At 48.9% G+C, this 71,243-nt stretch overlaps 1 protein-coding gene across 4 annotated transcripts; it reads right to left on the bottom strand.

The window, feature by feature from the left end:
- Positions 1 to 30,957: 30,957 nt before the first annotated feature.
- EDN3 (endothelin 3) lies at positions 30,958 to 49,554 on the bottom strand. Of its 4 annotated transcripts, none has more exons than XM_003787746.1 (5): positions 49,506 to 49,554; positions 48,662 to 48,956; positions 33,927 to 34,103; positions 32,731 to 32,811; positions 30,958 to 30,994 (listed from the first exon to the last, which is right to left on the bottom strand). In XM_003787746.1, the coding sequence occupies exons 1-5, from the start codon at positions 49,552 to 49,554 to the stop codon at positions 30,958 to 30,960; spliced, it is 639 nt and encodes a 212-aa protein (XP_003787794.1). The 4 variants fall into 4 exon arrangements, with proteins under 4 accessions (XP_003787794.1, XP_003787795.1, XP_023367815.1 ...); XM_023512047.1 differs by lacking the exon at positions 32,731 to 32,811 and adding an exon at positions 33,657 to 33,660 and having other exon boundaries at positions 30,965 to 30,994; XM_012803868.1 differs by having other exon boundaries at positions 30,965 to 30,994; positions 32,766 to 32,811.
- Positions 49,555 to 71,243: the final 21,689 nt, after the last annotated feature.

Raw genomic sequence — 71,243 nt, 5'->3', positions numbered from 1 at the left:
CATCAGCCCCATGGGAGGGTCTGCGCGGTCACATTCATTTTTCAGATGAGCAAATTGAAGCTCTGTGAGGTCAGTGGCCTGCTGCCCGAGGTGGCACAGGAGGAGAGGCAGGGTCGGAGGCCTGCAAAGTGGGAGCCTGAAGCCTTCATGCCCCTCACGGCTTGCTCACTTGTCTCTCTGACTTTAATCATTCGAAAACCCCTCTGAAGCACCAGGCCTGGGTTATGCGGGAGACCTGATAGCAGTGCAGATTGGGGACCAGAGCTGAAGCAGGCAGGGCCCCATCTGCAGAAAGGGTAACAAGCAAGATCAGCCTCCTGGGCTGGAAAGGACCCGCTGGAAACTGAGAAATGCCAGGCCCGTGATCACCCATGGGGCCCGATGCTAGGAATTCATAGAAGCCTAAAACCAGACTGTTTATTCTAATCTGAGCTTTACCAGGTAATACAATACCTTGGTATAATTATACTTAATTGAGGAGGAAATGGGCTTTTATCACAAAAGGCAGAGATCTGACATTGCTTTTTAATTTTAATAATCCCATTCATTTAAAAAAGCAAAACAAAAGGCCTAAGGGGAGATATTTAGGCTGAGGCAGGAAGGAGAGAGCTAGGGTTTTGGGGAACATTCTAGGCAGAGAGAAGAGCAGACAGAGTCCCTTAGGCACTGGACACAGGCTCGGCCAAAGGTGGCATATGCACACAGAGCGGAGGAAGCACCCTTGTTCACAGCGTGCTGCCAGCAGCAGGGCCGCCGGGCCCACCTGGGGTCTGAATCACAGCCTTACTTGTGACCTGGGAGAGTCTCTGTGGCACCTGGGGCCTTGTCCTCCAGGTGGGGCAGCCTCAGTGATTCCACGAGGGCCCAGAGGAAGAGCACAGTGAGTGGCATGAAGCATGAGGACCTTGTCCTGCCAGCTTTCCATCCACCTGGACCCGTCCACCTTGACAGGGGCAGAGACGCACACAGGCATTGGGTTCAGTGAGGGCAAAAGTGCTGCAGCCAGAGCAATAAATCAAGCCACGGACGTGGGGCCCAGACCCTGGGCAGGGCAGAGCAGCAGAAATGGCTTTTCTTTTCCCCGGGGCTCTAGAGTCCCCGTGGGCAGTGAGAATCTCAGGCCGCATCTCAGAGAGGCAAGAAGTACCCAGGCTGCTAATTCTCCCAGTCACCTCCACGTGCCCATCCTGCCATCCAGATGGCACAGGGGGCTCCTCATGGCTGTGCTGAGGTCTGGGCAGGTGACGAAGCTTAGGAGAGCACCTTTCGGGCCAGCCCACCTGTCCTCGCTGCTCACCAAAGAGCTGCCCATGAATGAGGTCAGGCTGACCAGCCCCGAGTGTGCCCACTCTCTCTCTTCTGGCCACCCTGGACTGGCCGACATTTTCGTCTCTTCCTTCTCTACCACCTCAACCCTCGCCTCTCTCTCTTTGGCCCCTTTAGGACACCCAGCCTTAGCTCTACAGATGCACACGCGCAGACGGACACAGGCAGCTGGGCAAGGACGTGCCTTCTGAAGGTTGCCACTGGCCCTCAGCCTTGCCCACTGCTGCTACCTGGAGGCGCCACATCAGCCAGCCCCTCAGAAGAAGTCAGGAATCCGGGGTTTCTGATTTGCACAGGCCAGTCATCGCAGTTTGATTTTACAGGAGGCAAGACCCTCTGGCAGGTGGCCGCTGCGTGGGCACCTATAACACACACCTGCCCGGAGGCCAGCGCATACAGAGAGCCCAATAAACTACTAGAAATGCGGGGAGAAAAAACAGAAGGAAAACCAGCCTGTGCAACTAAGAAAGTGACCTGCCATGTTGCCAGGGGCGTAGAAGAGGACACGTCACACTCCAGGCTAAAGACTATATGTCTCTGAACCATCACTGGACCAAAAAATAGAGCTCCCAGGGGTACAGGGTGCATTGAGCTCTCAGAGGGGGCAGAGGCAGAAACTTCACCATCAAACGGGATTCTGTCAGCCCTGCCATCTTCTTCTGGGAGCAAGTTATTAATTACGCAGATTCATTCCAGTGATGCCAGCCCCGGATTCTTCTGGGGCTCCATAGGACGCCGAGGCTCAGGTGGATAAACATCTCCGCCTGGGAGAGGAAGACGGGGGCATCTGCATCTCTTCAGAGGAAAGACTTCCAGAGAAGTGCCACATTGTTACTGCCACGCTCCATTAGATAAAGCAAGTTCAACCTATTCCCCGCCCTCGGGATTATGAAACACAGCCGCAGTTTCAGGGGGAGATAAAGTCCTTTTTCTTCTGTTTGTTTATTTATTTATTTATTTGCACTCTTAAAACTTAGTTTCTCTTGTATGACTAAGCTGGACTGTCCTGAGCTAACAGGTTGGGCCTAAGCTCTGGCACACGGGGTCTACCCAGTCCCTTCTCATGCCCTCCTCCCTCGACCCACCGCCCACCCTCCCTTTGGGAGAATGGGCCCTGCCTTCTCCTGGGCTCCAGTAGCCTTGGTTTCTATCCTTAAACCTACCATGTTGAAACGCCAACATTGGTTTGTCTTTTCCCACCATGATCAGCAAAGGACCTCCTGGAGATAACAAGTGATCGCTGGGTGGATGTTTTCATGGTAAGATGGAAGGATGGATAGATGATTTATGGATAAAGGGATCACTTACCAATGCTTAAGGCAGTGGTTATCAAATTTTAGTGCTCAAAGTCATCATCTCTAAAATAAAAATAATAGGCAGAATACAGTGGCCTGTAATCCTAGCACTCTAGGAGGCTGAGGCAGGCAGGCAGATCACTTGAGTTCAGGAGTCTGAGACCAGCTTGAGCAAGAGCGAGACCCCCATCTCTACTAAAATAGGAAAACTAGCCAGGTGTTGTGGAGGGTGCCTGCAGTCCCAGCTTCTCGGAGGCTGAGGCAGGAGGATTGTTGAGCCCAATCATTTGAGGTTGCTGTGAGCTGTGATGCCAGGGCACTCTCTCTACCCAGGGTGACAACAGAGTGAGACTCTGTCTCAAAAAAAATTAATTAAAATTAAAATAATGATGACACCTCTGCTCAGGGACTGTTACTAGCCCCGCGTCACAGATGAGAAGGGTTAGCCAGGCTTAGAAAAGAGGGGTAACATGACCCAAGCCTCCACAGAGACTGCCTCCCAGAAACCTTCCCCAGACCCCCCATCTGAAGCCATCTATGTGGTGAGTGAGTCCTTGTCCCCTGGAGTTCAAGTCCAGCTGGGGTGGTGGATGAGCACCAAACACACAGGCACATGGTTAATCCATTCACCAGCTACCCCGGGGGGCCGTGCAGAAGCTGTGCAGGACTCCAGGGAAGGAAGACAAGGGGGACAGCAGTGGGGAGAGGGCTGGGACACTTAGACACTGCCATCTCCATGACCATGTGCTTTGTCTGGACTGGCTCAGGGTCGCTCAGATGACTATAAAACAGTGACCTAGGCCAATGACTTTGTCAGCACCGGGATGCCTTGAAAGGGCTTGAGGAATTCCTGTAAAGCCCCAGGGCAGCTCAGAAGTCACCCTTCTTTGAGTCTCTAAGAGCTACATTGCCTCCTGGGTGGCCAGGGGAGAGCAGACCTGTGGCTTCTCTGTCAGATGGTTCCCCTGTTAAAGGGGCCTGTCTGGCCAAAGCTCCCTGGAGGAGGGGAGAGATGCCAGGATGCGGGGCCTCTGTGCGGTGGTGGTAACTTGCATGCTGAGTTGAACTCTCCTCTCACCATTTCTGGTTTCTTTCTTCTTACATATTTGTTTACATTACAGTGTAATCCCTGGAAAAGGTGAAAGGCACTGCCAGAGTTTGCTTTTAAGATCTAGTAGGAAAAGCCTGCAGTGTTCAAACGGGAAACAGAACCGAGCTGCCTGGCTAGAGCGTGAGCGCCGGAAGCACCTGACAATCTCTTACTCTGAACCCCAAGTTTCACGGCTGTGGGGCGCCCAAGCTGCCTGGAGCACAGAGCCCCACCCTGCGGGGGTCACCGGTGACCCTGGAGCTGCTAGGTGTGCAGGCATCAGAGCCTGGGGTGATGACCCTTCCCCCCTCCCCTTCTTCTCCTCCCCTCCCCCGTCTCTGCCTCCTCATCACCACCGGAGCTTCACAGGCCCTCACTGCATGCTGAGCACTGTTCTAAGCCATCAGTTAATCTGATCCTCATACAGCCCTTTGGGCAGGAACTATAATTATTACTACTCCAAACTTCAAAGATGTGGAACTCATGTGGGAAGAAACCACAGGTGGCCTAAGGCCACAGGGATAGCAATCTGGAAGCTGGGATAGGAACAGCCCCTTGTCAACCTGTAGACAGCCCTGGGACCAGGTCAACATTAATAGTAAAATGTGACACCGTGACAAACCTCAGAGCTCACATAGGAGCCAACCAGCCCCTCACAGAGCTCCCAAGTACTTCTGGACCCCTCCCCAGCCTTTCAGTGGCAGTCCTCTCAAAGCACCCCTGCTCTCCCCTCTTGCGTCAGCCCCCCTGTGTGTGTGAGTGACAACCCTCCAGGAGCTGCCCAGGGGCCTCTCACTGCTGGCCAGGATGGTGAACACAACCGGCATAGGAGCTACTGTCCAGCTCCCCAGTGCCCAGGTGTTCACAGAGTTGGGCAGTTTCCTCTCCCCAGCTTGGGGTGACACTTTGTCACCGTATCAGCACCAAAGCAGGGCTGCTTAAGCCCAGACTCTCACAGAATCTCCAATCCCATCAGCTTCTTTCATTCCTGCCTTACTGCTTCTCACCACCCAGACTTCAAATCTTGTCCAGAGAGCTGGTGACATGAGCAAAAGGCAGTCACCACCAAAGCACCATCACGCTGGGGCCCCCGTCCTCTTTCCCTGGGCCCTTTTCAGAAAGACCGAGCCCCAGTGTTTGTTGACTCATAAAAATAACCTCCCACCACAGGAAGGACCAGAATGTGAGCAAACAATCTAACTGCATGGCAATTTGGGATGTCCTCGCTGAGCAGCAGAGGCGCTCACCCAGCTGACTGAATGAGAGGAGTGGATGGGACGGAGGCACCAGGACTGTTTGTAAGCCCTGGGCTGTGGCTGGTAAAGTTGTTCCCAGGAGGCCAGCTAGGGAGGAGCAATTCTGATCCCAACACACATGTCCACTGAGGCAGGACATGAGGTAAGTGGATGGCAGATGGTGGCTGCTTGAGTCTGGACTCCAGATGTGCACTTAAGAGCTCAGCTTGACTCCCGAGTGAGAATCTGGACTCTCGAACACCACTGTCGGAGCAAGACAGGTGAGTGGGTGGCCAGAATGGTCCTCATGGTGACGGATTAGATTTGGGGACATCAGCATGAATTCACACTGAGCTGTGTGTATGTACAGGTGACTCATACAAAAACATTCACAGGCATGTGTGTACCTGGTTAGTGTGCAGACACAGATCCTGCTCCATCAGCTGAGAGGGCCTCAAAGCAGCAACATGGCAGCCACAGCGAGCACAGGTGCACCCAAACTCTGGCTTCTAAATGACAGTCCACCCCAAAGGAAGCAAGGCTCCTAGGAGAACCAGCTCATTGTCAGACTGGGGCAGAAATGTACAGGATGACCTAGGGGTGTCTTGTAGAGCCAGAAGGTGAGGAAACACTAGAACAAATAATTACGGCCACCCACAATGGTGCAAGTGTGTCTAAGGAACGTGGGAGCCAGCAAGGCAGCGCCCAGTGGCTGAAGCCGGAACAATGTGAACAAGAAAATACACACAGTTGTGTTGAATAATAACTCAAAGTAAAAATAAATGTCCAGGAGACCACACTGATTAAAAAACGATTGAATAAATAAATAAAGTGGAGAGAAGAGATAACTCTCCCATGCAGAAGAATTCCAAGTAGCTGAAGTGGACTCTGCCCTTGGGAGGAGTAGGAAGACCGCCGAGGTTCACGCCAGCCCCTGGAGGACCTTTGTCCAGAGTGTGACCGGGGTTCTGACCTAACCTGCGGGCTGAGGAGGCACTCCTGATCCTTCAGACACCTTCTGAGGAGGAGTCGGTTAACTTCGTAAGAGGAGGTGGAGATGGCGGGAAGAGCATCCAGGCACAGAGAACAGCATGAGCTAAGCCTTCCAGAAGGAGCAGCCTGAACACCAGGGAGGGAGCACCCTGCACAGGTGCAACGGGGGGCGCCTTGGGAGGGAGCAGCCACCTGCGTGGGCTGTCCCAAGGCGCTGCACTCTGCAGACAGCCAGGCTGCACTGACAGACTGGGAGAGGTCCAGAGGGATCCTGGGGGTGGGGCAGGGACTCAAGGGAGCCCAAGGCAGCAGCTGTTTAACAAAGCAGAGAAGGTTCCTGTAATGCTGCCCAGGGGCAGCAAGGGTCTTCTGTGGAAGGCCATGGGGGAGAGCTTGAGACTTAGTGATGTGACTTAGCCATAGACTGTCCGTCAGGACTGCTCAGCTCTGCCCTTGCCTCAAGGAAGCCCTCTAAGACGATGAGCACACCATGGGGTGGCCGTGTGCCAGTATGCCATTTGGGAACACTGGAATCTGAATTTCAAATCATTGAGTCAAAAATATTCTTGTTCTTTTGATTTTCCAAAATCAACCCCACAGTCTTCCTCAGACAGTTGGCCTTTTATCCCAGAGTTTGTGGGGGGCCTTGACTGGGACTTGGGAGCAGCCTTCATACTCTGGCCCTCTTGGTGCCTGGACACTGGTGAGTCATTGCCTCAGATCTTCCTGCTGGGCTGTCCAGAATCCCGAGGGATAGCAAATAGGAGGCTGAGGGTGTGTTTGTGGCTCCCACTGCTTTGGGCTTTATTTGCCCAAGGAGGCTGGGGGAGCAGCTAGGGAGCCTCTGCTGCTGGTCTGGGGGTTGACATGAGATACGGTTCTATCAGAAAAGGCTCCGGTGAAGCTAAGTTTGGTTGGCTCTGGGATCAAGTCGAGCTCTAAACCCACATCTTGAGCCTGTTCCCCTGTGCCCCCCATATCTGACCTTGATCAATCTTGAAAGAATGAGGGACGGAAGGCACTCTCCCCCCAGGGGGCTTTTATGTGGAAGTTAATTTTTAAAGCACCAAAGGAAGTGTCTCAAAGAAAAATCTGAATGCAGGATGAGTGGTGCCTGGCGCCTGGCTGAGGTTGGGGCTGGGGAAAGAGAGGCCACCTTTCTCACAGGTCCAGGAAGCCTGCCTCAGGTGTCACTATGTACAAATAGGCTTTAAAAGCCCATTCCAGCCTCATGGCTGGAAATGGCCCATTTTGGAGTGGGCAGGTGTGCGGTGATGGTACCCAAACTCGCTCTTCTCTCTGCATCTGTGTGGTGGCCTCTGGTGTCACTCAGCAGCATGAACCAGAATCCGCAGCTCACCCTGGGCCCTGCACCTGCCCGTGCTTCCCCCTAACCCCTATCTGTCAGGTTCGCCTAAGCCCCTCCTGGTCCCCTGCCTCCTGCCTCCCACAGGGCACCCCTCACTGGCCACCTCTGTTTCTCCACTCTTCCCCGGCTCCTTCAGGCACCCCTTTCCCCCATCCTGCTGCCCTCTGCAAACCTCCACTAATCCTTTGCATCCTCCTCCAAGGCCTGAGTGTCCAGCACTGTTGACCTGCCTGGCTGACCACCCTGAACTCTTCTTCCTCAAGTACCCCTCACTCCAGCCCACAGCTCTTCGCCCCTGCTGTCCGCCCTGCCTGGAGCTCTCTGCCTCTTGACTTGGCCACCCCTTCCCACCCAGCAGCACAAGACCTCAGGTCCCTGTATTTTCCCTGTACCTTGTATCTCTGTGTGAGCTCTTATCTCAGTATGACTTCGTGTGATAATTTATCTCTCTCTGATCAGGTTGGAAACCCCCCTGGGGCCTGGGACCATTAGGCACAGTGCCTGGATCTCAGCAGGCAGGTATACAAAGGCATTCCTTAAATGCAGGGCCAGCTACTGAATTTGAATAGGCTGATGCAGAATGAATGTGTGAAGCTTTTTGTGCAAAAATGATCAAAAATTCCAAGACAGTGACAGTGGAGCTGAAACCCAGCGTGGGGCCGTCTAAGTGCCAGGCACCATATGATAGCAAAGGCCACAGGCCCAGCAGCTGCCCCTGCTGGGACGATTGTTCACCTACCCCTTAACTGTGCCTTGGGCCCTGTCTCAGCTACCTACTTACTCAAGGTAACAAACAACCAAAGCTTAGGCTCTGGTTCTCCACTCTCAAGGTGTTGACCAGGCTATGCTCCTTTAGTTTGTTCTGGGGAAGAATCTGATTCCAGGCTCATTCAGCTTCTTGCAGGTGTAGGAATGATGTCCCATTTCTTTGCCAGCTGTCAGGCAGGGGTCTCTCCCAGCTCCCAGAGGTCATGAAGAGCTCATTGCCAGGAAGGCTCCTGCCTCTTCAAAGCCAGTAGCCACAGCGGATCTTTCTCAGGCTTCAAATCGCTGTCTCTGATCTCTCAACCTAGACTTTAGGCCCTAAAGTTTAGGGGGTAAGGTGATTAGGTCAGGCCCACCAGATCATGTCCCTCTCCTAAAGGCAACTCATTAACAACCTTGATTATGTCTGAAAAATCCCTTTTGCCATGTCAGGTAACTGCGACCCAGAGTGACATCCATCACATTCTCCCTTCTGCCCACACTCAAAGGCAAAGAACAGCACAGGGCACATGCACCAGGGACAAGGACCTCAGGGGTGTCCTGGAATTGTGCCACCCAGGCCCATCTATTCTATTCCAACTTATCAAGGGTTCTGTTTCATGGGGCTGTTAGTCCTAAATAACAGATGTGTGATGGTTAATTTTATGTGACTACCTGGCCAGGCTGTGATGACCAGATTTATGAAATTTTACAAAGAGGCGACCAACACATAGAGAATATTTTGTAGATATTTTGTACAATTTTGTAATGAATATTTTGTACATAAAGGTATATTTAGCTACAATTTCCCATTTCCCCCATGTATAGTGACCGTATGGGTGACCTTTGGGACACCCTGTATGTATGTCCTATCGGGACTTTTTCCTCTGGGAAGCCCTGATTGACACAGTATGGGAACCACGGTATATAGTAGATATTCAATGAATGCCGAGCATATTTTTTTCCCGACAAATTCAGCCACAGTTTATTAAGAGCCCATCCCACGACAGACCTCATGCTAAGGCACGAGATGTAAGGAGGTCTGGGTTGGAGAGGCTCACCACGCCCCCTGTCCATCATCTCTGACCTCTGATTCGTGTGGTCAAGTGTCACCTTCCTTGTACAATGAACAAAATGAGGCTCCCACAAGGTAAGCGACTTGTCCAAGTTGGTAGAGCTATTAAGAAGCAAAAACCACACATGACCCAAGTCCATGGTCTTGGTCACCATGCAAATTTTTTTTTTTTTTAGTGGCTTTTTGATCTTTCAGGAATTCTGTTTTCTTATTTCTCTGCCTACTGGGTGAGGACAGTCATTCCCCCCATGTGATGGAAGGAAAGCTGAAATGCAGAGATGTTCTGGAGGGTGACGCTGGGTCCCAGCCAGGACTTAACAACTTGCCTTCCCCCCGGGGCCTCCCTTGGCTCACTGCAGCCAAGCGACAAAGTCAGGGAAGAGCATCCCATCCGCCCAGCTGAGTCATGCTCTCCCAGAACTGCGAGGTCCGCCCAGCCATGTGTTCCGCTAAATGAGCTTTGCTGTTAGTGCAATTAGAGCTGCTTTTGGAAGCCTTGTCTCTGTTGTGTTTCTCTCGCCTCAGTGCAGCCCAAGATGTTCATTTCCCTGAGCCAGGAGCCTTCACGAGGTGCTAAGAAACAGAGTCTGAGCTGTAAACACGCCTGGATGTTCCCTTGCTGCTCAGCCTGGAGCTGAGGGATGCTGAAGGGGATCAGGGCCTCGTGCAGTTATGACCTGAAGCTTATTTCTATTGGAAGCTTTTTAAGGTTATTGAACTGAACCCCCTGTTGGCTCTGGTTATGCTACTATGGAGACTGACTCCACCAGGATCAGGCTCTGCACTGTGGATCCAACACCAGCCAGTAGCGGACTTCCCTCCGAGCCTTGGTCTGTTTACTGTGTATCAGTTAGCTTTTGCTGCATAACAAACAAGCCCAGAATTCACTGGCTTGAAACAAGAAGCCTTTATTGTTATTCTTGAGTCTGTAGATCAGCAGAGTGATTCTTCTGGACTCTCTGGACTTACTCATTTATCTGTGGTCAGATCCAGCTTAGATAGAGAGCTCCTCTGAGCTTGCTGAGCTCTCTCTCAAGCTTTGGGTTTGGCTGGCTAGGATGACCTTGACTGGGACAACTGGGCTCTCCTCTCCATCTGTGTGGGTTGGCCTAGGCTTCCTCTCAGGGCAGATGGGCAGGGTGCTGAGAAATCCCAGTATCTAGCAAGCCTCCTGGTGTGTGGGACACTAGGATAGCACTTTGTTCATTCTGCCCCATTCTTTTGCCCAAAACAAGTCACAGGCAGGCTTTACTCAAGAGCTGGAAAACAGACTTTGCCTCTTGATAGGAGATGACACAAAGTCACATGGCATTGTGTGGGCACAGGGAGGGCTTGAAGCTTATAGCCATTTGGTAGTCAGGCCATCATAATCTATGTCGCAGCCACTCGTTTTTCTTCTTTGTACTTTCTTTTTTTTTTTTTTTTGCAGTTTTTGGCTGGGGCTGGGTTTGAACCCACCACCTCTGGTATATGGGGCCAGCGCCTTACTCCTTTGAGCCACAGGCACTGCCCTTTTCTTTGTACTTTTGCTGTTCAGCATCCGTTTCCTCATACCCACATCATGTTTTGGGGGAAACCCCCTCTTCCATACTATCATTGGGTAGGACTGTGAATTAAGAGTGCTCCCTTGCCACAAAGCAGGGTCATGGCCATGCCAGCCATCAAGACTCTCTATCCCCGGACAATGAATTTGGGGCAGAGAGTAGCCAAGACTGGATGTGGCTGGATTCTTGTGTCCAGTCATTCCAGTGGTGGCTCTCACAGTTCTTGTTCCTCTGCCCATCCCTCAACGGTACACATTGCATCTGTTTGCATCTATTGGGGCATCCAGAGAAAAGGGCCTGAAAGCACATACATATGTTCATAGGAGTTGTTGGTCCCCAGGATCACAGGTACTGGCAAGTTTGCAGCAGACAACTTTCTTTTTTTGCGTTTTTTTTCTTGGCCGGGGCCAGGCCCTGAACCCACCATCCCTGGGATACGGGGCCGGTACCCTACTCCTTGAGCCACAGGCACGGTCCAGCAGATGACTTTCAAGATCCTTGGGATCTTGTCACACTCTTGACCCCTTACACAGTTTAGCCTGAGTGTCACTATAGCTTGATACAGTGGCCTGGGAAGGTGCTGAAGGCTTGTTTGAGGCTCCAAAGCTCATGTGGGCTCCGTCTGAGGCTGCACCAGTGACCAGAAGGCACAGGAAAGTGTCCATGCCAGGTGACCTTCTCTGCAGCCTGACCAGGGACATTCTTGTGGCCCAGACAGTGACAAGGTCTGAGAGCTTTGGGCAGGACCCAGTGCTGTCCCTGGGGTGGGGGGTAGAGGGAACTGGCCAGCTGGTGACCTTTGGAGGGCACCTTAGCCTTTCCCTAAAACAGCACTTCCCAGCTGGGAGTGACTGTGCTTCCCGGTTGGCAATGTCTGGGGATGTTGGAATCCAGCGGGCAGAGGCTGGAGATGCTGCTGAAGACCCCACAGCACACAGGGCAGCCACCGCCCCTGCAGAGAACTGTCCCATACACGAGGTCAAGACTACACTTGCAAAGCCGTAGTCTGAGGAAGTCTGTGGACACCCAAGTCCAAGGTCCCAAATTCAGACCCAGCCTCTTCTACTCCCTCCTGAACTCCCCCTATCCTGGGTTCCCCGTCTACTGTCTAGGAACAATAGTCCCTGTGGGACTGTGATGAGAATGCAACAAGGCAAGGCAAGCGAAGATCACACATGCGAAGCTCAGCCGGTGACAGAACTGTGTCCCCAGCACACGCTCGCATCTGCTCCCATGTGGCTGAGTGCATGAGTGGGCCCAGATGAGAGGAGACGTGCGCCGGGGCTCCAGGCTGTCTGCAGGGGCACCGCCTCTCCTAAATCACAGCCGCTCCTCAGATGGCGGGCGGGCCGGCTGCCACCAAGCTGTCTCCTGGTGCTTTTGTGACAAAGAAACTTGGGCTGCACAGCAGCCCTCCTCAGCTGAGGGCTCCAGACTTTCTGGAAGAAAATTTGTACTCTGTGTGGGCCCAACCTCTTCCCCCACCACATAAAGGATGGGAGAGTCACTGGTACCAGCTGTGAATCTCTCCTGCTGGGATGGCCTGCCTGGGACCCAGCTTCCTCCTCAGGTGTCCCCTCTACCCCACTTGCCTGGCTACCGTTCCAGTGCCCTTGCTATGGGGACCTCGTGGCCTCATCCTCACCTCCAGAGTGGAACCAACTGCACTTCCTCAAGTGTGACCCTAACTGTCACCACCGCCCTCACCCTGTTGCTTCACAGCTTAGCATGGTCCCGAGGCCCCCAGGGCAACCCTCATCCCTACCGGGACTCTGCAGGGCCTCAGGCTGTTTTTCTCTCTTCTTCCCTGCTCTACTGTCATGCTCTGGGGAGACACACAGGCACGTACACATACACGTGGACACACGGGCACAGAGGCCACCACACCCACCCCCAAGCTCTAGCTGCACTGGACCACACACACATCTGTTCTCACACCTAGGGCTTCCCTTGACCTCGAACCCTCTCCCTGACTGGGCGCACCTGCTCACTCTGGAGCCCCCACGCAACAGGAGCCCCCCTTGGCCTCCCATAGCGCCATGGCCACAACTGGATGATTATCTCATTGGGCCCTCACCAAACTGCAGATAAGGACACGGGGTATAGAGAAGCTGAATTCCTTGCCCCAAGTCATAAAGCCTCTAGGTTTGGAGCCAGTATTTGTGCCCCACAGACACTCCTCAGAGCCTGCAGGCCGACAGCCACACTGTGCTGTGGTCTCCAGAAGGCTGACTATCCCCAGGCTCCCACAACACCTGGCTGTCTCCTAGAGCTTTGCCGCCTGAAGAAGTTTCCTGAATGCCTCTGCCCAGGGCTGATTCTGGAAGCCAAGTTCTGTCCTCAGAGCCCATGCCTGGCTCCCAGGCACTGCGGCCCCATTGCTGCCCCAAGGACCTTTTGGCTCAACTGCCCTCTGAGCTCTTTGAAGGACTGTCTGGAAGAATTTCTTTTCCTCCATCTCCCAGCGGCCTCCTAGCAAAGGCCTGAGCCCCTGGCCCTCCGTGCCATCACGGAGCTGCTCCCGTGGACGTCCCTCCAGCATCCAGTCTCTCTGCTGCATGGCTCTCTGCAAAGAGACCATTGGGGACCCCTCATCCCGCACAGAGAGTCCTTCTTCAGCCAGATGGCACACGGCCTTGCTTTAAGGCTGACGTGTGAAGAGGAGGCACACATGGACCCTCCTCTCTGCCTGCCTCTGGCTCCTCCGTGCTATTTGTATTGCTGACATGTGCCCGGCACATGGTATTCTAAGCACTCACATGCACCATCTCATCTAGTTCTCACAACTGTCCCATGAGAAAGTGTTGTTACTATCCCCATATTACTGTCAGGGACCCAAGACATTGTGTGGCTGGAGAACATGCCATGGTTACTTTAGGAGTGAGGCCAACCTTCCAGCCCAGGGCACCGAGGCCTCTGCAGATGCTGTTGGCAAAGATGGAGCTCACATGTCCCCAGGGCCATAGCCCAGAGCCTCAGTTTCTTACAGCGGGGGACTAAGGAAACTTCCAAATTTAAATGATTCTTTGGAATGACCCAGCCAGGTGTACAGTAAAGGAGTGATGGTATTTAACAAATTGAACCTGCTGCACCTGCTCCCACCAGCACAGGGAGAATCTCGGAACCCCCGTGGTCGTCTCGAGTCGTGCGGTTGCAGGTCCGCCAGCCTGTTCAGATGGTGCCTCCCCTGCCTGTGTGCAGACTGCAGGGGGTGCTGCTGAGTCCTGAAGCTGGCCAGGGCTGCATCCTGACCGTGCGCACCCTCCCTGGCCCTCTTTCTCCCTAAAGGGTATTACAAAGTCATTCTTACAACTGCATTGATGTAAAGACGAATATAATCCAGGGTGGATTTGGTGTGCCTTACTGTCATAATATTTATTTTTTCTTCTGATTTTAAAAGAAATCAAAACATTGAGCAGTGACTATAGCACAAAGGAGTAGGGTGCTAGCCCCATATACCAGAGGCGGAAGGTTCGAACCCGGCCCCAGCCAAAAACTGCAAAAAAAAAGAAAGAAAGAAAGAAAAAGAAATCAAAACATTTTCATAGGACCCTAAATGTTCAAATGTTCTGTGGGTTAGGGCATTATGCTTACTGCCCTGAAGTGGGCAGCCACCGTCCTCTGCCTGGTGCCCACCTGCACCCTGGGGCCAGCGCTGCTCTGTGGGAGGGCAGGGTCTCCCTGGGTAGCTCTGACGGCCTGTTTAACCCCTCTTCTCTCAGGGGCTAGAAGCCACAGTGGGCAGGCAAGGAAGGGGAGAACTCCACCCCACCCTCCTTCATTTTCTCTATACCCTAAACTCTTCCAGTCCCCAGCCCCAAAGGACTCTGGGTGTCAGTTCATGCTAGCAAGCATTGCAAGGAGTCAAGGCCCATCAGTTCTCTGATATCAGGCTGTGAATTCTAGCTGAGCTGCCACTCATCCTTCCCATATACTAGGACTCAGCCCCAGCTGGCTACCTCAGCAGAGAAAGAGCAGCAGGGAGCCTGGTGCCACATCGAAATGGAAATCGCAGCCGTGATCCTAGAACCTTCCAGGAGCGCCGCCCTTTAGGGAAAGATGAAATTACTGACAAGTTAAGTGCAAGAGGAGTTTGGTGTGAATTCTGTGTTTCCTGAGACTCCAAGGAGGATGCCCTGATATCAAGCTTTTCAGATGCTCAGCCTCTACGTTGGGGAGACAGAGTTGATGGTCTGAAAATCAGCTTTAAGTTGCAAGAGGCTGGCGCAGAGATGGCAGCGTGTCGGCAGCCATTCCTGAAGTACCCACTCCTGGCCAGACCATCATCACATTTCTGTTGTTGATTTGTTTTGTCACTCCAACTAAACCCTCATGGACGGCAGAGGATGTCTCAATTTTTGCTGGAAAACTGAGGGGGAAATGTCATATTATTACTATCATTTAAATGGTGGAGTTTTTTCCCAGGTATTTGGTTGTTTTAGGTAACATGGTGATGAAGTTCTTTGTAATCAAAGTTTGGGGTGTGAAAACTTTCAAGTTCTTCAATCGTTCCGACAGACTGTTTACACAGGGTTATTATAACTTCCATTCTGCGGGTGTGCCGTGAGGATGGCAATTTGTCTCTCTACTGTTGCCAGGTTTATAAACCAAAATAAATTTTAGTATTCAAAACAAATTTTAGTATTCGAAAATTTCTATTTTTTAAAATTAGGAAATAAAAAGATGAACCACACCAGAGACTGATGTCTATTGGATTACGAGGAACTAAATCCCTTAGTTATGGTTCAAGTACAATAAAAACTAAAAGGATGTTGCTCACCAGAATTCTGGTGGACCTGGAAAGGAATCTTTCGTAATTACTCTACTAATTTATTACATAGTAACAGAGCAGGGAGAGAGTTTGTTCCTGTAAATAGGTTAGGCATGTCCATGACAGGCAGGATTAATCTCTTAATTTGCTTTTTTATAGATAATTCACAAAGAAGATCCAACCCATGCCTGTCAAAACAATTACAAATTCCGAATTTATGGAGGCCACATTACTGAGTGTTGACCACACAGCACTGCAGGTGCAGAAGATGTGATGTCAGGTGATGATCTAATTGAGGCATCAGTGGAAACGGCACAAATTCTGCTGTTCTGGGCCTTCTTTTTGGTAATTAACCCTAAGCCTCTGGGAAGCTTCCAGGCTGAAAACCCTTCTCCCTAATCCTTTTAACAAATGGTCTCTTCCTTCCCTCCGTCCACATTCTCCACAAGTCCGAAGGGGGAAATAGCTGGGCCTCTGTGACAGGGGTGGGAAAAATTTGGTAACTGGAGCAGGTGGTACCACCTGTGGTTGGCTCCAATTCCAGGCTCACAACTGCTGCTCAGCTGCAGAGACCCAAATCCCAAGGTTTTCTGAGGATTTTCCCACCATCTGGGCTTAGGAATTCCCATGCCCAGCAGCTTCCTCATGAGCCAAAGTGTCCCATTTCAAATGTTACCAGTGTCCTCAGAGGATCCGTTCACAGCCTCTTCTTTCCCGGAGACATTTTAATCCTCTCCCGCCTGGGCCCCCCTGCCTCCTTCAGCAATTTTGTCCCATCTGTCTTCCAGCCATGACTGTCCATCCAAAGAAGGCCTTCCACCCTGCTCCGCATCCAAGCCTAGTTCAAAAGGAACTTGGAAAATCCCCCATAATATTCTGTCACCCTTTGCTATCATCCTGGTCTTGCTATTCCAACAAAAGAAAGAAATATTTCAACGTTTCTGAAAAAATCTCTTCCTGTCCTCCGTTTGTCTCGGCAGGTCACCTGCTCACTATTTAGTAACCCCAGGGTTCAACATAAGATGAGATCAGTGACCAATGTTCTTCTGACAAGGACCCCCACATTCTCCTGCCTTTCTTTTCCTGACATCCTCTGCATTCCTTGGCTCTTGGAAAAGATGGAATCACACCATTCATTCATTTATTCAATAGACTTTCCAGAACACAAACTTGGTTCTGGGCTTTGAACGACCAACAGGAACAGCCACAATAATGGCCAACATTTATTGGGTACTTCACTGAGTCCTGCCCGCACCAGGACGGTGGGGTACATTATCCCAGTGAACCCTCACAACCACGCTCTGGAGAGACAGCCTTACTACCTCCAGGTTAAAAAGCAAGTATACTCAGGTCAATTCTCCTGCTCAAACCACAACTAGGAAAACAACTAACCGGCAAGCACCAAGGTTACAGAGCTCACCAGCCATCGCAGCTTCCCATAAAACTCCAGGGGAGCATGGACACATTCCTGCATGCAGCTTCATGCTGGGAAAGATCATTTTAGCAAATGTGCATTTTTGCGTCATTGTCATCTGACATAAGTCAAGACAACATTGATTACATTGTATGGAACAAACAGAATTTGGGTAAAGCAAAAGTAATATTTTCTGCTAGGGATAAACATTTCCTTGAAATATGAAGCACAAATAAATGATATGCTTGATACTCAGCTGTGACAAATACAAAGATGTCACTCAGATTCCTGCCTTTCTGCAGCCTCATCCTTTGTAATGTGATTATGTGGGGCCCATTAGCAAGATGCAGAATTTATCCCCACACTCTTGGAATCTGGGCTGCCATGTGACTTGCTTCAAATGGCCAGACACATGAGAGACCCCACAGGCTTCTCTTCTCTCCTCTTAGACCCCTACTCCCACCATGAGCATGAGCCGGGCTGGCCTGCTGGTGGATGAGCCAGGTCACTCCAGCCAACAAGGCTACCCTGGACTGGCCAGTCCCAAGTCAAACCCCCAGCTGACTGCAGATGCTCAAGTAAACCCCGCTGAGATGAACGGGAACACTCAGACGACCCACAGACTTACGGGTGGGGTGGAGATCATATTATTAAGCCCCTAAATCAGGGGTCCTCAAACTTTTTAAACAGGGGGCCAGTTCACTGTCCCTCAGACCGTTGGAGGGCCGGACTGTGGGCCCCGGGATGAGTTGGCTGCTAAGCAGGACAGGCAGTGGCGGCAAAAACACCCAGCAGGTCGAATACATGTCCTAGGCAGGCTGCATGTGGCCCACAGGCTGTAGTTTGAGGACACCTGCATGTTGCCCTGATCTGCCAGGAAGCAATAGCTAACTGATACAAAAGCTAACCAAACTTTAAGCGTTCTTCTTCCTCTCTCATGGAGATGGGTCATTTGAATGTAGGCAACACTTGGCCCCACGGCAGTGAGGAACCACATGGGGAGCCCAGAGCCACGTGAGCCATGGTTCAGAGCCCTTCCACTGCATTTGAGGGCTGAAGCAAACAGAATTTATTGGCTCCAAAATATAAAACAAGACAAAACAAAGGAAAGGAAAAACCAAAACACACTTGCAAAATAAAACTGCTCCATTAAATGTCTTTAAAACAGTGTCAACTAGTCTCCTGCGGCTCTATTAATACGTAACTGTGGGAATTGAATACAATTTAGGCCATATGAATAGTTACTTCTTAATAAGGTCCCAAATTTTTTAAAAGTAAGAAAATTTTAAATTATCACCTCTGTCACTTTTACTAAGCCAAATCTCACATAAACACCCAAAGTAAGAAACTTTGCAGAAAATTTTGCAGGCCCCCAGTGATCACCAAGCATGGGACGTGTCTGCACTTTCAGTGTGCCTCGGCCTATGACCTCTGAAAGTGACCCTGCCCGGGGTCTGCCAACGTCCCTGTAAAATCAGCTCTGGGAAAATACCTCTCTTTTCTCAGACGGAGCAACTGAGAACTTGGGAAGCTGAAGGTTCTCCTCTGGGGACAGTTAGTTTGGGTCTGACTAATCAGTGATTTTTAACCGGTGGGCCGTGGCACACTGTGAGAAGATCTTAAGTGTGCCCAGGACGTTTTTAAGGATCATTAATTCAATTGTTTTCAAAAGAAGTTCAAAGCACAGTAAATATAATCTTTCTTTTTTTTCTTTACTCTTTTTTTTTGATCAACATAATTTAAGCGTGCTGAGGAAGTTTAGATATAGGTACAAGTGTGCCATGAGATAAAAAGGTTGAAAACCACTGGTGTAGAAAAGAAAATAGTGACCTATTCTCACATAAATTGGATTTAATTTTGACCAAAGTGCATTACATAAACATTAATTTTTAATTCAACTAGTTAATATGTTTTTAGGATATTGCATCCTCATTTATAAGTGAAATATGTCTGTAATTTCCCCTTTATAATATACATTTTCTCCGATTTTAATATCAGGTGTACCCAGATCAAGTAGAATGATTTTGAAGTATTTCTTCTTTTTCTATTGTCTATAAGATTTGGCAAGATTTATTTTTTGAAATTATCTTTTACTTTTATTTTAAATATTAGTTGTCTAGTTTTTTGTTGTTGTTGTTTGTTTTTTTCAGTTTTTGGCCGGGGCTGTGTTTGAACCTGCCACCTCCAGCATATGGGGCTGGCACCCTACCCCTTTGAGCCACAGGCGCCACCCAGTTGTCTATTTTTTGACACTTAAAAAAAAAATAAGAAGTTAACCAATGACTCCATCCTGAATCTCAGAGTCAAAGCATTCTATAATAGACATACTCTTATTTGACAATGCAAATGTTACTTTCTTTGCATTGTTATTATTATTGCTTGATATTTCAATGCAGCAATCGTCTGATTTCTTTTCTGAATGTATTTATGTTCGCTTATTCTTTACACGGTTTTTGTTTCTAGTCCTTATCTTAACCATTGTTATTGTTATTAAATTTTAAGCCTTTTTAATTTTGTGAAGGCAAAAAATGGAAACCTAATACACACATGTACATGTAAAATAAATAAATAAATAAATAAAACAAAAAACCCCCACTGGTATAGAGAGAGACAGACGCACTGGCTCTGGCTGACAGAAGCGCCCCATTGGGGCAGGTCCAGCAGAGGAGCCATGCTTCCCTGGGGCCCTGGGGCTCCCTGGGGTCTGTGGGCTCACCTGCTCTCTCACAAGGCCAGGACCCTGCGGTGTTCATCTCTGCAAACCTGGGCAGAGTGTCTCAATGCCACGCTTATGACAGTAAAGCCCCGATAACCGTCAGAATGTGTATGCACAACGCAAACTATATATAGACCAACACCAAGGTCTTGACCTTGATCTCCCCTGCCCCTCTGGCTGACTAGTGTTCCCCCATCCCCCCTCCCAGGAGAATTGGTCATCAGGCCAGCCCTGTAGGCCCTCAGAGGTAAAAGTAGGGAAAGGAGTTTCCTGGAGTGGGATGGGGCAGGATCTGGCAGGTGCGAGAGAGAAAGTGGGAGAAGCTTCAGGGAGGACCTCAGCCAGTGCAGCTCATCTCTGCATCTCCTTCCTGGCACAGGGAAACTCAAGTGAAGAACTCGCTTTGCAGCCTGGTTTTGACTGCAAGAGGGAGAGAGTGGTGGGCTTCCCTGCATGCCTGCACCGCTCTCCTGTGTGTGCTCCTGTGCTGGGTGCCACCCAGTACAAAGCTGCAGGGCTGCAGCCCAGACTGGGTGGGGATGCAACAGACACTGGCCAGACAGAGCAGAGAGGAAAGAACATTCTAGGCAGAAAAACAACCCAAGCAAAGGTCACAGGTGGACAGGAACACTAACAGCTGCACAGGGTTTTGTGTGGCTGGAACCCCAGAAGGCTGGAGTGCTGGGCAAAGCCAGGTCACCAAGGCCACATGACCACAGCAAGGATTCACACCCACTTTATCTAAAGGGTGCTTGGCAATAGTATATTCTTAAGAACTGGCCTTTTATTTTTTTAATATTGACAGTATTTAACAAGAGAAAAGGCAAAAACCCTGGGAACTCGTCCCACCCCGTTCTAAGTGAGGATCATTTTTAAAACTGTCTAAGCCAGTTTAAAAGTAGGAAGCACCCGTGTTACCAGATCACTTTGGAGAACATTCAACAGCAATTCCAACATGTACTGATGTTTCCTTATCACTAACCTATATCTACAAGTACAGCTCCCGGATTCCAAGTCCCAAGGTTAATCAATTAATGACTAGGAAAATATTTCCCCTGGTTTTTGATCAAAGCAACTAAGTGAATAAATATGTGAGATATTTAAGGTTGAACTTTGGAACTCCCGATACTGAGACATGGGTATGACTGGGATGTGGTTGTGATAATTTCTTGGGAATCTCTGTGGTGATGTCACACGTTCACTGGCTACTGACTTGTGTAGTAGTTGCATTGTGATGTGGGAGGTGGTCTCTCTCTTCTTCCAACACTTTCAAAATAAAGAATGCAATTCATTCCTTTGAATTATTTATTTTTCCAATTTTTAGCATCAAGATGTTTCGTGGACCACAGGGTATAGAGGGAAGTAAAGGGAGATGACCTTGGGTCTCCTCCAGTGAGAAACGTGGGACAGACATGTGCTTGAAAGATGGAAGTGTCTGCATAAGCCCCTCAAGATGCATTTCATTCAGCAGGCTAGAACCTGATGGAAACCATGGTTTATCTTGGAAGAGGCACTTAATTCACTTACTTCAAGACAGGCGTGATGTCACACTCAGCACACGCGGCTTACCAGGTACCTGCGACGGGCCTTGCTGGGATCTACTGCTTGTTGCTGGGTATCAGAGCCCAGGCTGACCCTTTCCTCATAACCTCCTACCAGTGATTGGTTCAAGGATAGACACATGGCCCAGGTTGGCCCAATCACAGTGGAACCCATGGAAATTTACAGGAGCAGATGTGGACAGTGCTCTCTCTTCACTCTTTGACTTGAAGTAAGAATTGCTGATAATTCCTGGATTCTCTTTAGCAAATGAGGGTACAGTGCCCACATCGGAATTTTTATCCCATTCCATGAGTGTAAGGAACTGGAGGGATTCTGATGAAAGGAAATTGTATCCTTGCACGAAATCCAAATATGGAAGGCAGGCCGTTCTGCAAGAAGAGCCAGAGGCAGTGTCAGCAAGAGCCAAGCCAGTCCCTTCCCCTCTCCTGGGCTGAAGGCCGTCTGCCCTTTCTTCTAGGCCTGTGTCTTCCTTGCTCCTCCCTGTCTCTAAACCCAGCTGTCACCCATGCCCCTTGAACAGGCAGGGGGGCTCCCCTTCCCAGCTGCCAGGTCACCTCCACTCCCCACTCCCAGTATCTGACCAGTTCACTTTGCTATTCCCCCTCCAAACCCCTGGAGGACAGATCTTCAGGTATCCAGCCCTGATCCAATCAGATATGCCCAGAGCGGTGACATCAAGTAATATACACTTTGCCATAGGGATCCACCCTGGGGAGGGGGAGATTAAGTTGATTTTTATTTTTAATGGGCTCTACAAACACAGCCAAAAGGTCTGGTGTGTGTGGACAGGGACCTTGAATTTTAAGAAAAGATCGTCATCCTAGTAAAAAGATGAAAACGCTACTTCTTTGAGATGGGGACCTCTTGCTTCTGAAAACAGCCGCTGTTCTGGACAAACAAATTGGTGCGTGCTCAAAGCGGGTGTCCGCTCAGCAGGAAGGAAGAAGGGGTAACCATGTTCCGTTGGTAATGGCTCCCACGGCCCACCCCAGCGTGAGCAAAATTCCAAACAGAAATCTCCTCCAGGAACCTGATGGGGCAGAGGGGAGTCTCCACAGCCCTGGGCGGCTCCCAGTCCTTTCTCTAACAAGACTTGCCCCGGGGTTGTTCATAGTGTCTCTACACATAAACCACTTTATCTCACTTTAACCCAAACGCGTTTCCCATTCTAGCCCATCGCTGTTCCCTGTCCCCTAAGTAAGCTGTGTCCCTTCCTACCTCCTTATAGGCCCTGTCACTTTGGGAAATTACTTCATCTGTTCGATCCTCAGTAGGTTACTCATCTACAGATGTGGATAAGAAGAATACGTTCCTCAAATCCGGCAATGTTTACCAGAAGTACGGCTGTCCCTGCCCTCTACATCCGTCTCACTGTAGAAATCTTCCTACAGATTGACCTTCACGTGGGTGAGATGACAGTCCTAGGGTTATTTTTCGTAGTAGTATTTGTCATAGCAAAATATTGGAAGAAACCCCATCATCCATTAACAGGTGTCAGCTGAATAAACTATGGTATATCCACCCAGTGGAAAACTGTATGATCATAAAGTGAGAACAAGGTCTTTGTGCTGACACAGAAAATTCTCCTGGATACATTAAGCAAAAACAGCAAAGTACAAAAAACGTTCAATATAATACAAAATTAATATTCGGTCCTTATCCCTGGTTTCCAGCAAAGAGTTCCTACAACTCTTGGAATTTTCAGTCTTTTGCATGCTAATGAAATGGCTGCAGAGTGGTGGCAGTGAATATTTACCCCGAAGGCCACAATTAGAGAGCTGGGACTTTCTGTCTCACCCAGAAGTCCAGGATTGAGTTCGATCATCTGGACTAAAGATTTGATCAGTCACGCCAATGCAATGAAACCTTCACAATAAGCTTTGAACAGGGGGCTTCTGGGAGTTTCCATGTTGGTGAAGGCGCTGACATGCTGGGAAGCTCTGCACCCCCATCCCCTGACCCATGCATCTCTTCCATGTGGCTGTCCCAAGTTAGGCTGCCGGCATCCATAGAGCACTTTCCTAAGTTCTGAGGGTCATTCTAGTGAATTATCAAACACGGGGGGTGGTTTGTAGAACCCCCAAATTTATAGTCATCCGGACAGAAATGCGGTCACTTGGGGACCCCGCTTGTGGCTGCTGTCTGAAGTAGGGGCACGCTTGTGGCAGTGAGGCTCCCCTGTGGGATGTGATGAGAACTCCAGGTAGATAATATCAGAATCGAGTCACTGGGCACACAGTGATGCTCTAGAATTGGTGTGAAAAACAACATGGATTTGGTGTCAGAAAAAAATAAAAAACCTCACACATTTGGTGGTGGAAGTGGTGGCAGAAGAAAACATTGTTGTATGCTGACTTCTGTGTAAGGAAGACGTGGAAACAAGAGTGTTTGTGTTCACTCATGGTTTGCACAGTGAAATGCCAGTGGGCCGAGCAGCGACAGTGACGAAGTGGGCACGGAGGAGAAACAGGTGGCTGGGGAAGACGTCCCTAGGCAGAGTTTGTTCACAGTTTCAACTTCTGAATCATGTTAGGGTTTTCTTATTCAATGTTTTAATCACAATTTCCTTCTTCATGAAATTATCATGAGCCTTAACTCCTCGCATGTCATGAATTAATCATGATGTGGACAGGTGAGGACAAACTCGTAGCCATGAGATCATGGGCTGGTAACCCCCCTGGGCCTCAATTTTTCCTGATAATCTGTACAATGGGGACAAGATTAGTATCAACATCATGGAACTGTACTGAGAGTGCATACTTCGAATAAAGGACTTGGAGTGCATTTTGGGCTCCTCAGACACGCTTTGTACTTGGAGAGCTCCCAGGGACATCTGTGGAATGACCAAATCAGGAACATAGCTTTACGGGAAACCTTGCTCGCAGGTAACCTAAAATAGTCTCTTAATGACAGCCCCTGATTTTCAATACTAAACTCAGACTCAAAGATAGAAGGAAAAGAGAAAGAAAAATACCAAGATACACCATGGAATACAGCCATTAAAAAAGAGGGAGACTTTGCATCTTTTGTATTACCCTGGATAGAGTTGAAACACATTCTTCTTAGTAAAGTATCAGAAGAATGGAGAAGCAAGAATCCAATGTACTTGATCTAATACAAAGCCAGTAGATAATCTAATACACACCCACACTAGAGAAAAACTCAAATCAATTCAAGGTGGGAGGTGAGGGGCTGAGGGAGCGGGGAGGGAGAAGGAGGGTGGAGTTACAGTGTACAGCACACCTCTTGGGGTGGGACACCATTGTAAGGCGGACTTTACCTAACAAGCACAAGCAGTGTAACCTAATCCTTTGTACCCTCAATGAACCTGAACCAAAAAATGTTTTAAAAAAGAAAATACCAAAATATGAAAGCAATGAAGAAGTGGCCAGAGAGGCCAGAAACAGCACAGTAGTGGTGTTGGAAGAGAAATCTGAGACTCCAGGGGGAAAAAAAATTAGGGATGGCCTGGGGAAGGTCTTTCAACTGGAAAGTTATACCAAGTCCTAATTGGAATAAAGTGAAAGAAAAAAAATCCTCGCCTAGACACTTCCTACTAAGACTGCAGAACATCTAGGATGAAGACAAAAACATGAAAGCCACCAGAGAGAAAAGATAAATTATCTACAAGAAGAGGGAGTGGTCTTGGAGAAGATTTCTAACCAGCAAAAACTGACATCAGGAAAGAATGAAATAGCATCCTCGATCAGCTGAGGGACGCCTGCTATCAACCGAAAATTCTATCCCCAGCAAAACTATCACCGACAAATTCCAACATAAAGATATTTGCAGATAGACAAGATATGGAAAATCTACTGCCTGTGGCAGGTGTTGGCAAACTAAAGCCCACTGGCCAAATATGACCCATGGGCCATGTATCTACGGCTACTGACTAGGCATTTTATTTCCAAAAACAGTAAAGTAATTATTAAGAGTAAAACAGTGTAACAGTAAGAAATTTAGTGGTTAAATATTCACTACTGGCAGATTTTGCTGGCCTCTGCTCTAAAGGACTCATCATGTACACAGGTATCCATTCATTCAACATATATTTGATAAACATTTGGCGTGTGTTTGTCAGACTTACGCACAACGAGATAAAGAATGTCCAGTTCCCGGCCTTGGAAGATGAAAGCCTTTTTGTGGGTTCAACTAGAAGGCCGTTCTGCTGTTCTGTGAGGTGGTATTGAGAAGAGTCATAGTCTAGGGGTGTATCTAAGAACATCAACAGGACACAGAGATCACCTCACCCACAGATTCTCCTGTTTCCAGTGACGAGCTTGTGTGCACCCTGCCCACTCCAGGCATGCGAGGTGGTTCAAAGGTCACAGGTTGGCTTCGGTTCCCCGCTGCTCTCACTTGCACTCCACCTATTCCCTCTTCCCACCAGGCTCTGCCTCCCACCTGCTGCTCCTGGACCCCAAGTGTGGCTTTCCCCAAGGCATGAGCTCTGTGGCTGGCAGGGCTCCTCTCTCAGCTCTTCCTTGTTCCGGGACAAAGGTCTTCCCCACACTGGATATCCTCCCTGAACTGCGTGGCTGATTTGTCCTCATCTACTCCAACAAGCCACCTCCCTTCCCTGACTGGGTCAATGGCCCCTGCCCTGGGGCAGCTCCATTTCACCTCCTGGTATTCACATCTGGACTTACAGCAGGTCTACCGAGTGCCTTCCGCCTGCCCACAGTGCGCTAGACACTCCCCTGTGTGTCCAGATAGATTTTTTTTCTCTACCTCCATCCCTTGTCTGGGGCTGGTATTTTCCCCAAACCAGGGTAGCCACAGGCGACATTTGCTGTGCAGTTTAAAGTGGAGGATGAGGTCGACAGCCTTGGTTGTGAAAACCCCTTCATGAGATTAGCAGAAAGGAAGCCAGGGGAAAGGGCAGGTGCTCCTACAGGTTGTGCAAGGTCCTGCACACGGCGCTGAAGGCTAGGTGGATACTGGGAGCCAGACTAGGTCCTTGTGGTTCTTGCCAATCATACAGATAAATAGGGATTAACACAAGGCAGCTTCATGGGAGAGGTCAGTCTGAGTGGGGAAGGAAGAGAAGGGAGGAAGAAAGGGAAAGAGGAAGGCAGACAGGGGCACTGGACACCTTCCCTGTCCTGCAGAAGTTTTCTCTCTATGCCACGAATTCCTAATACCCCTGCCTCTTCTGTCTCTCACTCCACCCCATCATTTACCCAGGACTGTCCAGAGGGCTGGAAGATTCAAGAGACTCATCTAGGTGAGTGCGGGTGGCAAACACCTGTAATCCAAGCACTCTGAGAGTCCGAGACAGGTGGATTGCTTGAGCTCAGGAGTTCAAGACCAGCCTGAGTGAAAGCGAGACCCCGTGCCTACTGAAAATAGAAAAACTAGCTGGGCGTTGTGGTGGGCACCTGTAGTCCCAGCTACTAGGGAGGCTGCCGCAGGAGGATCATTTGAGCTCAAGAATTTGAGGTTGCTGTGAGCTATGAGGCCACAACTCTCAACCAAGGGCAGGCAACTATCTCAAAAAAGAACCACAACAAAAAGAAAACAAAAAAACATTCAAAAGAGACTCACCTAGCACAGAGGGTGGTTTCATGCTTTCATTCTGGCCTCTGACAGGTACTAATTCTCATAATTCCCCTGCGCTAGATACCACCCTGATCCCAACAATCCTGAAAATTCCTACCAGAAAAGCAAAAAGAAATGGCCTATTCAGTGACAGAGGGACCCAAGTGGATTTATAATGGCCTCAATAACAGGTACGTTGATTTGCTTGGGCTTTGAGATATTTAAGAATTTACATCTAAGTATTTTGGAGTTTGGAGAACATATGTCTTCCAGGGAGGGAGAAAATGAACTATCCTGACAAATTCTATAAATCACATGTTACTTCAAGGTCCATTCTAAGTCCAAAGATATGCTTCCATGAGAAAATTTTAGTCAAAAAGAAAAAAATGAAAGAAAGAAAAAAAGAAGGAAGAAAGGAAAAAAAAACCCCTGTTATTATAAAGACACTTGTACTAGGCTGATTATTGCAGCCCAATTTACAATCCCTAAAATGTGGAAACAGCCTAAATGTCCATCAACCCAGCAATGGATTGGTAAGCTGTGGTATATGTACACTATGGAATATTATTCAGCCATCAAAAACAATGGAGATTTTACAGCATTTGTACTAACCTGGATGGAGGTGGAACACATTATTCTTAGTGAAGCATCACAGGAATGGAGAAGAATTATATGTATTCAACTCTGATAGAAAAACAATTAATGACAATTAATGACACGGTGGAGCCTGGGGGAAGGGGAGACCAGACAGAGAAGGAGGGAGGGGGTGTGGGCAAGGAAAAAAAATAAGAAAGAAATTAGTGACTAATTCTTATATAAATTGTATTTAATTTGGACCAAAGTACATTACTTAAGCATTAATTTTTAATTCAACATGTTAATATGTTGTTTATCATATTGCATCCTCATTTATAAGTGAAATATGTTTGTAATTTCCCCCTTACAATAATATATTTTCTCCAATTTTAATATCAGGTGTGTCCAGATTAAGTAGAATGATTTTGAGGTATTTCTTTTTCTATTATCTATAAGATTTGGCATGATCTGTTTTTTTTAAATTATCTGTTACTTTCATTTATAAATATTAGTTGTCTATTTTTTTGAGACTTTGGAAAAAACAAAATAAGAAGAAATTAACTGATCAAAGTAATCTGTAATAGACATACTCCTATCTGACAACGTGAATGTCACTTTCTTTGCATTATTACTATTATTATTGCTTAATATTTCATTGCAGCAATCATCTGATTTCTTTTCTGAATGTATTTATCTTCATTCGTTCTTTATGAGGTTTTTGTTCTCAGTCCTTATGTTAAATATTGCTATTGTCATTAAATTTAGCTTTTTTAATTCTGTAAAGGCAAAAGTGGAAACCTAATATACACATGTGTAAGTAAGAAAAATTAAAAAAAAAAGAAAAAGAAAAAAAGAGCTGGTGGCTGTATCAGGGCAAAGTTTGAAGTCTTGAACACTTCTTGATTAGGCCATGAGGTTGGCAGAGCCAGTATCACACACATTTTATAAATGGGGAAACTGAGGCTGAGAGGGTTTAAGGGTGGTCCCTGTAAAGGAGTTGGTGGCAAAGCCAGGTCTCCAGACCCAGCAGCCCTCCATTCTGGGCTGCACTGGCAGGCAACTGGGCCAGGGACCGGGCCGTGTTCAGACGAGCCCCTTGTGCTTTAGGGCTCTACTGTCACCATCTTTAAATTCTTGCTTGTTTGAGCCAGGGGCCCTGTACTCTCTGTAGCTGGCCCTGCTCACAACTCTGTGGGCCCAAATGCCAGAAAAGTCTTCTGCCCTGTGCGGGGCTTGGAATGCCCACTGTTCCGGGAGCACCTCTGCTGTCATCCTTTGCTCCAGGCCTTGGTGTTGTCCTGAGGGATCTCCTGGGCCCTGTGAGAGCCTCAGGTGAACACGGCAGCAGGTGCTACTTCACATCCTGCAGAATAAATGAGTACCCCACTCTCTCAGTTCATCAAAGTCGAACTCTCTAAAATGAGTTTAATTAAAACAAGAGGCTCTTGGGTTTTCTCAGATTAGCTCATGCTCAGACCTACTCAGAATATTGCATTTCCTTTTGCTCCTTAGCTGGGTCTCTGTCTGATTCCCTGCTTCCAATTCTTGATTTAAAGAGGGGTGGGGAAGGTAGGAAAGGAAAAGAAAGAAAACAGAGAACCCCCCACGCCTTCCTAATACCCCCAAGCTCCAGAGACGTCTTGTAAGTCTTAAAACCTTAAAAATGTTGTAATCGTGGTCGCTTCTGAGTTATAATTCTCAATGACTCTGAGCAGCAACTCCGGGGCTCTGTGCCTGGGATCCTGTGGTCATCTTGCCATCCCTGTGGGCCCGACAGGAACCTCCACATTGCCAGGAAGGCACAAGCGGCCCAGGGGAGCAATCAGCTCTCCCACAATTTCTCTCTTCCCAACTGCCATTAATCGTTTCGTCCTCTGGGTGGTCCCCAAACAGGCTCCTTCCCTAATATTCAGGCGGCCCCTTATCTCTCGCTGGAATTGACTTTGGATGGATTCTACTTCCCAAAACATAGCTTCCTCCAGTCCTCTGCAGAGGTCCACGTAAAGCTAACCTACAAGCATTCCTACAGCAACGGCAAGGAAAAACACTCACAAATCAGAGCAAACTTGACTTTTTTTTATTATGCATTTGATAATATTTTCTGAGCATTCACACAATGGATTTCTCTCTGAAGATACGGCCTTGCTGCAGTGCCAAACAGTACGTGTTTGCAAAATGTAATTCAAGCACTAAAGAATATGCGATTGGACTGAGAACACAGTTTAAAATCCGTTATCTACACACACACACACACACACACACACACACACATGCACACAAGGACTTTACTTTGAACAGGTCCACGTAGAGGCATTGAAATAGAGAATAGTTTCACAATAAATAATCACTTCTCTAAACTGTACAGAATCCTACCAGCAGATCAGGTGCTTTCATTTCCTCGTGATAGATATTCACTTTTATACTTTAATAACTTATGAAATACTCATGGAGAATTTAACATTTCATCAAAGCCAACATTCCATCCTACACCATCTTAAATTCCCCATACAGTGCCCTCGGCACACTCTCAAACGCCAGCTCTCATCTGTGCGGCCAGTGGCGGGGTGGGCAGCCTGTCCCCTGCGTGGACGCCTTCACGTGGCAGAGTCACACTTTCACGCACACAGCGAGCTCGGCGCAGCAGGAAGAACACAGCTGAAAGAGATTTCGAACTGTCAGGAGTTACAATTCCCAGTTTTTGCCAATTATATAGATAAATAGGAATTTACATAATTTACAAAGAATTTGTGTTCGTGGCTTATTCTGCAGCCATTCCCCAAAGATCCACATTTATTCACGAAAGCAAATATTCAACCGAATAGCCTTGATCTGGAGCTGTCTTTACAGCCAGCTTCCTGCAAACAAGGCCTGCGCTCACCGTGTCTGCAAAGGACACGAGAGGTCAGTCAATTTTCCAAGAACAAGCTCTTGCTTGCCCCAGAGTTCAAAGCCAGCAGATATTAACTTTCTCCTTCTCTTGTCACAAACATCAAGGTTCCTTTTCTTCTTTTTCTTCTTCTTCTTCTTTTTTTTGAGATAAATTCTTGAGGTGGGTACAAAGCACAGCTGAAAATTTCTCTGTCTAAATCCTATAGGCATCAAACTCATAAACTCCTAGACAGCTACGCTGGTGTCTGGAGCAGACGCCTTGCAGCCTCACAAACTTTCACCTCCAGGCCTGTCCCAGGTCAGGACAGGAAGGCTGGCATGCTCCTGCCATGTGGGCATTGGCGTTTATTATGAGATGGATGCGTGTTTACATTTGCAAAGAGTTAGCTTAGAGTCCACTTATTCTCCAAGAGATGTCATGTCAAAAGCCAGTAAGTGGCTTTCCAACTTGCCATAGCTCTCTGAAAATAATTTCCTGCATGTAACCAGAGCAGCCATGGGTGTCATGCCTCAGGGCACATCTGGGATCGGGTTTTTTTTTTTTTACCCATTAGGGAAACTGGGGCCCTTGGGACTTGGGCATTCTCAGAGTGGGAGGGTATTGTTAAGTGGGGACTCTAGAGGTGGGTCTTCTGCCCCAGGCAAATTCACTCCTCCTCCTTAAAGAGGTGGAAGTTGGAACTGTCACAGCAGAGGCTGATACCTCCCAGGAACAGGACACTGAGCCTGTTCTCCGAAGGGGGCTCCTTCCAGAAGGAAGAAGCTGGGCAGGCAGGTGAAGTCCACTGTGGGGCACCAGCTTTGCTGGGCAGAGGTCTAAAGCCTACTTGCTTTGTCTGTCCTTGACTTTACCCTATTGGGGTAAAGGGGCAAAATAAAAAGTGGTATATGAAGAAAGACTAGCTCCAGAAAGCGGAAAAAGGCCCTCTCCTCCCCTGCGCCTGCAGCCCTCTCCCTGGTGCTTTTCAGCAATTTCAGAGTCTACCGTCTGCCCTAGAAGGTGTGAAAAGAGAAATTCCAGCATCCTCAGCCACTGTCCCCCAACCCCCGCCACAGTCTGGCCCAACGTTTGATGATCACAAGCAAAGTATGGTGGCAGCTTTCATTCTGAGATGTGAATCTGGGAATTACTAACTTGACTCTTGTAAGAAAGCAAGGACCTTGGCTTCACAAAAGACATTTTCTTCACAAGAAAAGCTTCTCACAAGAGTTTTGCATGAATCACAGAGCCCTGTCCACCTGTTGAGGCCCCCGCGTTTGGGACACTGATCGCCTCTTTGGAACATCCACATGCTTTTCCTCTGCAGGGCTCCTTTGCTGGCTGTTCTCTGAACACACCTCAGGGCCTTTGCACTTACTGTTTCCCCTGCTGGGACCCCCATTCCCTCACTCCTCCCCATAGTTCAGCCTCCAACGTCCTTCAGGTCACTCAGGCAGAGAGACTGCCCTGTCCACCCCCACCTCAAACTGCAGCCACCCCAGCAATTCCCATCCCAGCCACACCTTCCTGTTCTCCTGTATGTCTCACTGTATGTCACAGGTCTGTCTGCTCCTGCGGCCCCACTATTCAAGCTGGAAGGCAGCCCCTTCATCTTGCTCCCTGCCATCTCCCAAACATCTGGGTCAGTGCCCAGCAGGCCACAGTGCTCAACAAATCTTTGCTGAATGAATTCGTAAGTGAGTGAACAAATGATGGCGATGGATGAGTTTAATTGCATCCCGCCCTCGCTGAGAGGAGTTTTGGTTTGGGATGATGAAGAGAGAAAGAGGAAAAGAATAAAGAGGCAGAGTGGGGACCAGCTGGGGTCTGACTCACGCTCTCCTGGGCCCTCTCTCTGCCGCCTCGCCCACCTCCTCCCTCTCCACTTTCATTACGGACGCTGACAGATCCCTCTCCGGACTACTGGAAGCGGTCTGCCACCAATTTGGAAAGCTTCCTGTGTGCTGAGCATGGTTTAATCTTACCTTGATCAGTCCCCGTAGGAACCCAAGCCACCTCCAGGCTCTTATTATGAACATAAATCACCATGCCACCACAGATGTGCAGGTGAGTCATTAATAATGGTTTCTGATTGATAGGATGACAAATAAACCCGGTTTGGTTAAGGAAGCCCTCAGGAACGCTCATACAAAAAAGACAAGCGGGTTAAAAAATAATAATAAAACAAACTGGGGGACTTGGGGGAGCCTGCTGCCAAGTTATGTAATTGACCTCTGTCCAGAATCAGACATTGAAAACAAGAAATGATTTGGGGGGGGTGGGGGACGATGAAGGTCTCTGCTGCTGGGGAAGCAGAGGCAGAACATGGGCCTGGGCAGACGGGCCCACGGGAGATCTGCGGTTGGCGACTTGTCCAGACTGGAAGACCAGGCTGGACATCATGGCCTCAGGGCTGTGAGGTGCGAGGGCCAGGACACAGGGTGGGCCGGCCAGGGCCAGGGAAGTGGCAAAGGCTGTCCACAGCTTCAGCCTCCTCTGGCCCTAGAGACAGGCTACCTGAAGTCATCATGGCCTGTGGGTGCAGAGCCCCCAGCCAGTCCACTGCCGCCCCCTCCAGCCGCCCTAACCCCGGAGGAACGATGCGTCACATCTTCTGACGCAGGCCTCTGTCGGCCCCTCTCGCCTTCTCTTCCTCTTCTTTGTCTGGCTTTGTTGCTGTCCTTGAGCTGCTGTGGGGAGAGAGCCGGTTTTAATGAATCAACCTGCATTTCCATGTGGCTGGGATTTTTTGTCAAATGATGACTTTGTCTTCCCCACCAACGAGTACATCAACGCACTCCCCAAGGACACTCAAGGCTGAGTGCTCAGTGGGTGGGCTCTACCAAGGTACAGCGCCTTCTCCCCACTCAGTTATTCACCGATGGTAAAAAGCCCAGAAGCAGGAAAGAAAGGGCAGTAAACATCGGGTTTTGCAGACAGCAAATCCCAGGATCCTGACTGCGCTGGTGTCTGTCTTGTTAAGAGCTCTGTTTATGCTCCTTTTGTATGCTCCAGGGCCTTGAAATTAGTCATATCCCGCCAACGCCAGCTCCTGCAAAGTTTCTGAAAGGTTTTAAAAACTGTCTAGCTGGGTTGATGAGTCTTGGCCCAAAGTTAAGAAAAAGGAGAATTAACAAGAATACTTGTTAAGTGAATACCCACTTCAACAGCCCCCCTGGGTCTGGTCTGGGGTCTGCTCATTCATAACATTGGACACAATTTACGAGCTTCCCTAAGGCAGCTGGAAGAGACCACTGGGTCTCAAACTCAGGGCCTCTGGGGGCCACAAAGTAGGATAAATGAGAAACACAGATGAAAGGACTTTGCAGGTCTCACTCAAACTTGGGTGGACACCACCCAGTTCCAGCCTCAAGTGGCCAGCAGGAAATATAGGGCAGTGAGGGACCAGATGGTTCCATGCACTGTTTTTGAAGAAGCTGAATATTCACATTTGGTGAGGGGTTAATACTTTGATCTTTAAATTGTTGGCAACTTATTTATATTTTTGCAAAGTGCTGCACAGGCCGGAAGAAACTTGTCTGTAGACCAGATACAGCTGTGGCCACAGCGTGGCTTCTGTCTCGAAGGCAGCAAGGGCGCAAAACTGCCCCATCACCAACCCTCCTGGCCTGGAGGTCCAGATCTTCTCTGGGTTCCGTGGGTCCTTTCCCTGGCCCACAGAACCACAGCGGCCAGGACATGGCTGACCCATTCTGCAGCCTCCTTCGAGAAGCCCGGGGCCTGGCTTTGCCCCCAGGAGGGTAGGGTGGTTATTGTCTGCAAGTGAGAACTGGAGGTGCCATACCTGCTGGCATTCAGAGTTTGGGTGCAAAAGTGTAGGCAGGCCTTGTCCTCTCGCCCCACACATGCACATCGCGTGTGCGTCTGCTCCGATGGCTGCCGGCTCCCCCAAGACGGCCCCACGGACCTTCTGCCCCGGAAGCTTCCTCTGTAGTTTGACAGCCCATAGGGCACAGTCTGTCTGCAAAACAGAGCGATGGTGAGGTGAGCATGCATGGGGTTCCTGGGCCACAGCACCCACGTGTGGCTGGACACATCCCCAGAACTGGTGTCCACTCCCTCCCCGTGAAGCTCAGGGTCTTAGGAAGGCTCTGGAGGGACCAGTATACCCCCTGCTTCCTCCCACCTCCAGGAAGTGGGCTGGAGCTGAAGGCATAGAAAGAGACAGAGGACCCGGGGCCACCAGTTGCCTGGCAGCAGCCAGTCCTCTTGGGAGCCAAGTGGACGCCAGGAGGGTGTGTACTGCATGCAGGCTCCTGCCAGGCCCTCGGCCTCACCCGCCTGCCCCAGGGCTCAGAGCTCTGTCTGTGCAGGCCTGTGGGGTTCATCTGCTCCAGCCTAGGCCACGGAGGAGTAGGTCTCACCCCTCAGCTATGAAAGGGCCACCCGTGCCACTGCCTCCCCTTTGTGAAAAGCCAAGAGATAACTAAGAGCAACTGGAGTGCCCTGTGTGGAGGTTTTCTTCCTGTGGCAAGAACATTTGGGTTGACCAGCATGCTGGTCTTAGCCTATGTCCTTGTAGGACCTACCTAACCTGGTAGCCTGAACCGTCCCTGGCTACTTGGCCTTGAACTGAGTTTCTCCTCTGTGCACAGCAAGCCTTGCAATCTGTGCTGATGAAAATACAGCAAATGTCACTGTCACCAGAGACATGTCCCAGCCTCTCTTGACCTCTAAAAGTCACTTCGTCAAAGGAACAAACATCAGAAGGAACCCTCTGTGCCCTCTGAGAGGCATCACCACTGCCCTGGCAACACAGCCGAGGGCAGAGCTGGCCTTGGGAAAAGTCTCCTTACAAAATAAAAGTCTGAAACTGTTTACCAATTTTATTCATAGCTGGTGCTGGGGACAGGGTGACAGCATTTTTCAGAGAAATGCACAATCAGAGTGGTCTCATGTTTGGGACATCCAAACCATTGCTCTCCAGAGAAGGGAAGAGCCATTCAGTGGGAAAAAGTTAAAAGCAGATGTTTAATTCATTAACTTTACTGAACATGATTCGAGGGACAAGTTACTAATAACCAGCGGAAATTTAACGTGGCAAAAGCTATTTTTCCAATAAGTCTTAGTTTTCCTGTGGGTCCCCAAAGATGAGCCACCTTGGTTTCTAGGAACTCCATAGAATATCACCAATTATCCACCTCAAAAGAAGTCTGACATCCTTTCTATGTTTTTAAAATAAATAAAATTGAATTTCTTTTCATTTGAAACACATGCCGTGGAGGCTCTTTGAGGTGGTGAGGACAAATCGGGGGGGTGCACCCCACAATGTCCACACGCTTGGAGTGAGACTCCCTCCCTGCTGGATGGGAGACGAGAGCTGAAAACCTGCCCCAGGCCCCCACTGTCCTCTTGTCCTCCCCGGTCCTTCCCACCCAGGTTCTCTGGGAAACAGCAGTGGCCCCACTGTTGAATGGTCCATGGTCTGTGTCAGGACGTGGAGAAAGAAAGCTGTGTCCAGCTCTGTTCTGACCCGAGCCCCTGTGTACCTCGGCAATGGGAAGTCCCTGGGGGGTGTGGAGGGGGCAACAAGACAATGCCGATATTGTTGTGAGGTGGGATTTGGCTAAAGGTGTATTTTTCCAGTGATAGGGCCACAGTAAATCTCTAAGTGTTGACATTAAACCCAGCCCCCCATTTCTTGGTGAAAATTACATACAAGGAATAACAACGCTCCCATTTTTCCATCAACAGCGAGGCCTGCAATTTTGAAATTGCTGTCAGCTGATTATGCAGTTGTGCCTGTAGAGCCTCTCAACTTCGGCAAGAACACTCTAAGTGTCTTGAGCAGGAGACGAGGCACTGCCGTAGTCGTTAACAGAGACGCGCTTTCCCAGCAGCCGGGCGCAAAGTGCCAGTGTGCAGAGGAGCCCTGGCAGTTTCCAAGAATGTTTACGGAGATGCACGGCCCCAGCCCCTGCCCACAGCACTGAGGCATGGACACCCTTTCACCACATCCCAGGCCTTCACCTCATGCACTCTGCTGGTTGACTGCCTGGGAAACCCAGAGCTCCGCAGAGCCTGCCCACCCTAACACTGCAGAATCTGGAACAAGAGTTCAAAATGGAGTGCATCCCCCTTATAGGTCTCAAATGTTAACAGTTTCTTTAAATCAATCTGATAATCTCTTAAATAAAAGAGTTCTGGGCTCAAAAGGGTAGGACGCCGGCCCCATATGCCAGAGGTGGCAGGTTCAAGCCCAGCCCCAGCCAAAAAAAAAAAAAAAAAGAGTTCTACCCCCTACCTGGACAAATGTGGGTTTGATTGGTGTGGTGATTATGTTTCAAACTTTTCCCTTTTCCCCAAATGCCATATAGAAATAATATGACTTGGTAAATCCCAAACCTCCCATCTTCATCTGTAGCATCATGCTGAAAGCACTTTATTTCTCTCTACGAGCAATTTTTAAATAAGGAAGTCTGGCATTTGGGGTTTTTTTTTTTTTTTAAGTGTTTTTAACTTCTGCATTGCCTTTTCATAAATGAATTAACAATCTCCATCTTTCTGATCAGGTAACTAGTTTCTACGTCTGACGCTTAACGGAAAGACAGATAGTCACAAACACCAGCTGGGGAACAGCAGAAGCAGCATCACCGACCACATTTTAAAGACTCAGGAAAGTTTATCGGGTTGTCATTTCCTATCAAAAAACCGGTTTTCATTTTTGCTCCCTTAAATAGCATTCAACCAATATTTGCTGAATGCTTTTCAACAAACCAGCGCTGGATCAGACGACGGGGGAACGTCATGAACAGGAGAGGCGAGGGGCCACGGGCACACAAAGTTTTGATCTAGCACAGAGGGAAGCAGACCGGAGCTTTGTCAGGTGTGTCAAATCTATACGGTTTTTTATTAAATCTGGAAGTTTCACATAAACATCCCAATTTCTAGCTTTCCTTGAATAACTGGAAATTGTGCTAAGCAGTCCCACGTCCACCACGGCTGCATGTGGCCCAGCCCCCGCCACTCCCAGCGGCTTTGGCCCTCTCCTCCTCTGTCTCTTTGTCACGAGTCTGGCCCTCATGAGCATCTGGGTTTACAACTCCCCATTTAGTTAGTGGCCTGTCCCATAAAGCAAAGCCAGACATGTCACATGATATGTTAACAAAATTAGTACCTGATACTGTTCTTCCCCCTATAGATTTCATTGTTTTATGACTTTATAGCCCTCATCCTGGCCAAGTATCTCCCCCAGCACATAGAACATGCTGACTTCACACTCGGAACACACATCAGGTTGCTAATCTACTTCCTTGGTTCACAGTTTTCCTTCTGAAATGGGAAAGAGAAGGCAGGGGCTGCCTTTGGGCCCAAGCGACGTACTGACCGGGAGGAGAAACACCTGTTGCCCCCGTCAGACAGTCAGCAGGAGGTCCTAAGCTGCCAGGCACCAGCGGTCATCAGATACCACCTCCCACCACCCCCTGGAAAAACCACCTCACGCTTTCTAACTGCAGCTCAACTTCGGCTTTTATTAAATTCCTTCCTTCGACGGCACCACTCACCAACTCTCTTAAGCTTAGAAATGTCTTCTTGTTCAAGCAAGAAAATGTCAGCCACCTTCATTTGTAACCTTAACTCACTAGAACTTTGTTCTAATGAGCAAGGCAGAAAGAAGGCGCTGCAGGAAGTGTGTGAGTACTCACAGGCTTAGGAAAGTGGCCCTTCACTTTGACAAACACCCACTGGGCACTCACCATGTACCAAGAGCGCGGAGGCAAAGGAGACAAGCTCAGAAAGAGGAGTACTGCTCTCAGGGACTTGAGAAGGAATTAGCTGGAGCCAGAGGCAGCGGTTGTTGTTTCGGTCTCCCAGAATCCAGTCTTCCATCTTTCCCTCGGGGAATTATCCCTCTCCCATGAGTGGGGTCTTCACGTTCCCCTGCCTGGGGACTGCTCAGGTGACCTAAGCCAGACCAGTCAGCTCCCCCTTCCCCACGTTCATTTTCTTGCTCTAAAGAATATTATACAGACCTTTTGCTTCACACAAATCAGAACAGTGAACTGGCAATTTTTAGCCTTATTTCTGCTGCAGAAAATCCTCATAGCTTAAAATTGGAGGAACCCAAGGCAGACTGCTCATCCCGCCATCTCCCGCCGCCAAGGAAAGTTGTCTCCTGCAGCCTCATTAAGAGCTGACGATTCTAGAGCATTTGGAAATATCAAAAGCAGGGCTCAAGGTGCTGAGGGTTGATTGTCAACTTTTAAGAAAAGATACTCTACCCCCCACTCCCGCCCTTTTCCCCAAAACCTTTGGGATTATTCAGGACGCAACTGTTTGAGGATTTTAGTGATATCACATACATTTTCAAAAGAAAATATTGAGCACTGAGCCTCACCGAGCAGACCTAAGAAGAAGGGTGGTGACTTCTGAGTTGCAGGTGGGATCCCCTCCTGAGATGGGGCCTGGCCCTCGCACACTCTTCTGTCAGCGACGGTGGGACTTTGTCTAGCTGGAGTCACTGATTGTGCCCACCTCACTCACCTCCTCACCCTGGCAGCTAACTCAGTGTCTGGTCAGGATGGGTGCTCAATAATGACCTAATATCTCAATAATAAATATCTGTTAAATAAATGAAGGAAGGAAGGGACGTGGCCTAAATTAGCCATCACTTCCAAGTCATACCCAACGTCCCAAATGTACAAAATTCTCCACTAATTCAATGGACTTCTATTTATTTTGGCCGCAGTCAGCCCATCTGTGAGGGTGTTTCCAGGACAGAGCCAGGTCCCTAGATCATCACCTCAAGTGGAAGAACTATATTTTGATAGTAACCCCTGCAGGCCATAAGGGCACCTTGACCGCCACGCCAGACTGCACAGACGGCGGAGGCATCAAAGTCAACACCAGAGGCTTCACTGGGCCAACAGATCCAGGCCAATAGTTCCAAGGGATGACTCGCTCACTCAGAGAGCCCCAAGTGGGCACCTTCCCTCTGGGTCTGGACATTGAAAGGGTTTGCTGGGTCTCTCCAAAGGTCCACCCAGAGATTCTTAAATCCCCTTGCCATCACCTGAGCATCTTCCAATCACTGCAGAAGGTCCCAGACCACCCCCCCTCCAGCAACAAAACTACAACTCAGCATAGGGGTCCCAGACCCCATCCAAAAACTAAGAGGTTCCCAGGGTCTCACCAACGGTGTTTGGAAAGCTTCGGCCCACACAGTTTATACTCTTGCATGGCCCATCACCGCACAGCCTGGCTTAAAAATAACCTCAACGCCACAGAATGCGTCATCCCATCAGCTCCTCAGAACACAGCCCTCTTCCCCAACACAGGTGTGCATGCACTGAAAGGTATTTCAAAAGAAAGAAGAACAGAAAAAATGTCTCTGTTTTTGTTTTGTTGAATGGGATTTTCAAGAGTTACAGCTTAAAAAAAAAAAGTGTTAAACTCCTCCAATCCTCAGGGAATGAAGCCATGTAGATATAGAATCCCATCCACCTGGTACAGCCCAAATCCATCAGATGAGTTAGGCTAGAGTTTCTCTCCCCAAGCCCCAGTGACCCCCGATGAATTCCAGGTCGAATGCAGGCATGAGGAACCCACGTCTATCTGGCATGGCCTCATTAGAACTTTATGCAAAGCTGCAGACAGATGAGGCTCAAAATAGTTCCCAGCAATGGAAACAGAAGAGGGGAAACAGGGCACAGGTATTTTTGTAAGCAGGTATTTGGGGGGATATTTGTAGAGATATTTAAAAAATGCTGACACTGTTGCACCAAAATAAATACACGAGCAAGAGAAGAAACCCTTGCGATTTTCAGGAGATGCAGGTTAACTGTGGAAACGATCTCCGGGAACTCGACATACCTCTGCTCTGCATGACAAGGAGAGCAGAGAGACTCTTGTTTTCCAACGAACCCAGTTGTTTGTGTCAGTAACTCCAATAGACATCACTTGCTTCAAGTGAAGGTGACTTGAGTCCCTGTTAGAAATTGCAGGCTTCACCCTCAAACAGGAGGCCAGGCTGGGATTAGGGTGAGGCAAGCTAAGCAAATGAAGGGTCATAACTCGGGTTTAGTAAAAATAATGATGTTTTGTTGATTGTGGTTTGGGGACACTCATTTTCATTTTCTGAGACTACTGAATTATATTTTACTCAATTTCCCTACTGCGTTTTGGCACCTCCCGAAAGATCATACTCACCCCGTTTAGCCCTTGCAAGAAAGCCTTGGTAATCAGATTCATAAAAATCCAGAAAAGGTACGCACCCCACTGCTTTCTCATGCACTCGCTCTGAGTTTTGGCAAAGATGATTTACACACCCCAAGCTTTGGGAAGAAACTGCACAGAACCCCGTGGGCCATGCCTGCTGCCTCTGTCTCTGCACACTTCTCAGCGACTCACGCAACAAATCTGTTTCTGGTTTGTACATTTCTTGGCCAGCGCACAGTGCTCCCTAGCAGCTCCGTCCTGAGTTACTGCTTGTGAAGCCCTCCCACTAAGCCCGCCCTGGGAAGGCCAGAACAGGGAGGAGGCCTGTGCCTCCAGGCCTTTGCAAGTCCCCACTGTCCCCAGAAGTGCTTGGCTCTCTTAAGGCTCTGAGCTGGGGCAGATGAAAAGGATGGCCAGGGGCCCTGTCCTGGCTGCCTGGACTTGTGAGACTTGTGGGTGAACTGGGATGTAGGAGCACCCAGAACTGTGTCTGGACAAGCAGTTCACACACATGGCGGCCACACTTCACTGCACTCAGCCACACTCTGCATTTATATGACCCCTTTCCCAAAGGTGGTGGACGTGTACAGGTGCGTGTGCATCTGTGTGTTTCTCACGTTAAGGGACTCTGTTTCCAATTGTAACACAACATGGGCTGAGAGCAGGTCGGTTCTCATGTCAAGCAGAGCCAGTCCGCTTCCCATATGCTCAAGAGCTGAGAGTGCTGAGACAGAGTCACCCTGAGGTATGAAACAGACCCCTTCAAGGAGCCACAGCTCCGGCGCGAGACAGAGAGCTAGAATTATAAAGCAAGGTCACTGTTTGCCTCCCAGCTTCCTTTGTTTTAAATTCTTACAGGAATAAACTGCAGCAGACACCATCGGCCTTCAGATTTAAGGCCAAGTTCTTCGCAGTGGGCCCTTTTATCCAGCAGAAATCCAAGTTCTCTCTTAGAGTCACTCGGGTCATGATCTCTTTGTACCAAGTTTTCTTGCTACAAATCAAACTGCTTCCCAGCCTCAAGTCCCTCATCGCAGAGGTCATCTGCACTGCAGTGATGGCTACAGCTGTTTTTGTTTTTCTGGGTAACTCTCCCTGTCATGCTGACTCAGTGGCAGAAAGAGGCACATTCAGCCCAAATGCACCCAACAGGAAGGTCCCCATGGGGGCCACTGAACTTTCCAACAAATTTGGAAATTTAACCCCAAGTCCCTCCAGTTTTAAAGAAGCGTCTTGCCATCAAATGATCTAAGATATCTGTTCTTCCAACTGAACACTGTGATCCAAAAGCGTGCCGGACTTCCACAGAGAGGATGGAAATGTCTCGTGGTGGGAAACGATTCACAAAGCTGTGCGCCGGTCAGGCCTGCGCTCGGGGCCATGTTCACTCTATCTGAGGCCAACTTCTTTCACATGTCCTCAAAAGCACATCGTAAATCATTTCTTATGAACTTAGTGCCTGTAGGATTTCCCGGTGATTCCCAGTCTCCGACACCTGCTTCAAGGCCTGAGCAACGCTGGGTGAGATCAAAAGGAGGGTCTTGGGGCCCCATGGTGTGCTTGGCTACAAATTACACAGCATTATATACACCTATATGCCCTAGAATTACTCACAGTCACCTCCCATTCCACAGAGGGATCTCCTGGCCCTCAGAGGACCATGTTCCTCCAACATCCCGATCATTTGCCAACGTAAGAGGGAAGCTGGGGGGAAACCAGAAAGGGAGGGCAGAAGGGGCCACATCTCGGCCCAGCCCCAACAACCTTGGGCCAAGAGGTCTTTATCAAGCTGCCTATTAGAGGGAACCAGACAGCCTCTTCCCAGGGTCTGTAAACCTTCCGCTAATTGGGTGCTAATAGGCTGTCCCCCCAAGCATCATCAGGTGTGGAGGGCTGTGATGTGAAGGAAGGGAGTGGCTTGCCAAGGGCATTCTAGGGGGCTGAGTCAGACCAGGGCAGGATGGTCTGTGGAGATGGACTTCAGCAGCACTTGAGAAAGAACTTTCTGCTCACCAGTGGGCAGCCTCTAGCCACAGAGTGCTGGGACATGCCAGGAAGACCAGCTCTGGCCCAGGCACGGTGTCCTCAGGGCTGGAGGGTGTATGGCTATCATGTCTTCAGGGTGTGGAGAGACAACTAGATTCTGGGCACTGTGCTACCCGCTGCACTCCCCGTGTGCTTTCTCGAGTCTCCTGCTGACACCTTCCTCGTGGAGTTCTCGGTTCCTCCACTCCAGACAGAAGACTGGCTCCGAGGTGACACCTCCTAAGTGGCAGGTCCATTTGAGGCCAGAGGCTGAGCTTCTAGCCACTGCAGGTAGAGGTAAAGGGGTCCCAGCATCTGCTCCTCTATAACCACCATGCATCTCTGAGCCAAAGGACAGACGAGTTTGAAGCCAGGTCTACAAGAAGGGATGGCTCTGAGCAGACCTGTCTCCTGTCTCTACCCAGCCCTGGTGACTGCACCAGACAGAGTAGACAGATCTGGGCCCATGGTGCAGCAACCAGGAACAGTAAGATCCCATGCCAGGAATGGAGCACATGGCCTATGAGTCTCCCACCCCTCTCCCTTAGACATACACCCTCTGCCCCAGCATCTCTGATGTCGAGACAAACCTGGCTTGCTAGAAGCATCCACTCAAGGAGCCCCTCTTTCCTACTGATGGCTAACAGGAAATGTTCTTAGCACACTAGTGCTGTTTCCAGAATAAAATTCAGGATGTGCAATGGGCCAAAGGTTTGGACTTTGCTCATGTATTAGCTTATTTCTGTAAAAACAGTCTTGCAAAGAGCAAATGTATTATTACAAAGAAATATATGTGTGTGTGTAGATAATCAATATCAAAAAGAATAAAACCACCCTTGAATCAGTCAGAAGTGCGGACCATATCTTTCATCCATCACTGGGTCCTAAACCACCACCAAGGGCTGACCTAGATGACGCACTTAAGAGAAAAGGTGAGGTCAAATGAGCACAGGAGTCACCGGGGACAGCATCAACACCCACAGTGGGAACACGCCCACAGGAAGGACCCAGAGAGCAGACCCTGGAACCCAACGCCAGGCTGGTGGCCAGGTCCCTCCTTATGAGCGCTGTGGCTAAGCCACTCTGGCCTCAGTCTGCTCCTATAAACTGAAGAAGACAAAAGCATCTGGCTCATAGGGCAGCTGTACGGATCTAATGGTCACTATAGACACTCGCTGCCACCGCCACCACCACCATCATCCTCATCACCACTGTTGGCAGCCACAGATTATTCATGACACTGTCCCGAAACTGTGCTGGCCAGAAAGACCTGGTTCCTGTGGCTCAAGCAGCCATGTCTCCAACACCACCACCACCAGCAGGTGCAGCTCACGGGTCAGCATGACTTGTATCGGGATCCCCCAAAATCACATGGAGGGCATCCAGCTGGTGCTGTGGATGCAGTAAACTGGAATTCCAGATCCAACCGTTTTATTGGGATGTTCTAAAATCTGGAATTCCTCTTCTTGAAAACGAGCTAAATTGCCTTTCTTGAAGAGCACAGAAGGCAAAGCCAGAATCTGTGGTGATGTTGCCTTTTTGCAGTACAATGCATGAAAATAAGTACAAGTTTAAATGTTTTATTAATTTTTTTTCACTTTTTACTTCATTGGAAGAAGAACTCAAAACAAATGTCATTCCTGCTAGACTGAGTAAGCATGGCGTGCCTCGGAGCCGCCAGGGAGCAGGCTGGCCATCTCGATCACAGACGGTCTGCCAGACCACAGGACCCGTCAGACCACGGGACTTAGGAGACCTGCAGGGCAGTGTCCTAGAGTCAGAGCTGACATCTGTACCTGACACAGAGGAACACAGAGGTGGGGGGGCACCTCCTGCCCCAAGGCCACTCAGAGAGTCACATCCAGGACACAAACTCCTGGGTTCTGGAGCCTTACCCATGGGTGTGGATTGTAGAGCCCAGATTTTCTGCCACAGTCACGATTTCAAACATCCTGCCCTGCCCTTTATATAAACGCACTCCCACTCATCAGCCCATATGGCTCAGACTTTTTGTTTGGAAAACATGGTTGCCATCACAGAACCATCACATATCTCTCATATGTCCCTGGCAAGATTAGCAGATGGCAAGTCCCCTCAGTTCTCGGGGTGGGGAGGAACACACTAAGGCTCTTTGCTGGGGTCCTGCAGCTCAGTCAGCCATCTGATGGACTGTCTGTCACTCTTCTGCAGTCCAGAGGTGCCAGCTCCCCTCCCCCCAAGCTGTGGTCAGAACCGATGGCCCTGTGATAGTTAAATTTATGTGTCAACTTGTCTAGGCTATGATGCCCTGTTGTTTGCTCAAACACCAATCTGGGTGTTGAAGTAAAAGTATTTTTCTAGATGTGATTAACGTTTAAATCAGTAGACTTTGAGCAAAGCACGTGACCCTATAGACTATAGGGAGGCCTCACCCAGTCAGTCATAAAAGACGGAGGTCCCTGACCAGAAAATAACGCAGCCTCCAGGCTTCCCAGCTCACAGCTGCAACCTCAACTCCTGCTGGGGTTTCTAGCCTAGGGACCCCCAGAGTTTGGGACTTGTCAGCCCCCACCCCAGTGTAGGCCAGTTCCTTAAAGTCTCCTTTTCTCTTTCTCCATCCATGTCCTCCTGAGGGTCACTGGCTATAACTTTCATCCTATCATTTAAACAGTCCATAGCCCCAAAGAGGAGCCAAATTCGTCTCCCGGTAACTGCGGATCTTATCCATAGGTCCACAGCAACATGCACTCCTGCCTGTCCTTCTGGAGATCCCTAACACAGTCCCCCACTACCTGGTAGCATGCCCCATTTATTAGCTGTACTCATAGAGAACCTCTCAAAGAGTTCAAGCTCACAGACCTCTGGATCACCACCTCTCCCCTTGTTATCTTATTCTCAGCAAGTGTTCCATGACAATACAATGGGATGTGTTTTTCTCTGATTTGGGGTTTGGCTTTTGTCGGCAGTAGTGTGGTTATCTGGGTGTAGAAGAGGCCTGGGGTTCCTAACATGGCCGAGGAAAGTCTCATGAAAACCCCACTGTGATCCCACTATCTGTGATCTCAGCTACCTCCACAGGGACAAGAAGAACATTTGCCAAAGGACAAATTCAGTCCCTCCTTGGGGCCACAGACTTTCTGGAGGATATGACAGAAATTATGGACAGTGTCCCTCCAAAAATACGCATGTTGACACATACCTGCAGGAAGGTACATGTGGGTAAGGCCTCTGTAGCCTAAAACCCTGGTAACAGCAAAGGTGGGAAAGAACAACCAGCCAGCAGGACTCAACCAAAAGTCAACCCACGCTCACCAAGCCTCTGTTACCTGCCAAGTGCTGAAAGAAAGGGCGGACCAAGCTCAGGTCTAAGGAGAGAGGCTGTGGGAGAAAGTGGGGGAGCCCACAACAGAACTGCAGAGCCTCAGAGCTTCCAGATGAAAGGCTTTGAAGAGAGTAACTATTCCCTCCAGTTGAAACGACACAGTTGACTTTGCATGAGGAAGAGTCTGCTTAGCAGTGGGTCTCCTTAGCCCCTCCCCACACTACCCCTGCAGCACCCTAAGTCCTTGAACCAGCATCCGTGACCTTACTCAGATGCCCGTCAGAGATAAAAGGGAGAACTGATTCTCTCTCCATACAACAGAATGGACAAAGTCACCAAAAAGGTGAAAACCACCCAGAGGTCAAGACTCCTGATTTTGGCATGAGGATCAAGGCTCCCTTGGTCTCTCAGAGGAGCCAGTCATAATAAGGACAGGGAGTGAGCCACACCCTGGTGGAGAGGTCTGGAGAGGGAGGTCAGCATGATAATGACAACGGGGTGGTGGCCCTGAGGGAGAGGCACTCAAGAGGGGGGTCTGTGACAGAATGGGGGGAGGTCAGAACCACTCAAAAAGACCCCGCCACCCACTGCCCCTGCCCCTTCAGCTCAATTTATAATTTTTCAGATTCTTCTATTTCACCCCAGGCCCACGTTCCCCGTCACCAGAGTCCATTTTCGCAAATTTAAGTCTCGTCTATTTTAAAGATAGCAGAAGACTGACCTACACACCTACAGTTTCAGGAAAGAGAGAAGGGAAGAAGGAAGGGAGGGAGGCCATCCAATCTTCCTCCTAGAAACTATTCTGCTTGTCTAATTTCAAGACACTCAAGTCTGGCTATCATCATTTTCGTTTCCCATGTAGCTCACAGGACGCCCAAACACCAGATTTAATCCTTTTTTCCAAGTATCTAAAATAACTCAGGGTGAGAGAAGAGGGGGAAAGGTAAATCAGCTGCACAGGGAAAGTTGTGAAGTTGCCTGCCCTGGAAAAAGTCAAAAGATGCCTTTGGGCCATACAAGACAGCTCAAGACTGGGAGACAGGATTTCAGGCAGAAGGCAGGGTGTCTGCTGAGCCTCCAGGATGCAGCTCAAGCAAACACTTCCTCCCTAGCCAGTGCCACTAAGGGCCTGGGGCACTGGCAAAGGGCTGAGATGGCCCCCAGGGCCCGGCCCCTCATCCCCTGGGTTCTTCCTCCTCTGGGTTCTTCCTCCTCTGGGCGTCTCGCGGGAGTCTCTCGAGAGTCTTGCTGAGACAAGGGCTCAGTCCCTGCTTACTGTTGGTGCCCTCAATGTTGTGAAGCTAATTTGTCAGCTCATGATACCAGAAGGATGAGAATCAGAAAGGACAGTGTTAGGGTGACTGGGGCTACAAGGAAAGGTGACACTGATGGCTGAGAAGAGAAGGCGATCATTGGTAGCCCCATACACATCACTTTCATCTCCACCACAAAGGGAAAGGAAACCAGGAGGGCTGCCCATCCTCCTATCATGGGCTGACAACAGGGGGACACAGGCTGGGCAGGCACATCAAGCTGTCAGGGTCAGCTATGAATTTGTGGGGCCCAGGATACGAGTAAATGTGGAGTCCTTGGTTCAAAAAGCATTAAGAATTTCAAGACAGTGAAATTTCACTGTCATTTCATCAAGAATTTTAAGACCACACTAACCAGGGCCCTTCCCTCTCTGCCATCCTGGCATAATGACCAGGATGTGATCAGAGGTCTTATCATCTATTTTGAAGACAATGGACCCCTCCCCTCTACCCTCCTCTGCACTTCATTCTAGAAGTACCCATGGAACATGGTGGGTGAGCATCACCCAGAGGGCTCAGAGGGCGTGTGGACAGAGGAATCCCTGAGGGATGTGGATCCAGTCAGCCCCATGCACAGTGGTGAAGTTGCCTTTCCAGGCCAAAGGTCTGTATTTACAACCATGTCCAAGTTCCCAGCTAAGACTCATTAATAGGGTACAAGCGAGAGTCCCAGGAGATCCCAAGAATGCACAGAGAATGGAGCTGAGAGGATGTGGTCCCTTCTCTCCTTCCTGAAACTCTGTAGGTGTGTAGATTTTTTTTTTTGGGGGGGGGCAGGGCTGGGTTTGAACCCGCCACCTCCAGCATATGGGGCCAGCACCCTACTCCTTTGAGCCACAGGAGCTGCCCCATGTGTAGCTCTTGAAAGCAAATCCTAGAAGGTTAGTGATCAGAGCACAGGCAGGCCATCTACACTGTTTGCAAGGTGATGGCTCCACACCGGGGCTCCATAAACATGCTGAGGAAGTAAATGGGCCCATCCAGTCCTCCCCACAGCAGAGCCACACTCTGTGCACATGGCCTCAGGAGAGGGTTGATGTCACTGCAGGGCAGGCCCCAGTCTACATCCTATAGTCAGAGAGTTCTTAAGGTCTGGGGAAGGGGGCCCTCTGTGGCCATGGCAGTGTGCAGCTGGAGACAGCTTGCAGAAGACCCATGGGTGGGCCATCGAACAGCCACCCTGCCTTGGCATCAAGAAAGGCAAAGGGGGAGGAAAGGAGACCACCCTGGTGGAATCTCCCTCCAACTGGGCAGGCTTTGTTGGGCTCTGCTAAGCCCACACTCAGTCCCCCTAGAGAAAGGGCTGCTTTCAAGGAATTTTAAACTCCCTGTAGCCTGTGGTGGGGCCAGCAGGGCTATGATCCCCACTCAGCCCCTGGAGCATGAGATAAACTGAGGGGCTTTCTCCAAGTGAGGAAAGAGGCTTCTCAGGTATCTAATCCCCCTGGCCAGCTAGGTTCACTCAAAGAGGGCTACCCTTTCTCCCAGACCAAACCTGGGATCAGGTTTCTCCTGGGCCAGGTCCTCAGAGGGGATATGGGTCACACCCCTGACCTGCAGGAGGGACCTGGGCTGGCAGAAGACCCCAGAAGAAGCTGAAGGCTGTACCAGGGCAGGTTCTGGGCTGACCTAGCTGGGCTGGGGTGGGACGGGGTCATCCCAGGAATGTGAATGGTGGGCCTGGCCCAGGAGCCACGGCCCCTATCCCGCAGGCTGACTCACTCAGGGGTGTTGATCCAGATGATGTCCAGGTGGCAATAGTAGACACACTCCTTGTCCTTGTAGGTGAAGCAGGTACAGCGCCTGGACCGATGATGCTCAGGGCCCTTCTCAGCTTCCTGGTCCCTGGCCTGACTTGTCTGCTCCTGCCCAGGGCTAGGGCTTGGACCCGGAGCCGCAGTCCTGTCACCGGGGCCAGCCCCCGTCTCTTCAGGGTCCCCCTCAGATCTGGCTTCAGGGGGGCCCTGGGGGATGCCACTCCTGCCAGCATCCCCAGGTTGGGGGTGAGGCATGAACCCTGCAGGAGGCAGATTGAAGGGCTCCTGAGCTGAGTGTGTAGACCTCTCAAACCTGCCACCCCCAAACACCTGAGGAGGGCATTACAGAAGCAGAATTTCTGCAAAGTTGGCAAAGTGATGTGCGCAGCTAAATGCATACTTTATGAAATGCTTGCAAGTTATTTTCCCTCTGCAAAGTCTGCAAGCTATTTGCACTCATGAAAAATTTGCACGCATTTTGTGCCCTTTCTCAAAATTTGCAAGCATTTTGTGCAGTCTCTGAATAGTTTAAAAACTTCTAGAAAAGTTCCCAACTTCGTGAAAAATGACCGAGTCTATCTGGGCATCATGACCCCATCCAGTGCTTAGGCTGCAAGCCCCAGAGCCCGCGGGGTAGTCCTTGCAAGCCGCTCTGCCCCGCAGCCCGCCCCCAGGCGTCTTCAGGGGTGGAGAGTCCAGGGGAGAGTCTGCTCCCACCACGCACACCTTCTCCGCGCCCCCAGTCCCTCCACCTCTGAGTCCTTTTGTGTGCGCTCCCGCCAGGAGAGGGACGCGCCCCGCCCGCTTACCTGCGGCGGTCACCGTGAGCCCGAAAAGGAGCCACAGCCCCGGCTCCATGAACCCCGATCAGGCGCGGGAGCTCTGGCCCAGAGGACGGCGGCTCCTGGCCGCGAAAGGGCACCGGCACGGGGTAAATCTGGCCTCGCCCTCCTTCGGGGCTGGTCGCTTGCTCGCTGCGGCGCCAGCTCCAGCCACAAGTTGGCTGGGACAGTCACAAACTTTCAGAGCGCGCTGCCCATCCCTGCGCAGGACTGGCCCGCTGTGGGCTCGGGCTTTCTGGCTCCCGCACCACCCCCCTCGCCTCCCCGCCCCCCGGAGGGGCTGGAGCTGCTCGCCGGGCCTTTGAACCCAAGAAGCACCGGGGGTCGCCTCCCAGGCACGGGCTTGGGGGAGCTGGCCCAGCCTGGAGTGCAGCGGCCCGAGGCGCACCCGGGACAGCAAGGGGCAGGGGGCGGCGCGGAGCGACTGGGTAGGGTGGGGTGGGGTGGGGGCCGAGACAGCTGCCAGCTGCGGAAGGCCACAGGCGGGCGCGCGCACACACACACAAGCACAGGCGCACTCACACTCGCACGCCCCCCCGCTGAGACCCGCAGCCCAAAGTAGCAGCCCCCCACGCAGGAGCAGCGAGAGATGATAAATGGCTCCAGTGAAGAGTTATCTTTTATCTCAAGTCTAAGAGTATGTTCCCCTAATGACCCCTTAGCCTTGCACAAGAGCCTGCTTGCCAAGGTGCTGGGTGTACTTTACACTCGTGACTCAGAGGCCCCAGCCGTCTCCCTACCTCTCCCAGGTGTTCAGCTCTGCTGGGTGGGGCAGAGGCCCAGAGCAAAGTCAACACAGATCTGTGTTAGTGGTCCTGAGGCTCAGGGACTTCCTCATGGCCCCTGTACAGATGGTGTGGCTGCAGTGACAGTTAGATTCCTCTCCCAAAAGGCCAAGTTCATTCTTTCATCTATTCACCTAATGGGAAATGGCCTCCCAGCAGCCCCCCTTTCCCTCATAGCCTTCCCAGGCCTGTGTGGGGAGCCTTTCCCATCTTCATCTCAGATAAACATGACAGAGGCCTTGGAGTTGGTCCTCATTCTCAGGGGATGGGGTGGATTTAAACCATGTCTGCAAATCCTTTGACTTTCTTCCCATTAAAGGTGGGGGTGAACACTAGCCCTGCCCCCACCATGGCCTTAATCATCAGCTAAGAAGAGAATGCAGCAGACATCTGAGGCAAGTAACAAAACATGTTACGACTTCTACATGGCTGATGGCTGGGACACCGGTCTTCTGAACATGGCTGCCATGTTGTGAGGAAGCACAAAGGAGCCAAATGGAGAGATCACTTGGAGAAACAGACACACAGAGAAACGGAGGCCTCCCAGCCAATGTCAGCCACTTATTTGTGAATGAATGAGCCTTCAGACACTCAAGCTTCCAGCCTTAAGGTCTTCCCCCTGAGCCCTGCTGTGCCCTATCTGAATTTCCCACCTTCAGAATCTATGAGCATAACCAATGGTTGTCTTATACCAATGAATTTGGGGTAATTGGGGAGAGTTGTAGTGACTAGAATAGCACTTGAGCTTCCAGAATTGAAGACAATAACTTAAGTTCCTCCATCTCCCAATCCCCTTTCCATTATGCTTAGTCCCATGAAGTGAAAATACAGAAAGGATTGGAGTGTGAATGGGACCATCTTTCAAAGGGTCACTGGCCTACAAACAGGACAAAGACTACAGGTGGGGAGGGGATTGTTTTAAACTTTTGTGTGCTCAGTGCTTTGAAAATTAGAAATCTCAAGACTGGCGATATCTTCTGTTCCTGTTGGGCTAGAATTTGGATCATTTTAAGATTATCTTAGCCTCTTTGGGCTGCTATAAGTAAATGTCATAAACTGGGTGGCTTATAAACAACAGAAATTTGTGTCTCACATTTCTGCAGTCTTGGAAATCTAAGGTGATGGTGCCAGCAGATTTAGTGTCTGGCTCTGGGAGATAGATAGCATCTTCCAACCGTGTCCTCACATGGTAGAAGGTAGGCATCTCTCTGGAGCCTCTTTCCTAGGGGCACTAATCCCGTTCAGGAGAGATTCACCCTCATGATCTAATCACCTCCCAAAGGCCTCGCCTCCTAACACCATTGCCTTTAGGGTTAAGATTTCAACAGATGGGCGAGACTCCACAGCTTGCACCTGTAATCCTAGCACTCTGAAGAGCCAAAGCAGGAAGACTGCTTGAGCTCAGGAGTTCAAGACCAGCCTGAGCCCCGCAAGACCCTGTCTCTACTAAAAATAGAAAAATTAGCTGGGTGCTATGGTAGGCACCTATAGTCCCAGCTACTCTGGAGGCCGAGGTAAGAGGATCACTTGAGCCCAGGAGTTTGAGGCTGCTGTGAACTAGGCTGAGGCCACTGCACTCTAGCCTGGGCAATGGAGTGAGACTCTGTCTCTAAATAAATAAATAGAAAAAAAAATAAGGATTTCAACAGATGAATGTGGTGAGAATAAACATTTGATCATAACAATTATTATCTCTTTTTTGGGGAATTAAAATATGCATATCCTACAAAATAAAAAAAGCTTGGCCTGAGGGGTGGCTAAAGAGAAATAGAAAATACACTAATCAGCTAAAAAGAGAAAAAAAGAAGGAGGTGGTTTCCTGGTACTGTATGTTTAGAGATGTCCTTGCTGCATGGACCACTTGCTGGGACTGTTACCTTCAGTAGCATGGAAGTGGCCGTCCCTTGTCTTCACTGGAAACTGTGGTCTCAGGCACCCATGGGTGCTGGCTGATGACTGGACAGTGCTGAGCCCTGACCTCAGGATCTTATACTGATGTCTCAAGGAAGTTCAAGGATAAAGAACCGAAGACACAGGGTGAGCCAAGAAGGCGCTGCACAGTGGGGAGAGAAGTCGGGGCAGCTGTGGTCAGAGGAGGCCGAATTTTCATTCATTTGTAAAGCAACCCGGCCACCATGATTTCAGATAGTCCTCGGCTGTGACACTCAACAACAGTACACACAGTGAGAAGGTTCTTCCCTTTCCCGCTCTGTGCCAGTCCTCTGAGTAGGCCCAGGAGAAGGACACAGTTCAGTGTGTCTCTAACAAACTCCCCTTTTGTAGAGAGGGGGAGTAGTTAGAGCCTTAGTCAGGCCATAGAATCGAACTTTCAACATGTGGAAAATTATATTCCTATTAATTTAAGAAAATTTAAATTTAAGAAAATTTGTTTTCTTGACTTAAGTAAGTTAACATGAAATACTTTATTATAAAGCTGATTTGGGGACTCAGCAAAATCATGGATCCTCCTGGGCTCCAGTCTAAGCAGAGGAAAACTGCCTGGCCCATGTATGTCTGGGGGCAAGCCAGCAGGCAGAGTTTTCATCATGGCCATGTCTGGGACAACTCCACGATACATATACTAACATTATCCCTGTCCTACAGACGAAAAAACCGAGGCTAAAACCGAGGCTCTGAAACGTTAAAGAGCCTGTGATTGTGCAGCTAGTAAGTGGCAAAGCTGGGACTCAGATTCCACTGTGATTCAGGGACGGAGCCATAACAATGAGGCAGTGCTGCCTCTTGAGCTCATACCCTGCTTCATAATTGTCCCTATTGCCCGCTTCATGTCATTGACGAGTCATTGTCATCTGTCCACTTCCCTTATTCCCATAATCTCTGATAAAAGGTCATGAAGAGGAATAATGACCACATGTGTCCCCTGCAGAGGGGATGGTGGGTTTGCTCGGCTGAAGTCCACCAGCATTCCTGATCTTCCTCTTCTGCCTCTGCCATCAAATGTGTCCCCCCAAAAACATGAGACGGTGGGACCCTGCTGGGCCTTGGCCAAGTTCCTGGCTTGGTCTTTGTGTTCATTTTTTCTCAACTTTGTCCAACTCAGCAGATGGGCATCTGTTACTCTGAGATCTTACAACTCACTGACACTTTGATTCCAAACCTAGCCTTTAGGAATATTGCCATTTATATTAGATAAACATCCCCTCAAGTTACCTTCTCATGTGCTTATGATTCTTTTCAAGATTGTTTTCCCTTAAATTTGGGGGATTTGAGGGAGAGTAATGTAATACGTTATGTAGTTTTCCATCATCCTGCAATTGCTTCCTCTCTCCCACCAGGACCAGCAGACACTCTGGCCTTGCTCAGAAATTGGATAACTAAGTGCTTCTCCACATTGCTGAAGTCCTAGCCGTGTGCTCTCCTCACCACGCAGTTCCTCCTGGGATGCACTTGAGGAGGCAACCAACTTCTAGAAAAGTCATATGTTGCATGCCGAATTCCCAGTGACGTGAACCGATCACTAGGCACTCTGAGAGGCAGAGCTGCCAGTAAAATGCACTCAGTGGAGGAAAGAAACAGGTTGATCCCAAAAGGAAATGTGTCAGGGAATCTAACAAAAATTGTTCAAAACAGTCCCAAAGTTTTCCCCTGCGTTTTCTGTTGCCAATGTTTGCTGTGCTGGCCTCCTCACTATCCCATCCCTCCAGGTCTGTTAATGGACCACCTCGTCCCCAGGGGACCATCCCCACCTTCAGCCCATGTGCTTTGGATGAGGCTGCAGGCCCAGGTATGTGACTCTGGACTAACCAATCGGAACCTCACTCACCTGTGAGACAGGCAGGATAATGTTCCCACCCCCCACCAGAGATGCCCAGGACCAAACCCTCAGAACCTGTGTGTGTGTCACCTGACATGCCCAGAGGTTATCCTTAGTTATCCAGAGGAGTCCCAGTGTAGTCACAGATATTCGTAGAAGCAGGAGGAAGGGGAATCAGAGTCAGGGAAGATGTGACCATAGAAGCAGAGGTCAGCATGGAGAAAGGCCACACACAGTGGAGCACAGGCCATCTCTGCAAGAGGGAACAGGCAGACACTTTCCTTCTGCTCCAGGGGTGTGACCCTTTTAATACATTTTTAGACTTCTGACTTCCAGGACTGTAAGATAATGCATTTATATTGTTTAAACCACTAAGTTCACTGGTAATTTGTTGCATCAGTAATAAGAAATTAATGCAACCTTAGCCGGGCCTGGTGGCTCACACCTGTGATCCCAGCACTCTGGGAGGCCAAGCAAGGTGGATCTTCTGAGCTCAGGAGTTCAAGACCAGCCTGAGCAAGAGCCAGACCCCATATCTACTAAAATAGAAAAATTAGCCAGGCATCACGGTGGGCGCCTATAGTCCCAGCTACTTGGGAGGCTAAGACAAGAGAACTGCTTAAGCCCAAGAGTTTGAGGTTGCTATGACCTAGGCTGATGCCATGGCACTCTACCAAAGGTAAAAGAGTGAGATTATGTCTCAGAAACTAAAAAAGAAAAAGAAGAAGTTAATGCAACCTTAAACATAGTGATTGGTACAGGAGTAGGTCGATGAGCCGTGCACAGCTGGTCAGAACCAATGAGACTCACTTCTGGGACTTTGAAGAGGTTCTTCAGTTTTTCCAAGGAGTTGCTTAGAGGATCAGGTGGGAGCTTGACAGTGCCAGCAGCTGTTGTCAGCACGAGGTTAGAAGTCTGTGTGGGAAGAAGTGGAGAATGGGAGGGAAGAGTTGAGAGTGCACTGTGAGACCCAAGAAGCAGCTTCCTGGACTGTCCACCACATTGGCGACGACACTCCCACCTGTGCTCGAGCCAGTTCATGTTAGATTTCTTCCTCTTCCAGTCAAAAACATCTCAGTGTATTTTGTCTCACCTTATTGTGACCTTAGAGCAGGTTGTCAAGGACGTGGATGCAGCTGATGGTACTTCTTTCAGGACGCAGCAGAATGAATGGCCACGTTGGTTAACTGGTCAGAGAGGGAGAGGACCAACCACAATAAACAGTTACCGTTTTTCTAGAGAGTCTGAGGCTCCACACATTTAGCAGGCAGGACATGAGTGCTCATCCCAAATCATTTCTGGTGAGAGTAGAAATTGTGCGGGATGAGGGGAGCGCGGCAATGCTCACCCCAGAGCTTCGGGCTTGCCTGGCACAAGTAACGCATGTGGACGTGGACCTCCTCCTGAGGAAGGGTGCAGGACACATCTTCAGCATCAGCCCCTGGGGAAAAGTCTGTTGGAAGTAGATATGGTTTGGGAATCTCCACCTTGCACTTCGGTGCCTGTTCTGTTTTAGCAGTGCCTCCAAATCACAACTTTCTCTTCCCTCCTGGAAGCCCCCACCCAGGGTACCACACGTACCCTCTCAACTTATCTCCAACATGATGTGTGCATTGTAACTGAGGCCTTCAGTTAAATGTGGGAATTTCAAGCATCCCAGTAGATTAAGGAAATGCTTTGAGTAAGCAAAGTCAACATGCCCCAAACACACCTGCATGTTTTATCTGCTTTGAAGTAGCTTTGACTTTTATCAGAGGAATTCTGCACAGACTATACCCTTCAGAAGCTCATAGACTGGTGAGTTCCCGTGTCCACCAAATGCTACCAATTCCTGGCCTTGGGAAACTTGTTTCCATTATTACTAATTTTCTTGGTCTGTTTGCAGAATGACATGATAAGGGCACATAAGCACCCTTCCATTACCACTCATCGCATGAAACCCTACCTAAAGCCACTTCAAATCTGAGCTCAAATGCTGCCCTTTCTAGCAAGTTCTACCTGTTTAAAAGGAATACATTGTGAATTTATAGTTGCTAAAACATTTGGACTTGCAGTGAAGCATAATAGCAGCACTCATAGGCATTGGAGTCAAACAGATCTGGATTAAAACAGTCGCTAAATGTGTGGCCTTGGGCAAACCACTTTACCTCTCTGAGCTCATTGTAATGCATTGTAACGCACCTCATCTGGGAACTAGGGATAATGGTAGTATGCACCCAGAACTAGGGTTCTTGTGTGGATTAAATAAGATAATGCAGGTAAAACATTAAATAGATGACTTGGAGGAAAATAAATAATCATTTAATAAATGTTACCCAGCAGTGGTACTAATTGTAACTATACTGTGTTTCCCCCAAAATAAGACACTGCCTTATATTTATTTTTTCTCAAGAAGACACAATAGGGCTTATTTTCAGGGGCGTCTTCCTCTCCACACTGAAATGCAGGGTGTGGCTATGTAGTGTATCATTGTATCTGCATAGCCACGCCCATCACTAGGTCTTATTATTGGGGTAGGGCTTATATTTAACAAATGCATAGAAATCCTGCTAGGGCTTATTTGGGGGGTAGGTCTTATTTTCAGGGAAACACAGTAGTTGGGTGCACACGTTTATCTTCCACCAGATTCGAAGTCTTCTGAGGAAAACGTGTTAGTTATACCCAATAACGTTCATTACAAACACTCATTAAACCAAAATGATGGCCAGCAAGTGGCCAGGCAGCTCTGAGGTCGTGCTGAACTCACTCACCTACCTGGAGACCAACTCAGGTTGGCCTTGACTGAGATGTGAATGATGCAGCTCTGCTAACCGTGTCTCTCTCCCCCAGCAGGGCGGCCAGGCCGCAGAAGGGGCTCCAGAGACAGAAAACCCGGCACACAAGCCCTCTGCAAGCCTCCACCACATCGGTGAACCTCCTGGTGACCAAAGCAAGCAAGTCTCATGGTTGAGTCCTTGTGACTCAAGAGGGTACATGGCAAGGGATGTGGTAAGTGAGTTGTGAAAAATTGGGGCCGTTTGCAATCTACCACAGTAGAAAATGAAGTCCTACAACACGGCTAATGGGGGTTGTGATCCTGAGAAACCCATCTGTCTGTGCTGGCTGAGTCAAACGTGAATTTGGGCTCCAAACTGAAGTTGCCAGTATTGAACATCAGAAGCAGTTGTTAAAAACAGACCAATTTATAGAGCACAGGTGCTTCTTCGTTATTGAGGTCTGGGGTTCTCCCCTTGAGAAACAGCTAGTTTTATGGCCTTACCTGGAACTATCTGACCTTTTGTTTCCAGGGTCAGAGAAAAATGATCTTGAACCTGCCCATTCCTCATGGGCTACCCTCTCTTCTGCCTCCCTCACCGCTGGGCAGCAGTTCAGATTTGGAGGAGAAGTAAGGAAATGAACACTGAGAAGAAAGTGAGGACCCACAGGATGAAAGGGAAGGGATTTGGGGGGCGAGAAGGCAGGACTGAATTCTAAGAGGCCTGCGAGATTCTGGAACTTCCAGACTTCACAGAACTTCTCAAGTTAGGGCACAGAGGCACTTTCTTCTGAAAGAAACTTCACAATTGTGTTTTTAATGAGCTCCAAACTGCCTCAGCCAGACACAGGTTAAACAAAAGAGAAACGCAGCCCAGTCTGGAAGTCATAACTCAGATTCAGAAATCCAGAGAGGGCAGGATTTGCCCTGATACCTTCTCAGAGAGGTGAAGCTCCAAAACAGAAAAATTTCCTGCTGGAATGTGGTGATGGATTGGGGAGGAAATAAAAACAGTTTGTATTTTAAAAAAAAAAAAACCATAGGAATAAGCTCTTAGTTTACAGAGGTGTCAGCTGGTATCAGAGTGAAAATATATTTAAAAGGTTGTGTGTTTTTTCCCTTAATTAATTCAACTACTTATTAGAAACCTACTGGGAGTCAGACACTATGCAAGATGGTGCCTCGGCGAAGGCTCCATGCTATTGGCAGGAGAGACTGCAAGACCACAGGAAGGGGAAATCAATACACTGTCAGATCTGGGCAAGGGCTGCCAAGAAACAGACAGGAATGATGAAAGGGGTAAAGAGAGACAAGCAGTGTGGGTGTGCCGCTTTGAACGGAGTGATGAGGAGAGCGATTCCACCGGAAAACCAAGGAGGTGAAGTTTCTCCCGCTACCCCCAGACGTTCCAGGCCAGGCAGGTAGGGGTGGACTTGCTGTGTTTAGGCAAGAGCAAAAAGTCTGTTAGGGACTCTCCGTGGCTCCACACTCCACCTCCAGATCATGGATTAAGGGCAGTTTCGGGGGTTGGGGAGGGTAACTTTCTCACAGCTCGGGCTGAGTTGAGTCCTCCATTGTGGACACTCCTGGGAAGACCTGGGACTTCTCCTTCAGAGTTTCTGAAAGGGCCCGTTTCTATGCTGAGTGCCTCTCGAACCCACAGCATTACTGGGATTGGTAGGTCTCGTGTCCCTGCTCACGGCTGTGGCCCCGGGACCTAGACTGAGGCCTGACACTTAGCAGATGCTCCCTTCTGTCACTCAGTCCTCCCCATGATAGCCCTACACAGGTGCTGCCATTATCCGCATTTTGTAAGACTCAGAGGGGAAGTGACTTGCCCAAGCCACACAACCAATAACTGGGAGGGGAGGGTGGCGGGAACCAGGATTTTAATCCAGGTCCTTTTGACTCCAAAACCCAACCAGCACACATCACTCCCTGGATGGATGCTTGGTTAGGGGTGGGCACATCACCCAGTCAGAGCCAGGGACACACCAGCAGTATCAGCCAGAGCTTCTGGGAAGGAGAAGCCATCTCTGCCCCCGAGGAGCCCACAGGTGGAAGTGAAGCCATGAGGGCAGCCCAGGAACCCAGAGAACCAGGCCCACAGAGCCGCTGGAGCCGAGGCTTTACCTCTGAGCCAGTCACAGTCTTTCACTTGCAACAACAAGATTTTCCAGCTGGCCAGACACATAGGGGTTAGGCACGCTCATCACTGGAGGCCTGTTGTATTCGTAGGTAGAAGAAATGAAGACATCGAGCATGTTAAAAGTACATATTCACTGGACATCTAGAAAGGCTGCTGCTGGTGTATCCTCTCCTCTGGGTTCCCTGCTGTGGCCACCAGGGCCCGGGCCAGCCCAGCAGGAATGAGATGCCTGGTGCTTCTCATGATAAGAAAATTCTGAACCCGTGTCAGCCTTTTCCTTGATACATGAATAAATGATTAATGCATGCCAGATGCTAAAGTCAGGCCCGTGACAACGTTAAGCCCAGGAAAGGCGAACCCATCAATCACCTGCAGGAGAGCACTGAGCTTGGTGCCCGGGGCACAGAAGTGGAACACACTTCTGACACTTTAACACCTGTGACTTGCCCTGGAGAAAAAGGACGGCAAGGGACTGTTAGAGACAAAGCCAGGCAGTTGCAATGGGACCTGAGATGGTGTCTCCCAACTGCCAGGACAGTGGACACTCAGGGCAGGGCCGGCTATCAGCAGCCTTCTTCGGATCCCTCTGCCCACTTCCGTCACACAGTCATCCCACTACCGTGATGTTTTTGTCATCCCTGGATATTGTACTCCCATTATCCACTTAATATTTTTCTTTCACTTAATGACATTTTTTCCTCAAATTTTTGCTTTAATGAGAGACAATGTCAATTACCTAAATGGAAATCAGTCTTGCATGCTGTAATTAGAAAGTAATTATAAAATTAAATATAATAAAAGCACAAAACTCCATCATTAACCAGATATTATTATGTGTGAAAAGCTCTCAGCTCTTGCCCGGTCTTCTCTTTATGTGTTTGGGGGACATTAAAGACATGTTGTCAGGAGAGAAAGACTGTCCAGGAGGCAGCCAAGATGGAAACATGGGCAGGCAGCCTGATCGTTGCGTGCTTTAGCGTCAATGCCATGTCCACACATCACACGAAGTTACCTTATGCACCGCACTGGAGCCTTGCTGCAGGGTGGCTGTGGGCAGGGGCCTCAGGGTCACGGCTTGGCTTCAGATGCCAAAGTGTTGGCTATGAGCACATCACCTAGTTTCCTCCTTGGAAAAATGGTCGTAATAATAACACCTATGTAGCTAGCAGAGTTTGGGGGAGCATCTTAAACGAGATGCATAGGTACAATGACATGCACATGATAATAACTCCACAAATACAAGCCGTTGTTATTGTTATTGTGATGACCTCAATGGTGATGATAATTGGAGACCCACAACCCGGATCTGGCTGGTCTATGTGGCCAGACATAGCATAATTCAGTGTTTATTTACCCAGCAAACAATTAAGAACGCCTGCCCCTGCTGGATAGGAGTTTGTACGTAAGTGGGGAGTGAAATGACCGGAAAGATACATCCAAGGTGTCAGAACTGGGCAGCTCAACCTGGCCTGTGGAATCGGAGAAGGCCCCCAGGATAAGAATCCCAGTGGGAAGAGGCAGGGATAGAAGTAACAGGTAAAAGGGAGCCTTTGGCATGCAAATGAGCAGGCCTGGGCAGCCAATGGGAGAGCGACTATAAGCCCCTGGCTGCCAGCAGATTGGGGCTGCTTCCTAGACAGGGCTCCAGTTGGGTCCTGGGGCTTCCAGCCAGCGTCCTCCACTCAGGGCCAGGGCTGGCCTGCCAGGCCCTGGCTAATCATAGGTGAGGGTGTGGCGACGTTCCAAAGGGCTGCCTGGGTGTTCCCAGTAAAGTACTGCCACAGCCCCTCTGTGCTATCACACAGCAACGCAGAGCCACCGAAGCTAGGTACTACCAGAGGTCAACTCCAAGGCAACCCTAGTTTGTAAAAACTCTCTGCTTTTACAAAGTGTAGGAATTATTTATGAAGTTAAAAACTCTCAGGCATCATGTCTGCTCCAAGGAGACTGATTCAGCAAGAGCCAGCTCTGGAAGACAGTCCAGCTGACAAGGAATGTCTCGTCTTTGGCTCGCAGGGCTCGCCATGGGAGCAGCTTTCCACTCGGGGACCCCGGTGTGATGCAGTCACAGCAGACACGCAGCGTGGGGCAGAGCTCTATAGAGGTATACAGCCCGGAACTATTATCAGGATTAAAACCTGCCACTGACTGGGGCTTGGCTGTGTGCAGGACACACGCTAAGCTCGCCCATTCATGCCTTATCTCTTCTTTATGTCAAACATGGCATAGGTGCTCTTGTGATTCTGTTTCACCATCACAGGGAGGTTATGTAGCTGGATTAGGTCATAAACCTAAAGGAAAGGGGGGAACTAGGGCCAGAATTCAGTCAAATCCAAGCAATCCACCCCTCCTGTGTAGTGGCCCTTGCCTGGCTTGTCCCTCCCCAAAGCAAGGGGAGCTCCTTGGTTGGGAGTTTTGTGCTGTCACCACCCTTGTGACACCAGCATCTTCAATACCTGGCAGGTGTTGGATCCAACTTACACTCCTCTAGTAAGTTTTCTGAGTTGACATTTGCAAACTTGTAAGCAAGGAATGGCTGGGGACAGAGGTGCTGTAGCAGCATGCTTAACAGAAGAACCCAGCTCCTCTGCAGAAGAAAGCAGAAGTCCCCTGGCACTGGGGACCCCCTGGCACTGGGGACTTGTGTATCTGGTCCACCTGGAGTTGACTCAACATGGGCACCATCCTGGGACCAGACACCAGAGACGTACAGTTGCGATCATAGACCCCATGACAATGTCACATGATCTTCACTCCACCTCAAATCTCCAAAAAGTCTCAACCCATTACATTATCAATCCTATATCCAAACTCTCTTCTAAATACTATCCCCTCAAAAGTTTCAGATTCATCTTCTAAATGAAGTACAGTGAGACATTGAGTATGATCCACCCTTGGGCACAATTCCTTTCCATCTGTGACCTGTCAACCTGGAAAACAAGTTATCTACTTTTGAAATGCAATAGTAGGGTAGGATAGACACTCTCTATGCAAAAGAGAGAAATTGTAATAATAAAGGAGTCACTGGCCCCAAGCATATTAGAAAGCCAGCAGGACAAATTTCAAGAGATTAGAAGGCTAAGAGCAATACTCTGGTTTTCTGCTCCACTGTTTAGACCCAGACTCCACCCCCTGTGGCTCTCAGCTCCTCCCTCTGGGCCCAAGCTCCACCCCCTGTGGCTCTCAGCTCTTCCCTTTGTGCCTAGGCCCTGCCCCTGTAGTTCTTTCTGCATATAGAAAACAGATTGTATTTATCAGGACAGAGGTGGAGAAACTAACTGGGATGCTTATATAAACCAACTAGGAGATGATGGTAGTTTAATCTGGGTTTGTGATGTAAAAATAAAGAATTGTGGTCGGATCAGATTCAGAAAATATTTTGTAGACAGAGCCAACTAGCTTTTGTGACAGACTGAAGCTGGGAGGCAGGACAGGAGTGATGGAAAGGGTTTTGTCCTGACACCTGGTAGTGTTTTGAGATGCCTGACGTTTTCTTGAGTGAAGCAAATTCTCCATATCTTTTTACTCCCTAAATCTAGGGAACAGGCAGACCCTACATGCACATCCTGAAAGCCTTTCCTAGCCCTCAGCCAGCTTCTCTCTTTTATCCCGACCTCCATCCCTACTTCAAACTCAAAGCACATTTCTCATAGAAGAGTTCTAGGGGTAAAAAATGAAAAAAAGTTATTCTTGGAGGGCAACCCCATAACTCAGCCTGCTGAGAGGGGCCTCTCTGCAGCTGCTGGGCCCCCAGCCCACACCCCCACTCTCGGCAAATGCTATTCTGGACTGGGCCTCTGCAGCCCACCCTGCCAGCCCACCAAACAGGCCCCAGGCCTGGATTACATAACCCATTCATTTTCACCAGGCCGTTCATCTCAACACCACAGTGATTTACAGTTTGAAATCATCCTGGTATTTGTTGACATTGCTGCTCTCAATTGGTTGAAGACAAAAGGAAGTGACAGATGAATTCCCTTCGGAAAAACATATTAACATGAAAAAGTACAAATGGTACACACACTTCACACTCCAGCGAGACTGGGAGTAGCCGAAGCTGGCTGCCCCGTGTGCAGATTTCAAGAATTACAAGGAGATGCCGAGACCTTGTTTTGATTTTTTTCCAAATGTTCTTCATTAAGGAATGTCTAATAATCTTAGTGTCTTGAGGGACTTCCTACAAGACCCTGCGACCCTCTCTGCAAGCTTTAAGGAACTGAAGCTTAATAAGAGAAATGCTCACCACTGCCTGGGTGCAGGCCCCGAGGCACAGTCTGCATGGCAGCAAGGAAGGTCATCACTATTTTACAGATCAGGAAACTGAGGCTCAGGAGGGCTTGGTGACATCCCCATGGTCTTATGAAGGAGGCTTGAACTCAGGAGTTCTCAGAAGAAGGGCAGCATTTCAAACTTTAGGATAATCTTTCGCTGGAAATAAATGTGGATCAAGAAGACATCTAAAGTGGAGACCTGAGGTGACCCAAAATTGATAGTTGTAATAAGAAAGAAGATCCAGAAAAGGTGACTGAAAAAGAGAGCCCTACCTGATTCCACCCCTGGGCCGCTGCTCTGCATGGGCAAGGGGACACAGACTTTTCTCCAGAGAAACTGTACAAATGGCCAGTACGTCCACGGAAGGAGGCTCAGTATCAGGAATTATTAGGGAAATGCAAATCAAAGCCATAATGAAATACCACTTCACACCCATTAGGAGGGGTACGACAAAAAAAATCCTGAAAATAACAAGCAGTAGTGAAGATGCGGGGGACTGGAGCCCTGAGCACCATGGAGGCTGCAGCTGGTGTGGCAAAGCTCCTCCAGAGACGGAGAACTACCTATGATCCGGCAGCTCCGTTTCTAGTTAGACAACCCCCCAAACTGAGAGCAGGAACATAAACAGGTACGTGTATTCCTACACCCACGTCTGCAGCAGCATTAGCCACAAAAGCCAAATGTCAGAAGCAATCTGAATGTCCACTGAGCCACGAATGGGCCACAAAACGTGGTCTGTGCACACAAAACTGACACACGGCCTTAAAAGGGAAGGAAATTCTGACGTAGGCTACAAAAACGGATGGAACTTGCAGACATTATGCCAAATGAAATAAGCCAGTCGCAAAAGGACAAATCCCATTTGAATCCACTCACACGAGGACCCTAGAAAAGTCATATTTACAGAGACAGTGTTTTCTGGGGACTGAGGGGGGAAGAGAGACGGGAAATGAGTATTAAATGGGTGGAGAGCTCCAGTTTGGGAAGGTGAAAAAGTTCTGGAGATTAGTGGTGGTGACAGTTGTAGGCACATGCTGGGTAGTGACTTTTAGGTCAGTGACTGCATATGTGAGACTGGTCCCTAAGATTATATAATGCTATATTTTTATTGTGCGTTTTCCATGGTTAGATATACAAACCCCCTCTGTTACATCAAAATTGCCTGCGGTATTCAGTAGCGTAAGATGCTGTACAGGTTTGCCTGGGAGCAGCCGACTAGACCGAGGGTGCTAGGTGTACCCAGCAGGCCGCCCATCTGGGTGTGCACACAGAGCGCCCTCCCTAAGGTCTGCACAGCAAAATCCCCCATGGACACATTTCTGAGGACAGAGCTCTGTCATTACGTGACGCATGAACATATGACAGTGTGAATTTATTCAATGCTGCACAACCACACAATTAAAAATGATTAAAGTTGTAAATTGTATGCATGTATATTTTAATCACGATTTTAAAAAACAATTTTTTTAAGGGAGCGAAAAAAGCTCCCCTTCTCTCCACAGAAGTTACCAGTGCCAGTGGCAGCCAAGTGAGTTGGTTTTCAGACACTTTAGTCCAAAGCCAGAAAGGCGTCAGGAGAAATCCTCAGGTTTTGACCGAGTAATTAAGGTAAATCATTTCTTCCTTCTCTGCTCTCCTATAGAGCACAACTGGTGTGCAGTGACCTCGCTCAAAATCTTCCTCCCATCAGCTCTGGGAAGGTGGTGAGGCCAAGCTTGTGACCCCGGGTAGGGCCCCTGAAATTCGATCCTTGCTCATCCTGCTCCGGGATGCCCGGCACACAGTGAAGCACTGGGAATGTGACTAGCTAATGTCCTGCGAGCCCTGGGCTGGGGTCAGCTGCAGCTTTTCCGGAGGCAGGAGTTTCAAAGACAATAAAAGTTTCAAGCGAAGGAGATGTTCTAAATCTCTTAGGGGAAAAAAAAATACTTGGGAGAAAAGAAAGGGAATAGAGGTCTTGGGGTTATGAAATGGGAGGTCGCAACCCCCAGTGTGGCATTCACTTTGCGTTTCAATCCAGGACTGGCCAGTTAGCTGCACTCTCCATGAACAGGACGCCCTGATGGGCAATGGGGATGTGGCCGACCATCAGCCGTTTGCACTTTTGCTGTAAACTCTTTCCCTGGGCAGAATGCTGGAAAGGTGGGTCAGGTTGGTTCAAGAGATTCATGGAGCTGATTTTCTGGGGTTTGGTCTCCACACTCAGGAGAGAAGACACTGCCATTCCATCCCTTGTACCCAGAAGAAGAAAAATGTCTGTGCCAATTTGTAACTACGATTCCTCCAGTGGGTTTCTCTGCTTCCCTTTGGGGCCATGTGAATTATAGTTTTCAAGCTTACCTGGCCTTTGCACAGAACCGAGCTCTCCCTGACCAGTTCCTCTCTCTTGAGGGGAATGTTAATTTTAAAAACCAATGGGTATGTCCACAAAGGCTTCCATTCTAGCTTGGCTTTTGCTTGGAACAAATACATTACGTAATGACTTTTTGGAAAATACATCAAATTAAGGGATCCTTTTGATGTTCGGCTACATTGAATGACAAACTATCGCAGAAAGTTGTCAGTGACAGTGAATGAGAATATTTTCTATTTACACTGGTTCTTGTGTAACTTAAATATTGTGCCAGTCCCTTAGATTGCTTTGAAAAATCTGTTTTTAAATATATGTTTCAAGGGTTCATCCTGGTGGGACCTGGTATCAACCACTGACTTGATGACATTAGTTGACAAACTTGGCCTATTAAGCAATTAGTCCTGCTGGGGGTTTTGTTGTTGTCTGTTTTCCTGTGTTGGCTAATAAAATTAATTTAAAATCTATCATTTTTCATGGTGTTGAGGAATATATGACTGTCTCCTCTTATTTTCTGATGTTCTCTCCTGAACGCTGCCCTCTGCCTTCACCCAGACCTTGTACATTTAGGGCAGGAAGGAGGTAGGGAGATGGTTCGCAGCTTGTCTCGGGGGAATAAAGAGAAAATTTCAGGCAGGGAAGAGTTAGTGAAGGCAAAACTAAGAAGGATCTCAGTCCCCTGTAAGATGTTAGATTTGCTATTTGCTTTCGGTTCATTATTTTTATAGAGTCAACAAGGCTGACACTTTTTCTGAGAAACGGAGAAGCCCTGGGGGAAAGATTGGGTAAAGGTAGGCTTGCTTTTTACCTCCGGGGAGGTTAGGCAGACGGGGTGTCTTTGTTCTGTCTCACAATCGAGATATGAATAAGACTTCATGGTTAGCAGCGGCCTTAGACCCTCGAGGAAGCAAGGCGTGGGTCTCATGGGAAAACACTTACATAAACCAAAAAGGAGGCCAGAGGTTGTCTAAATAAGCTTGGAGAAACAATAATTCTGAAATAAGCCGAGACCAATTCTGCAGTGTAATGAAGGTTCAAAGCTGTCCAGATTCAACAGAGGAGATGGTTGTGTACTTAGGGAACCATGCCCAACATCAAAAGCCAATTATAAAAACTAAGGTGCTAAAGGTTTGGCCTGAAAGGTCTGGTCCCCTCGGGCTGACGTGTCTGGAAGCTTCCACCTTGCAAGGCCATTTCTGAGATCGTCACACCTGCGGAGGGAAGGGAAAGAAAGCACGCATTCTAGTGACACGATCCAATTAATTACAGGAGCCTTTACAAACAGTCAGCTGCATAACTTTGGCAGAGAGCAGATCTGTCATCTCAAGAGGAATTCGGCATTCTAAATAAACAAGTGAGATTAGGATGATAAGCAAACTTCTACCTACTTCCAACTCTTTTATTATTAAGACAGAATAGACGGAGACAGAGTGCAAATTTGAGCAAGATGGGAAGTGTTCAGGAAGAAATTAAATGACTCCAGACAGACTAGTGGGTGGATGGGGGCTGGCGGCCTTGGGCAAGTGAAACCAATTTATCTCCCGGAAGAACCTGGGATGTAAAGGGCTCGGATCAGGCTCAGCATCTCCATTTGAAGATGGCAAATCTCTCCTAAGTCATATGTAACACAAGAAGACAGATCTTGACTTTCATTTTCCTCTATTTCATCTTATTTTCTTGGTGCTCCCTTCCAATTCGTATCGTACTTTTTGTAGAAACTCGACACATTTTTCAAAATGAGATATGGTAGGTTTGTTTACATCAGTGGTCCTCCAATGGGGGTGATTCGTCCCCCAGGCAGGGGACAGATGGCACTGTCAGGATACATTTTTGATTGTTACAACTGGTGTGGAGGGCATGCTGCTAGCTGCTGGAATCTTATGAGCAGAGCTCAGGGATGCTCCTAGCAGCTGACAATGCACATGGCAGCCCCCCACCCCAAAGAGGTGTCTGGTGCTAATGTCCATGTGCCAAAGGTGGGCTGCACATTTTAATTCAAAGCATCCAGTCAGTCAGACAACGAACCTTTACTGGGCAACCCTTTACATAGTAGTAATCACAGGAGAATCTTTAGATGGCAAGAGAAAAGACTCAACTCAAAGAAGCTCAAACAGAACAAGGGATCCATTGGTTCTAGTAACTACCATGTTTCTCCCAAAAAAATAAGACCTACCTCAAAAATAAGCCCTAGTAGGATTTCTATGCATTTGTCAAATATAAGCCCCAGCCCGATAATAAGATCTAGTGATGGGCGTGGCTAAGCAGCATATCTGCATGGCCAACGCCATGCATTTTGGCGTGGAGAGGAAGACATCCCCTGAAAATAAACCCTAGTGTGTCTTCCTGACAAAAAATAAATATAAGACAGTGTCTTATTTTCTGGGAAACACGGTAGTATGCATGGTGAGAACCTCTAACGAGTGGAGTATTCCTGGACCCTTGCGCGAACTCTGCTCAGATGGGCCACAAACAGAAACTCAGGTGTGCATCCTGCTGTGTGCTTTATCCTTCTGGGGCCACCCACCTTTCCCAGGCAAAACATGTCTTTCTCATCAATGGAGGGGCAAAGAAAAGAGCCTGCAGCCCTTTGATTTTCTGTTGTCCTGTGGAATTGTTCTCAGAACTGGTTAATACCTCTCTGGGGTTTAAACATTTCTCTAGAAAATAGTAGGTAGGAACTATGCAATTTATACATGGCATAAATGTAAAACTGTAAGAGGTTAAGCATATACGCTATGCAATATGGTGCCCCCTGTAGGTGTCCGGGATGTGCTGAGAGGGTGTCCGCTGAGCTTCAGAACTTCTAGAAGTCCTAAGAGATGGGAGCTGCTCATTGCGTTAAGCCAGCATCTTCTGCTTGTCCTGCGAAAAAGAAAGTTGGTTTCCCCAGTATCTATTTTTCCACTGTGATTCTGAATATGGCTTGGGCTCTTTACCGATGAGAAGGAGGTGACTCCAAGTGTCCCTGTAATTGCAAAGAGCAAAAGGCATATCGTGCACACACACACCACTGCTTCTTCCTCAGCCAAAAAATTAAAAACTCGTTGGTGTTCAGGTGCATGTTCCCTGGAACGAAAGAACCCAGGAAAACAGATATCAGGGACTTTTTAGATGCCCCTTTCAAAACCATAAGTTTTGTTGAATTGAAACAAGTTGCTAGACTGTTTCCTAAGAGATTTCAGCAGGGGAGAGCAAGGACGTGATGAGTTTGAGTTCAGAGTCACACGGACCATGTTGCTTCTTGGTTGGAAACCTGCCATGTAAAATTCACCTATTACTTACGGAAGATGAAGGAACCTTCCCTCGTTCTGCTTAGCAGGCCACTCAGAGGCAGCAAAACTTCCACTGTGGTGTGTTTTGTCCCTTTTGAGTCTTTCATGTTCTATGACCATGAGCTTCTTAAGGGCTGGTCTTTTGTCCTTGTGCCTACTCTATACCCCAAGGCCTTGGACCCCAGCATAGGTGGAGTAGGACTTGATGAAAAAGGCCAGATGTGGCTGTCTTTATTTTACATACAGGAAAGTGAAGACTGGTGTTTGGGAAGGATTCTTCCACATTGCACGGGAAGTTGATCAAAGAGTCACAGAGGAGTCCATCTCAGCATGCTGCTTTCCCAGGAGCACCTGCTAGTCCAGGGGCACCTCCTTCTTTCTCGTGGGCGACTACCCTTGCTGCATGCTGAGCAGTTGTCCTGTAAGACTCTGTCCCTTTGTTTACTGGGCTGCTCATCCCAGGCCAGAAATAGTTATGGTGGTTCATATTCTGGTTCCCCAAACACCCCAGCTGCCAATATTTCAGTCCTAACTCCAAGGAGTGAAATGACTGCTGCAAGAAGCTGAACTACAGATCAGCTTCCCTGAAGACAAAAGTTGAATCTGATTCTTTATCTGAAATCAACACATAACCCGACAAAGAAAAAAAATCCTAAGTAAGCACTTGCTCAACTAATCTGTCTGATCGTTATGGATTTGCTACGTCCTATAAGCATCTTATGTGGGTGATAGCACGAAATCCTCAAAATATCCCTCTATGATCAAGGACAGCTTCATTGCTGACAGCACAACCACCTTCGACCTGCTATTGGAATGAGAAGGACATTCATCTCTGCTGTCTTCCTCCCCAAAACTCATAACCTCAGTCTAATATGAGAAAAACATCAGACAAACTCACATCGATGGACATGCCACAAACACCTGACTACACCCTTCAAAACTGCCAAGGAAAGTTCATCAAAGCCAAGGAAAGTATGAGAAACTGTCACAGACCAGAGAAACCTAAGAAGACGTGACAGGTAAATGTGATATGATGTCGTGGGTGGGATGGGCCAGAAAAGGGATGTCAGGAGAAAACCCGGGAGACTGGAATAAGCTGTGGGGTTGAGCTAACAGTTATGGACCAGTGTTAGCCTTGCAGCTGGGACACATGTACTCCAGAAATGTAAGATGTTCGTGACAGAGGGAACTGGGCAAAAGGCTTACAAGAACTCTCTGGGCTATCTTTGCAACTTTCCATATATCTGAAATTATTGTAAAGTAAAACATATTATTTAAGTAAAAACTTTTGCTAAAATATATAACCTTTTCAGATGGGTACTATTGTTTTCTCAACTGGAGGGGTGCAGGATCTGTTCCAAATCATTGTCTCCTAACCCGATTATCATTCTAGAAACTTCTCAGACCCTGCTTGAAGCCTCCTGTTTATACCAGGGCTCCTGAGAATTAGATCATGGAAGATCTTAAAGGGATAATTTCTCTGCTGGGAAGCATGAGTGACCCAATCACTCTGGGGCAGGGGGGTGGGGTGGAGAAAATGAGTCTACAAGGTTTGGATACTCAAAGTCTCACATAACAATGGAACCATTCAAACACTTCCAGGAAAAAAAACATCTAGAGATTGACTTTAGAGGGATGATCGGAGACCTCCTCCAAACCCCTGTATGTCTGGGATGTCTGGGTGGGTTGAGAAGTGGTTCCTGGGTGGCAGGAATTCATCGGGAGTAACCTCTAACACCATAAAGACACCACATTCTCTGCTCCTCTAAACAGTCAAAGGCCCACAGATGCTTCCAATCAGGGAAAGCACTTCCCACTCAGAGCACCACATTCTCATACACTCCCAGCCCCAGCTCTTCAAACACGATCCCCTCAACTGGTGCAGGGAAGAAAACACACACACTTTCAAGATCCAGCCGGAACCGTCCTCAAGCGCATTCCCTTTCTCTTCATTAGCCCTTATGCTCTTCTGATGGGGGGAGGTTCCCCTCAAGCCCTCATATGCTTTCAGCATTACTCAGAAGGTGCCCTTGGTCCTGGCACTTACATCAGCCAAGTAGATTTTCCCCAGCAGGTGCTGCCTCATAAACTCCCAGAGCTTCCCACATCCGCAGAGGCTGCAGTGGCACCTGTCAGGTATCCCTTCCTCCCAGAGTGGCGTGGTCAATACTCTATCCCCTGAGCTGGCGCTCACATCTGAGGGTCTCATGGAAGAGGTCTCACCTCCCTCATCTAGCCCTGGCTTAATCACAGTCCCAGTGAGTGATTAACTGGGAAAGATTTAGCTTCGATTTGTCCTGAGCCGGAAGAGTGCTGCGTGCTCTTCCAGGAAAGGGTGAGCCCCCTG

The sequence above is a fragment of the Otolemur garnettii genome, unplaced genomic scaffold (assembly GCF_000181295.1).
Source record: "Otolemur garnettii isolate 467f Iridium unplaced genomic scaffold, OtoGar3 scaffold00023, whole genome shotgun sequence".
NCBI classification, from domain to species: domain Eukaryota; kingdom Metazoa; phylum Chordata; class Mammalia; order Primates; family Galagidae; genus Otolemur; species Otolemur garnettii.
The sequence above is the reverse complement of the archived record's forward strand: the minus strand, read 5'-3'. Positions and strand labels throughout refer to the sequence as shown.

Coding starts and splice junctions, on each gene's coding strand:
- EDN3 (XM_003787746.1), bottom strand. CDS start 49,554: ATGGAGCCGGGGCTGTGGCTCCTTTTCGGGCTCACGGTGACCGCCGCA. Junction 48,957..49,505: donor GCTCACGGTGACCGCCGCAG/GTAAGCGGGCGG, acceptor TGCCTCCTGCAG/GGTTCATGCCTCACCCCCAA. Junction 32,812..33,926: donor CAAACTCTGAATGCCAGCAG/GTATGGCACCTC, acceptor CTCTCCCCACAG/CAGCTCAAGGACAGCAACAA.